Source organism: Thermobia domestica, chromosome 4 (genome assembly GCF_964235325.1).
Source record: "Thermobia domestica chromosome 4, izTheDome1.hap1.1, whole genome shotgun sequence".
Lineage (NCBI taxonomy): Eukaryota > Metazoa > Arthropoda > Insecta > Zygentoma > Lepismatidae > Thermobia > Thermobia domestica.
Genome location: NC_137457.1, coordinates 95,475,824 through 95,547,912, shown reverse-complemented (window position 1 = coordinate 95,547,912; position 72,089 = coordinate 95,475,824). Strand labels below are relative to the sequence as shown.

The 72,089-nt window shown below is 34.6% G+C and overlaps 1 protein-coding gene across 1 annotated transcript; it reads right to left on the bottom strand.

Annotated features, from left to right (window-relative positions):
- Positions 1-49,170: 49,170 nt before the first annotated feature.
- On the bottom strand, positions 49,171-60,823 carry LOC145682819 (uncharacterized). The gene is made up of 5 exons (XM_081754188.1): positions 60,338-60,823; positions 57,290-57,630; positions 53,208-53,367; positions 51,995-52,125; positions 49,171-50,264 (listed from the first exon to the last, which is right to left on the bottom strand). Exons 1-5 carry the CDS (start codon positions 60,402-60,404, stop codon positions 50,058-50,060), a joined length of 906 nt encoding a protein of 301 aa, XP_081610314.1. The 5' UTR covers positions 60,405-60,823; the 3' UTR covers positions 49,171-50,057.
- Positions 60,824-72,089: the final 11,266 nt, after the last annotated feature.

Below are 72,089 nucleotides of genomic sequence, written 5' to 3'. Positions count from 1 at the left end.
TACTGAAACTGCTGTCGAATTTTAATACACGACGTATTGCACGATATAAAATGCTTTGCATTTAAGAACAACTCAAGTTATTAATGTAAACTTTGCTGACATCTTAAAAGACCTACATGCTTCTTATTTCTTTTATAATATCGGCAAAGTTTACATTAATAACTTAAATCGTTGGTTCACAAGTGTTTTTTTCTCCACATGAAACTACAGATATGACGGATTGAATGCTCGTACTCTCCATTTCTTTCAAAGCAGTCGCTATTACTTGGTCAAAGACTTATTTCCGCCATGATTCATATTAACCAAAATAAATTCATTTTTTGGAAGCGGAACTTTCACTTTCCGGATTTCGGAAAATTATGGAATTCAGTTAAACTCCCTAATTCAGAAGAATTCCCGAACTCGGGAAGAATCCGGAATTTAGAAAGTTCTGGACTTGAGAAAAACTCCGGATTTTTCCGAATTCCGAAATGTTAACGAAATCAGAAATTTCTAAATTCCGGATTTTTCCGAATTCCGGAATTATTCCAAGATAGGAATTTTCCGAATTCCGGAATTTATCCGGTTTTACCTTCGGGAGTCTGGAAAATAATAATTCCGGAATTGGCTATCTCTTGTTTATACACAACCTTTCAGAACACTAAGCTAGTAGATGTCTACAAACAAACAAGTAATGCAAAGCATTTTGTATTCTGCAATACGTCATGTATTAAAATCCGACAGCAGTTTCAGTATCTAACCAGAAATTGCATGTATCTAGTTACTGGAAGCTGAGGTATGAAGAATTGTATTGTCACTTAACTTTTTCTGTCTCATACAACCCTTCAAAACTAATGAATATCTAAACGGCTTACGTTAAATCCAAGTTGTAGTCCTCACAGTTACATCCATTTGTGTCTGTATGATCGTGATACTAAAGCTTACCATATGAAAGCGTTAGTAGGTCTTTCTCTGCTCTCCCGTAAAGTTATGATACGATCTACTACAGAATAAAGAACCAATTATCAAGTTAACCAAGTTGTTGTATTACTACACATCTGCTTCCCCTCTGTCAACTCTGGTCGATCTCGTTGACGCGACATATTTGCTTTTTATAACCCTTTCTTCGTTTACTGAACTAAACAGTAACTATTCTGAAATATACTACAGCGCATGCCTCGTAGATAAATATTTCTGATGCCAATAGTTTCCGTTTTGTCCAAGGAATGTTCTTTTTCTTATTCCCAGCATGACCCTTTTATTACATTATATGAAGAGCATGTAGGTCTAAATACCTCATGTATTACATAGAAAGAAGGTTTAACTCTTCCAGCAAAGAAGAAACATGTGATCATAGTATACAACCCACAAAAGTGATAGCTGGCAATACAGTGGTCGTAATCCCTAACAACAAAGGGAGCGAGCAGTGCCCACCCCGCTGGTCTAGTGGCTAGCACGTGCGCCTTTGGTGTATGGTGTCCCGGGTTCGATTCCCGACGGGATAGCATCAATGATTTTTAACTGTCCTTGATGTTTCTGTGTTCGTGTCCCTGTCGTTATAAGTTATTAGAAAAAGCAAGTTAAACGAGTGAAGCAAATAAAATTAGCAATAAGTAAATTATTAAAACACGTACGGTGAGTCAGTTAAAAAAAAGTGGACAATGAACCGGCTGTTCGCCCCGTTCATGCGAGTTCGAATCTATCTCGGCCGTTCGTATTTGATCTTGACAGTTAAAGTAACTGACTATTTTTATTCTTTCTACGAATGATGAATCTTCTCTTTGGCTTCATGTCAAACATGCACACGTAATGAAAAGACTCTGTCGATAATAATAATAATAATAATAATAATAATAATAATAATAATAATAATAATAATAATAATAATAATAATAATAATAATAATATAAAATATTACTAGCTAACCCGTGTGTGTATTTCGACAATATAATTTTATAATATTATGTGGAAATAAGTAAGGCTGGCCGGAGCCCACCCCCTTAATTTTTTCGATGCGCCTTATGGGTCCACGGTGTCCAACTTTTGGTCCCATCTCACTAACACCACCTGTTCTCTCGATATAAGTTATCGACATTTTGCCTAAAGAGGGCTCTACCATGGCTCCATGACTACCCATGACAATGACTCTTCGTTCATTTTGCATTGAAATCGCTTATTTTTTTGAGTACTATGAGTGCATACTGTCCAACGTTGCTCCCATCACTCTACAATTTCCCGTTCTCTCGATATAAATTGCTAATATTTGGTTTGTATTGGAGATATGGCGTAACAATCATTACGTTTCAAGAAGAATTGAGGAAAATATTGCCTTGCCACAAACAGAACCTGTTATTATCATTATTATTATTATTATTATTATTATTATTATTATTATTATTATTATTATTATTATTATTATTATTATTATTATTATTATTATTTTACTTACCACTAATTTTGTCTACCTTTATTTGCAATGCAATGTGTTACTAAAAATCGAATCAAATAACACTCCTCGCCATTTACGCTTCCGAATCGAAATACATGATTTGTAGTTCTCTGTGTTAGGGGAAAGCACATTTATTCTATTATTCTTTCAAATAACACGTTTCACAAGTTACTTCACTTTCAATGTGTAATTTCATATCTACACTAACAATCATCTTGTTCCGATACGAAAGTAACCCCCTCCTGCAAAAGAAAAAAAAAGAAAGAAAGAAAAAAGCCTGATCGTAGCGAAAGGGCGTGAACCTTCTTTACGCGATTAATCGGGTCCAATATTTCAATAAGTCTCTGCACACAAATATTTCAGTAAAAGAGGAAAAGTTATTCAAACTTTCTAAATACCTATTTATGGGCGAAATTTGGTTCCCTTGGAAGTTTTAAAGAGTTTGAAGGGCCGCCATTTTGAACATTTTCGTCTGATTATTCTGGTTAACGAACTCAAGATATATCAACAAGTAATGTTTGTGCCAAGTTTCGTGTCAATCCGCTGAAAATGAGGGTGGTTATGGCATTCACAAATAGCGTTATATATATACAGATAGATAGATAAATAGACATACAGAGGGAGAGAGAAAAAGTGTTTTGCTTCCTTCTCCCACCTGTGGTGCGTCAGAGCTAAACCGGGCCCCTCTGCAAAACGTATTGACCAGGCTAACCTAAACAGAAACCTCTTACTTGCCATAAACAGAAACGTTTTCGGGAGGTGTAGGGCATGTAGAAATTGTATTTTTAATAACCATGAGTATGGATTCGAACACTCCACTTCCATGTTTTTCTTTTTACTTTTTGCAGCTACATCGGAACGTTCAATTTTTATTCTTTATTAATTGCAAATGGCGTTTACATTCAAACTATGAGGAATTTTTCTTGGCATTTGTTCGGATTTTCTTCTCTTTTGAAATTAAGACAAGAATAAAAGCAATACGCAAAGACCAAAAGTATTAACAGTACTAAACATTACCTATAATAATTGCTACGAAAGACTAAATACGACCTCTTTTACCATCTCTCACGAGCTGCATGTATTATTAACAAACATTTTAAAAGATGTCCTTACCGAAGATTCGAACTGGCAAGCTTTGCATTTGTAAGCCAGCACCTTAACCACTACACCAAGATCATGGCATGTTGAACGTTTAGTTGTCGGCGTATTTGTTGTATTTGTGTTTTATGTTCCCACTTCAACAATTTTTACTCTTTTTTCTAAGTTTAACAGCTGTTTCTGGCTTTCTCTTTCGGTGTCGTCCTTTATTTACACTATGCACTATTCGTATTCACAGCTTGTGCTCCTCTGCAATGTCTTATTCAGATTAAACTTTTCTTTTTGCCCCTCAGTAAACATTTGATTGATTTAATTCTCATACTCTCCACGGATGGAGCGCAGGAATGCCAGACTCGAAAAATAGGTGTACATTTACTTTACTGACAGATAATACCTATTTGTATACCTTTTGGACAATACTGTGCAGAATAAATATATTCGGTGCAATTCCTACATTGTGCGCTCTAGCTGAACAGTGATACTTAAAATCTTTTCCACAAGCTAAACAACCATATTGATAACATCCATATTTTCCTGTGATTGTTTCAGAACGAAACATATTCATTTTATGTGGTTTGTCTTGGTAATTTTTTGTATCTTTCGTTGATCTGTTGGAACGTTTACTTCTAGCGATAAAAATGCTTTTGTACACTGATTTAACAATGTACATCGCATAGATGTAGCAAATAATGTAGCATTGCTGGAAAGGGAAGTAACCATCTTCTGTGAATTTTATTCAAGAGTAGAAGAAATGAATCTAGCTGGTCTCACAGTATTATTAATCTTCATTTGGGCCTAATTATCTGTTCCATACTACCTACCTATGCTGAATGGATACAAAATCTTTCAAAATGTGGTCGTTCCTGCATCAGTAATCATAAAACTTGTAGTGCCGTAACAAGACGGGAGTGTGGTGTAAGGGACCACTGCCTCCCCCAATTTCAGGAGGGGGTTCACTGGTGTCCAACTTTTTGTTTTGCAGAAATTCGTACCTAACTCAAGAGTGCTAAGCATATTCCGAACGTAAACCTAGAAAGATAAACATTTGAATATTAGTTCATATTTTTAGGGGAAAGGTGGTAGCCCCAAACGTATTAACACATTGAACTGCCTCTTGGTAGAAGATGTAAAATTGCCCCGAAAGAAGCCTGAAATATGGAACGCGAACTTTATTAACAAAGGGAAGATATCGACATTTATGTTAAAATAATGAGATAAAAATGACAATAAAAATCGCTAAATTTCACATATTTGGAATATTGGCGATTACTAACGAACACGTAAGACGTTTGAAAAACACCATGTTCTAAACCTGGAAGGAACAATAAAAATCCTACTAACGAAGCTAATAGTGGTAATATGTGTAATGGATATCTGTTGTATCTGTTGATTCAATTGAGGTGCAGTTTCACGAACCCAGCCATCACAGGATTCACACTACACCCAGCCTTCATTGAACGTTTCACCACAAATTATGCATTTAGAGATGCTTTCCTCTTAATACGTTGTCGTGTTCCATGTGGTAGTTCACTAGTTTCTTGTGACCTTACTTTGCTACTTTGTTTGCTCAAGTCAATTTTTTTTCAATTTTCCTCTTATATGGTATCGCGCCCTATCCAGTTCTTACGTTCCATGACGCAAAACGTCTCTTGCGATTTTCCGGAAATGACGATCACTGTTCAGTAATGCAAAGCTCTTTACTAGTTGATGAACGAGAAGATACTGAGTTCTCGGTCATATATTGGGAACAAAGATTCGCTGGAGACAACAAACACGAAGTATCACCCTTTTCCTCAACCCCTAACAAAGTTGAACATTGTGTGTTTTCACAGGTAGGCCTAATAAGTCATCTTGCAACACGACTCAAGTTTGCGGTAAGATAGTCGGGTCTGGAAATATGTGAAGGTTCATTGAATAAATTCCGGAGTACGCAAATCTATTGACAGGAATATTAATGCGAAATACGTTTGAATATGCCTCTGATAAAGATTAAAGCCGTAAATTATTTTGAAATAAATAATATGCCAGCTTATTCTCAGATTGGTGTTATGGTTGCAACGACAGTAGCAACATGCTGCGGCTTAGCTGTAATGTTTTTGCGTCTACCGAAGTTGATGGTGATAAGTAGCTTCAGATTAAAAGGTAAAATCTTCTATCCCACAGTGGCCTGGGATGTTGATTTACAGGGTATCTTTCTTACTCAGCGTAGTGTCAGGAGACAGTATGGTTGTATCTCTTTCCTTATTGCAGCCTCTGAGGTAGATAGTTATAAAAATACTCCTTTGAATATTACGGCTTCAGAAGTTGGATTTAAGGAAATCTCAGTAACACAAAACAATCTCAGGAATAGTTTAGGAAGGTTAGCGATCAGCACTGGAATTTATTCTTCTGTCCACTTGAGGTCTTCTTTTATGGCTGACCTCTGAAGGAGAAGTTCGTGAGGAGAGGGTTGGCCATCTGTGATTCCTTCGAAACCAACTTCGCGTCTTTCTGGTATCCTCCTTCCTCCGTCTGTTGGTGAACAGAAAACACGTGTTCGTTAATGAAGCATGCTTTATAGTAGTTTCTTACACCTGAGGTAAAGAACCTTAAAGCCCCCACATCAGGAACAGAATCAAAAAAAATATTTCAAAAATACAAATATTGCTCTGGAAACATTTGTTAAAAAGGTTCTATTTTCATGGCAAAATCCTTGTTAAGTGCCAGTAAGTAGGAAAATAAGCCTGTAAAATGGCAAAATTCTCTTTTAGTGAAATCAAGATTCTGTATTTTTCGTTATTCTTGCAAAGACTTTAATAGAATTGCCTCAAACTAAATATCCGATACCATTCAACTCTGAGTAAGATAAATTTGTCTTAGGTGAAGCAAATAAAATTCTCAGTTTTTAAAATAAAATTTCGATAGTTATTATTGAAAACTGTAGGCTCCGAGCACGATGTCATCGGTAAAATACCCTATTCGTTAGTCAATGTAAAATCATCTTAGTTTCTACTAAGAGATCTTGCGTGATAGTTTTATGACCCATCACGAAAATGAAAATTTTGTGTGATTGATGACAAAAAAGATTTTCTTGTGTGATTGATCTCGAAGGTTATGTCTCAGAGGCTTTTCGGGTGGAGCAAGATTTGGTGGTAGCTCGAGGACAGATCTAAGGTCGTTATGTATTTTATGTCTTTGAGCAAGATTTGGAGGTAGCTCGAGGAGAGATGTAAGGCTGTTATGTATTTTTTGCCTTTCAAAGTGTTTAACACATACTCAGTTGGCTGGAATTGCACCCACAGGTATTTAATGTATGTTTTGCACTGCTGCGAAACCAAAACAATACTAAATGCGTTCGTATTTTGTTTCTTTACAACAATCAGCAGCGACACGTACTTATTATTGACTGTGGGTCGTATAATTCTAGCATTAATGAATTCTTGAATTTATTTGTTTGCCTAATCTTGAACATCCATTCGAACAGGAAGATGTTCTGGTAAACTGCCAATTTAGGGATTCTTATTTTGTGATTCAAGTCCCAAAAATGCCCAATGCTGTCCGAAGTGTATATAACATTTTTATATTTCTACAATAACTTGTGAATGGCCTGTTTATGAGAGTGGTCTAAATTAGGATTAGTATCAAAAACACCAATTTTGAAAATTTTTATGTACACTTCAAAGAATTGTCAAACTCCTCTTTAATGTACATTTTTATTTTCTATAGGGCTCGCTTCCTTTTTTGCAAAAGATTAATCCTGAGATGCCACAAAATCCACAAATGGGGTATTTTCCCTTAAAGTTAGAGGTTAACTGTTTGGATCGGAAATTACAAATTAAATTGTTTACGTCTAAACTTTGCTCAATAGTTTATATTTGTCAAGAAAGGGGTCGAGAAACCATAAGAAAAAAGATGAAGAATCTGTCTTTTATCCCTTTCCGGATCCCGGCATTTTTTTACTTTCAGTCAAGCAGCTACTGCATCGTCACTGTTTATCCTAGGATCATGGTTCATACTTCATTCTCTTCAGAACAGAGCTGGCTTTCAACTGGTACCACCTGCATGCTCATACCATATACCAGGAGAGGGAAAATTAATGTCAAAGGGGAAATTTTGAGGGAAAATTTTTTTGTCCCCCCTTCTTCCCCTTCTGTGTGAACGTAGAGACCACCAAAAAATCTGATAAACTAAATGTGTGTACCAAATTTCAAGTTTCTATCTTGAATACTAAGGGCGGGAGAAAGTTTATCATGAATTCCCATAATGCCCCAAATTACCACAATACACTATGATCTCAGGGAAAAAATGCCTGTAATTAATTAACCTAAGATCATGGTTCATACTTCATTCTCTTCAGAATAGAACTGCCTTTCAGACGGTATGACTCGCGTGTCTCCATCATGTATCTAAGGCGAGAAAATGACGAAAAACGGCATTTTTGGGTAAAATACCCTTTTTTCAACTTTTAACCTCTCTGGACCCCCCCCCCCCACTTTTAACGCAGAAATCTGGAAAATACTACTCGGTGGACTAAATGTTTGTGCACAATTTCAATCTTCTACGTGCAAAAATAAGCCCGCCAAAAGAAAAAATCAGAAAATGCCCCACATTACCCTATACAGAGGGATATATTGAAAAAAAATTCCGTGACACATCCCTAATTAACCTAGGATCATGGTTTTCACATCATTCTCTTCAGAATAGAACTGCCTTTCAGACGGTATGACTCAAGTGTCTCCATCATGTATTTAAGGCGGGAAAATGGCGAAAAGAATGGGATTTTTTCGGTAAAAATATCCATTTTCTCATCTTTTAGCCCCTGTGGACCCCCCTGTTTCAACGCAGAGATCTGAAAAAATCTGAAAAATACTACTAGGTAGGCTGAATGTTTATGCACAATTTCAATCTTCTAGGTACAAAAGTAAGCCCGCCAAAAATATATATATACCGACAATGCACCATATTGGCCTATACAGAGGGATATTTTTAAAAAATTCCGTGAGACATCCCTAATTACCCTAGTTTCATGTTTTGCCCATCATTCTCTTCAGAATAAAATTGCCTTTGAGACGGTATGACTTACGTGTCTTGGTCATGTATAAAAGGCGGGAAAATCACGAAAAAAGGATTTTGGGGGTAAAAATATCCCTTTGTAACCCTTTGCCCCTCTGGTTCCCCCTGTTTTAACTCACACATTTGATAAGAAAAATTCTGGTAAATACTACTCAGTTGAGTGAATGTTTGTGCAAAATTTCAATCTTCTACGTGCAAAAATAAGCGCGAAAAAATATTGAACATAGGCTTCATAAGGTACACTATATATATTTTAGAATTATGACGTCATCGCCTCCTATCTCTGGACGCAGGACGGTCTGAAACCATACGTAATGTCTTCTACAATGCCTTTGGACTTGAAAAAAAAACAGGACGAAAATGCACAAATAAAAGAGAAAGAACGTAATGTAACATGAAACACCCGTATGGTACAACATGTACCTACCATAGGATCCATAAAGGGTTAACTATCATGCGAATAAATGCGTAGAAAAATGAAACTAACATAATGCGATTGTCTATAAAAATGCAAGCTTGGTGTTTTTGTCTAAGTGTAGTAGTCGTTTGTTGTGATAAAATGTTTTCCAGGTTCTCTTCTGTAATTATGATTTCTTATGATTCTTAAATAGAGATATAAGATTCCTTGTTAAATTGATTGTAACATATAAGCGTTTAAGCAAATCTAAACCAAAAATACCTATAATACATGATTTCCAAATCATACGAAAGTAATGAGAGAATGTCCTTCCCAAACTTTGAATGATACCATTGCTATATATTTCAAGTTAATAATTTTATTTCATATGACTTTAACTGCTGTTTCATGTGGTGTTAATTGAACAACACGAAGTAAATATTAGAATTCTGGTTAGTTAGAAATGCTGGTTCCGGTGCCCACTAGCACTGTTCGTATGCGTAATTTAGTGATTATTTATGGGTTTGTTCTGTCATTAGAATTGTTTGATTTTTTAAACCTGGACAATGGTCGGCAATACTCGCTTTTTGGAATTTTAAAATAGTTAGAAGCACAGTAGATACGCTTTCTGCATGTTGCGAAGTCCAGTATTTGATCTTCTGTTGTGGATTTTATTGAAGGTTTTGTAGTGTCCATTGTTTTCCTCTATAATTCACCGAGTAATAATAGTTTCTTTGTTTAATCGCTTAGTCTCATAATTCTTTCTATTTTGGTTATACAAACTGGCTTGTGTAACTATGAAATAGGACTGTGCAATTTTATTGGGCAGGGAAGAAATATCGTTTTAAACAGAAGTTTTCTACTGATGTGGGGATTCTACTACGTTGAGGTTAGACTTCTGATCTTCTTTCCTAACTGTGGTGGTGATATTGAAATATGTAATGCGGAGCGAAAGGGTTATATTGAAAGACAAGATTTTGTCTAGGTTCTGCTAAATTGACTAACTTTATCCTGTAATGAGTCAAGAGACTGAGGTAGTACATTTATGTATATACAAGTACAGTGCGATATTAATATAACGAATTGAGTTTTCTTGCAATAGAGAAATGAAACTACACTTAAGGCAAAAATGTCTGTGAGCTTCTTCGTTTCTAAGTGGTTATCGTGCTCGCCTTTGAAGTGGAAGACCCGGGTTCCATTGTCGCCGGGATTCCACGTTAATCAGTTGGTTCCGTCTCGTATACCGTCGCTACTGAAAGGGATGTTAAACTCAAAACAAATTCAACTGAAAATATATGTCTATCAAGTGGCTATTATTATTATTATTTTTATTATTATTATTATTATTATTATTATTATTATTATTATTATTATTATTATTGAATAGAATGTTGCAATTAGGTTTTGTTTCCTGAAGTTAAGAAAGTCAAATACGAAATCTCATAGGTAGTTATATAACGCTTGTATGAAGCATTGTTTAGCATGTAAGGTCAATGTCTGTTAGAAGCATTCCGGTAAGATAGAAAACCGAAAGAAAAATGGTGGCCATGTTCAAGCCACGGATCAACTTTTGTTGGTCAATATTTTTGAATTCCAATGGCCTAGCTATTCTCTCATTAAATTAACAGTTGAATCCTTTGGGAGTAAATGTATGGATTCCATGTAGAGATCGAAGTGGAAAAAATTCTGTAAGAGTACTGTAAATGTGTGAAGACAAACGGCTAAAAAAAGTAATCAATGAAGTGAAGGCACAGATTATCGCTAACCATTCACATTAAAAATGAAAAATTGCGTATTAGAATAAGCAATGATTTGTTCCATCGTTACTAAGGCTAACACAGTAAAGTAGATAAATTGATTCGATTAGACAAATATATTATAATATTCCAGAGAAGCAGAAATTTCGAGCGATGCAAGTCTACGACTTTCGATAGTATATTAGTCATAGTATATAAACTAAAAGTATATTAGATCAATAGTGTAATAGTATATTCGTGTGTTGTCCCCAAGTGTTAAGGCAAGTAACATGATAATGTACCAACCTTTTAAAATTCCTCCCTTATCAATTTTACACTTACTGCCTTTTTTTATATTGTTTTATAATCTATCTTGTTTTGTAGTATTCTTGCCGTTTGGTACTTCATTTTCGACGTTACAACAAAAATATTAAGATCGATGATAAAAATAGTTGAGTTAAGGTGATTTTGAGTTTAACGTTGTAACCATTTCCTCTCTCCGTCCCCACAACCCACCCAAGACAACATTGAATAAATCCAAACATGTATTGGAAAGCAGGCCGTAAGGCCAGAGAGACAAAACAACCACACAGCTGGATGAGTTATTTAACTTCCCGAAAATCTAATTTGGTTTCTGGCCAAAATACATACATGAATTCTATATACTATTGAGGTTATACTGCTGGTTTTTAGAAATATTAAAAAAAAGTCAATAATTAACAATTGTATATATAATCTTTAATTATCAAAAATATTCAACAAGAAACTAAACGCAATTTAGTTTTGTCAACTCTAAGTTGTGGATATGTAATATTTTTAGTTTTATTCAAAATTACCTTAACCACGAGGACACAATAGTCCTTCTTTTTGTTACAAAAATGGCGTCAGCCAAAAGATAAAAAAAATGACAAATAATTATAATTATTATGTATGAAAAATATATGAACTAATACTCGGAATATTCACATAAATATATGTATATATTTTAAACTTATCTGCAATACGTATATTACTGGCAAGACTCGATTATACTGTCACAAAACTATAAATAATTGATGAGCTATAAAAAATGAAGTTAACTCACCAGGCAATTACGTCAACTAAAGCAGCTGAGAAATTTTACATGGCGAGCCAGCAAAGCTCCCAGCATGCTCCAGTTGATAATAAGTGAGAAATTAAATTCGTAAAAACAAAACTACAATGCCGTGAAGTAAAAATAATGATCAAAGCAAGGAAACAATAACATAATAATAATAATAATAATAATAATAATAATATTTTATAAATGACTAGATTCTGAATACATTACAACGTCACTTTCCGCAGCGACGCTATATGAGCCGGGACCTACTGATTAACATGGAATCCGAACCACATGAACTTCCGCCGGGAATCTGAACTATTATAGCGGTTCGGATTCACCGTAAGCCTCCGTCTCATACAGTCTCGGTGCTGAAAAGAAACACCAACTGTCATCAAACAAACAAACATAAACATTACTTTAGTCTCGCCATTCCATTTCAAAATAAAATTAAATCTTACAGTTTAACGTCCCACGCTTAAGAACGTTAAGTTAAGGGAGGTGTCGATTAAGGCAAGTGGATGACGGTGGAAGAATTAGTGGAATTAGAATTTGGAAGGAAATAGGAGTACTTCGAAAAAACCCATGGAAACTATGTTGTCCACTACAAACTAACTTCTTCGGGGATTGAATCAATGCGTTATTCCATTTGGAATGAAATGAAATTTCTAGTTTTACATCCTTTGGTTATACTTTATAGCTTATAATAGACGGGTGATTAATGAGAGTGAATGATTATGAAATAATTAGTGGAAAGGAAAATGTGAAAAGAAATTGGAGGACCCAAGACAGTTAACATCATTAATCCATGTGTTTCATTTGCTACAAAGTTAACTAGTGCTCAAAGCAATTGCTCTAATCGCAGTGCTCACGTTTACTCACTGAACTCGCATTTTAGACATTTTACACACAATATCTTTGTTTGTTTGTTAGTGTCTTCGTTTGTTACAAATACTCATTTTGCAAGTGCCCAGTTGGTTTGGGTGCTCACTTGTACGTAACCAGTCAAGGACGAGATACTCCATTCTGATGCCTCTGGAAATATAGTTCTTTCACTGACGCAACTTTTGGGAGCGTATCAGGAAAATAGCTCCATTAATGAAGCAGATATGAGTGCATTCTCGGTTTTCCTATGGCCAGCTCACATACACCTTTCGTAGGATGCACAAACAGGGGTGTGTGAGTGTGTGCGTGTGTGTTTCTATCACAAAAATGTCTGAGCCAATTATTTTCTTCCGCTTAATATGTCGAATTACGAAAAAGTGACGTATGTCTTGTCGCTAGGATACTATTTCCTACGAGTAACTAAATCATGCCATTTTCTGTTCATCTCTTTCCGTGTTTGTAAGCCTCTTGTTTTTTTTTTTTATTTTAAAGTTGAATTTACAGGACTATTGTTTCCACATAACAATTTACTATTATATCATTACTGAAATAAGAACAGTTCGTCGTTTTTACATTGGAATCGCAAAGCTATGAAGTTTGATTTGCACTGCGCATAGCTTTACAGTTGTGATTTAGAGTAATCGCTATGTATGTCAAACGAATTATTATTATTATTATTATTATTATTATTATTATTATTATTATTATTATTATTATTATTATTATTACTTTTTTGCAGAAGAATATTCTCTATCTATAGTGTTAGAATTAAATCAGTACTCAGAATCCACATCCACCTCACAATTTTGTTAAACGTACTATAGATATTTAATTACAAAGTAAACAAATAGTTTCCCGTGTTCATTTGACTTCAGGGTTTGACGCACAAGATTGTATCGTTATTAAACCAAGCATAAATTTCCATATATTTTCATCTAAGCTTAGAGCAACAAAGAAATTATAAATAGTCTTATATTTTAAATATATCTTTTTGAAATATATAAACAAAAGATGTTTATATATAAGTCATCGTACAGAAAAGATTAGAGTAAGAACAATGGAATGGAATTTTGTGCGCATCCAAAGTATTATTACGTTAATGCATATATTTGCTACATATACTACGATCATTGTTATTTCAATAAATTTTGCTTTTCGTCTCTGACTAATGTAAACATTGGCAAGGACTTTACTCTTTCTCTAAGAGCTCCTAAATTCGTCAAGGTCATAGTCTGACATTTGGCGTATTACCTTCCAGTTTTGCTTTCTACATGATATGTTTAGCCACATTATATTTATCGAAAGTGTAATCAATACATTCTACATGAACATCGTCAAAGTGGTTGTCAGCCTCCTAGGATGTCTAAACTTCCGTCTTATTGTGGGTTATAAAATAAAAACTGCGTCCAGTTCTTTACAAGGAGGTAAAGTGCCTAATATCGATGGTACATTCCCGCGATGGATGGCGATACTGATACGTTGGAAAAGGAATGCTGTATCTCAAGGATCACCAATTTTGATCGCCAACTTCATTAATTAAAGCAGATCCTTCCTGACCCCAAGACCCAATGGTTTCTATTGCTACTGTTACAAACCAATATTTGTTCAATAGGTTTGTATATTTTAGTCTTTTCTCTGATTCTCTGTGAGCGGCGACCAGACATGCCTGAATTGAAGAATGGGGTATTTTGGAAGGATCCAACGTATCGGGACATGTGAAATCCGAGACTAGTGTTTCCGTTTTTCCATCCAGGTCATTCCATCAGTCCTTTTACATCAGAGCGGCAAGAACCATTTGGTACTTTTAACGAATTAACTCCCGCTAATACGAGGTTTCTACAAATAATATCGTTCACAATATGATGTCGAGATTGTCTTCTCGCACTCTTTTTTACATGAAAGACCATGTAATCCTTTATTATCAACAAATGTGTTGCAAGCAGGACAGTAATTAGGCTCAAAAATATTAGTACCTAAGCACAGACCTGTAGCAATACGAAAGTTCTCATTAGAAAGGCGTGGGCCGAGTGTGTGAGTAGGTAGAGCTTGAAGCCATGCTCCGTTTTTGGAGAAGACAGCTAACTACCTGGCTTTGTCATATTTTTATTAGTTGATAATAAGAGTGAATATAAACGAATCTTGACTATAGGTTCATCCCAAACAGAATGGACATGCCCTTTGTCGTTAGGTTGAGAAACCATTCCAACCAGATTAGCCCATTTATCGATGCATTCTTGTACATCTCGAATGGAGTGTAAGTCAACCTCCTGTGGAAGAAGAGATCCAATTAGTTCTCGTGAGCCATGAAGTGATGAGAGGAAAGTAGGTATGGCGATATCCATGGCTCGACGAATCCCAAGGCCTCCATTGTCAAGTGGTAAGGAAGCTAGTAACTCTGAACTGTCTTTCAAAGAACAGTTTAGAATGGATTCCAGTCCTGTTCTAAGAGTGTGTAAGAAAGGGAGCAACGGTGGAAATATAGTAAGCCAAATTGAGTGAGAATGAAGCTCGTAGTAAATAATAAGCAAAATGTGCAGAACGTTTCGGTAATTGAGAAAAGAATAATTCTAATTTTGATATTTTGTCCACTACAATTTTGCCCCTTGATTCAACAGAGATAGCAGCGCCTAAAAGTTCCGCATTGATATGTGTGAAGAGATTGATGCTTCGTTAAATCTTTCACAAACGTCATGAACTTCATCATCTCTTGCGCTCAGAAAACTCATTTCACATTTGGCAGCGTTAAGAAACAATCGAATAGTTGAAGCTTCTACATGAATTTTATTGAAAGCGCGTAGTAATACGTAGATATTTTCAGCTATGGTACCGTCATCTAAGTACCAGATATTTAAATCTGTGTTAATATCCTTAATAATGTGATGGATGGTTAGGGCGAACAGTCCATGACCAAGTGGGTCGCCTTGCTGTACTCCACGTTATGAGTGAATTATGATATCACATATAGAAAGATAGCTTTGTTCGGTATAGCATTGGCAGATGTATGGATAGTAAGTTAGAAAGTTAACTTTTTTTAAGATTGTAGCACTGAGTTGCGGTTTAGCTCATTAAGGGCGTTGCGGAAGTCAATTTTTAAAAATGCTTTCAATTAAAGATGGGGAAATGAGTAGCACATTCTGGCAGCATTTACGGCTGATTCTGCTCCGAACCGCTTTTCTTCTTCAGTACTATAACTGAAGCTCCAAAAATAATTGGTCTTAAAATGTCGTTACTTTCCCAGAAATAATTAAGTGCATACATTCAAAAATGGATGAGATTAAGCGTTCGTTTAAATCAAAGTCTAAATTTATAAGTAGATCTTTTAAGATTGAAGGACGGAGATTATCCATTCGGCCTGCCGGACCAGAGGAGATTTTATGTTCTTTAATAATTCGATGGAAGAGACTTTAGTCCTTTTTACTTTATTCGACTTCTCAGGTGGTACGGGATTGATGAATGAGTGAGCATGGCTGGATGTTTTTCTCTGAGAGTATGTAGTACTGACGTATCTGGCGTAGCCACAGTGTCATCGAATATCAGTTGTCAGATAGCGCCACGTATGTATTCTAATTGCATCATATATAATCATGTCTTGTATTATTAGTAAATATATAATTGCTACTATGGTTTGAATCTCCGTCACACATATACACACACACACATATATAGATAGATATAGATATAGATATGTAGTTAATCCTTTCCAGTACAAAATCAAACTTCAATCATTTGGACCTGAGCAAGTGATCTTGTGGTGTAATTCAGACTGCTTCCTAAATATGATATAATTTACAAATGAAAGTTTTAGTGATGATTTGGTTAAAATACTTTTGTTTGAAGAGATTGAATGATTCTCGTACAGGAAATAGTGTGTACTATATCGTGCAAAAACTGGTATTCAGACCAAATGGATACAAAACTGACGTACAATATATTTTCTCTTCTCCAGATAGCTATTTTTTAGCCGAGTGTATGATTTCATCTGAACTAATGATCCAGTGAAAAATTCCTGTCATGTGCCTAAACCCACCGAGATTTAGTGCATTCGTTCTTCTATACTTAAGAGAGAGTGGCGAATGTTGATTAAATTTTGAAATGGGTGCAGGTCATATTAACTGATTTTTCATATCATCGGTGCCAGGAAAGGTTAAAGAATGTAAACCTGCGAAGAAAAGTTCTTCTGACAGATACTAATTTACTATCCTACTGCACAACACTCTGTTTTTAGATTTGAAGGTAATTAACTTAACCCTACCAAAACTCTTTTCTGGTGAAGAAAGCAATATTGTGTTACACTCTTGAGTGACTGAAGTAACGTTGAAACTCTGTTGCAGTCCATTATTCCTTGTTGTTTCTATGCATTTGTATTTAAGTCCACTTACCATTATGCATTCCATTATATACATATTATACATACATTTTTTATGATTTATAATACACTACATTTATTACTGCATTATACATGCAGTTTAAATAGTAAGAAAATTTCGCAATTTTTGAAACCTAAACTTGATAATTGATCTTCATTCCTAATTTATTTTCTCTGTGTTGAGCGTTGTAGTCTGAAAAATTAAAAAAAAAGTTAGTGAGTAAGAACGCTGTTTTAATCAAACAGTCACGGAATCAGAATTTGAAGCCTTGAAGTATACTGAGGTGTTTTCACAAGCATAGAACTAGTATGTAGTAGTGTAAGTGCTAAATTAAATAAAACCGTACATCGTGAATTTGATTTTGGGAGAATCAGGGGAATTACGTTATGAAAGATATATATATGGGAGTTCAAAACAGCAACAACATTGGTTGGGAGTTGATTCGTGATACCAAGATGAAACAAAAGTTATAGGCAAATCTAGGTGCACAAATGCTTCCTTTCGGAGTTATAGGCTGCCGGAAACTTGAAGGTCCATAACTCAAGGAGGTACCGTAGCAGGTTCAGAGTTCACTTAGGAACTAACATGTGTACTATTCAAAAATAAATGTTTAAGAATCCTAAGGTACTCAAGCAGGAATTTTTCTAGATGGAGTTTGTCTGCGAGCATATAACTTGAAGTAATCACTGGGTAAGGTTATATTTTTTTTCGGAAGTACAGCAAGATTGTAAAACTTGAACATTTTGATAGGACACATAATACTTGTTCCTAAGTGAAGTCTTGATTCGAATACTGTGGGTCCCGTGTGTAGTTTTGAAATACCCTATAGATAGATAGATAGATAGATAGATAGTTAGATAGATAGATATGTAGATAGATAGATAGATAACACAAGTAGTTTTCAAGACAGGGATTGCACTAGTGTTGAAGAACCAGGGCTGGGGCCACTTTAAAACCTCGTTCAGCAGAACTCAGTAGGAAATATCGGTAGCTCGGTGAGCCTTGAAATTTACGAGTGTTTCCAAACTTCAGCGACATGAATTGAAAAGCATATAATACTCGAGGGAAAATTGCTTCACGAATGATCTCTCAGTTTATAATATTTTAGTTTGAAAATTGCCTTATCCCTTCAAAAATTAAATGTGTGTTTCTTCTAACATTCACTTATAACTCTAATGTTATCATCCTCGAAATCATGCATTGTGCCAGGCCATGCGGAGATTGATACAATAAGTGCACTCTCATCTACTTGCACCGTTCTAACAACGTTGGTTTATATACTATATGGCGTCAAATACGTTCACAATGCTGGAAAAGTACACTAAATTTCAATAATGCAAGCAAACATTAATCATATTTTCTTACTACCAATAAATACTATTTCACAGTACAAAATTTCAAAATTGGTATGTGATATAAAAAAGAAATTTCAGATTCTTTTCAAACAAAAATACATAAGAGAAACATATTTCCCTGTAAGGGACAGATTTTGCTTTACATAGTATAATTAGTATTTTTTATGTTCTATACTTATTTTAGTGATTTTGATGCTGATCTTGAACATGGTAAGCACTAGTTAATCTGCAAGACTTGTAATTTGCTTAGCCTAAGCCTATTTGGGTACAATGACTGTCTTTGTAATTTACAATTGAATACTTAAAAATGTAACACTTCAGCCCTGGCTCGTAACGTTTTGTTATATAAGTACTCAATAGGCAAACCTGGTTCAATCAATGAATTGTCGTATATCTGGAGAGAATTCCGGAAATTTTAAGTTTGATCATTAATATAAATTTTGATATAACTCTCTCTCTCTCTTTATATATATACAAAGTACTGATTAACAATTTTAACTTTTAAATTGTTTATTTTTATTTCAGTGTTAGCTTTTTGTAAGTAGAATATAACATTGGATAAATAAGAGGTTTTTGTATACCTGTAAAATTTGATGCTTATGGTATCGAAGTATCAAAATATCACTACTCATAATTCAGACATCAAGTTAGTAAAGTGAAATTTAAAAATGTATTATATTTATTATATTATATTTTTTTCGTTGGTTGGACTATATTTGGTAGACATGTCAGGCATAAACAACTGAGATTATTTTTTAACAATGTACTAGTAACTGGATTTTCACACTACGATTTTGTTCAAACTCATAAGGAAAGAGTTTCGAATTGGCACCTTAGCTGCTGATGCATAGTAATTAATCCAACGCCTTAGAGAGGTATTATCACAGCTACTTTTGTCGTGATATTTTTATTGTATTTTTAATATTCCAAGGTCACTAATGACGGTAAGCAGCAAACAATGGAACAGTTCGATAAGTTATCTATTCTATGCACATTTATCTAGTAAAATTTTACGTTTGGACGCAATGGTATGAAACGCGTCTCGTAAAGAACATCAGATCGGAAAAATTTAAAGATTTTTCTCTTGAAACTAATATAACAACACTTTATTAATGTACTAATTGTTGCATACGGCAATTAAAATAGTAGTAATCTTTCATTTTCCTAATTTCAAACGATATTACTTTGTTAATTCCTAGTGTTACTTTCGTTACGAGCCGCATCTAAATGGTATGACACTAGCTAGCGTCTATTCTCTAAACAGAACATTTAACAGTTCTTGTTACAAGCTAATTCATAATCTAGGTCCTGTAACTTATCTTATGATTTCGGTGTTACATTGCCGGAAGAGTTACACAATCCTCAGTAATATTTGTTCCTTTGATCAGATATCTTCCATTAATACAAATTGAATAATCCCAAAGCTATAATGAGCAAACTAGCAGCTGTACATAATTCCCTCTGTTTGGGAAATAAGAGCTTTCATTTCAACTTCCTGAAAGCCTGTTCCTGTTGGCCCATAAAACAAATATCATCAATTAAACGTTTTATAATGTATATCTGTTTGTGAACACGTTTACCATGTTACTCAGGAACTTATTGAGGGAATGGGGATACAAATATCCCCCGGAAATCGCAATTTTTTGCTAGATAAAAGGGCGATCTTTTAAATTTTAATATAATGTATCCTCATATTGAATGTTGACCACACTAAAACTTTTGCTCCCTACTGAAATAAATTCATGCGTACTTGTCTGGTGTTGGTGATCACTTATTTTCTTTTGTTCACTGCATCGAGTCAATTGTAAATTTTCCAAGTTTTTTTTTTTAAATTATTACTGCTTGCAGATGACATTGAGAAAATTGTTTTCTTTAAAGCTTTGTGTACATTATTCATATAATTATATCCACCTTTCTGACACATACTCTTTTCATTCGAAAATAAAGTATACAATGTCAACAGTCAGTCGCGTACGCAGAATGTCATCAAGGGTGGCTTCAAACGACCAATCTGGTATTCTTTCAGAACAAGTATGACTATGGTACAAACATCTTAATTTGGTAAATGTTTCTTATTACATTTTGTTCAAGAGGGGTTAGAACTCCACATCTTTACTGCCACCAGTATAGTTGATTTATAGATAGATAACTACATCAAATGAATTATTGATACGTGAATTAATACTAAAATGTCGAACATTTGTTTTCACCTTAATGGAGGAGCTGGACGACTATTCTGTGAAATCATCTTTATACCCCGAATGCTCGAGAAGTACAATTAACTTAGCGAATATTGGAAATCATACAGTAACCTGTACTGCCATTTCTCTGCCTTCCTGCTTGCCTCCATTACACAAGCTTCTCACTTTCACTTCAATAACCAGACACAGTTACTGCATATGTCCCTCCGCATAAGATTTAAGTGGATCACTGCACTAAAAGATCATCAAATATAGCAGTAAAACAAGCACACGTCAATACAATTTATAAAGGATTATTGTTATTAATATCACTAATTTTAGTATTAATTTGTTCAATGGTAAAACGAAGATGGACACATTTTCGTATTATTTTTGTTTTAAATTTCGGCACAAAATGCAGTACAAAGAATCACATTAATTCTTACAAGCAGTTCTAAAGAATGACGCTAGAAGACACACTTATAGCCTATCCTATTGTGTTCCTGTTGGTGACAGACTAAGGAACTCGCATCAACTATTCAGTTAAAATGTCTAAGGAAGAAGATAAACTAACAATTTTGAAAATAATTTAGCATAAAATTAATTAAAGAAATATTCATGTGAAGCGTGCCGAGGACGTTATGAGGGCAAAGTGAGGCATCCTTTGGGGAATCCCTTGCGCACGCCTTGTATACGTCTAATCTTAGTATCTTTGGATAGTCCATGTTGAGAGTCTGTGTGGGCCGCCTAACATCGCCCTTCTGTCTCTTGTCATTTTGCCAGAATTAGCCTTCAAAATTCATTTTCCCACAATATTAAACGTCCGTAACTCGATTAGGAGGCCGAGATGCACTATGTGTTACAAAGACATTTTTACTTGTTTTCATCAGTAGAATCGCCTCCAAAGCGTTGTAAACAACCTTTCTTTACACCCTATATATATCTATATCTATATCTATATCTATATCTATATCTATATCTATATCTATATCTATATCTATATCTATATCTATATCTATCTATATATATATATATATATACAGAGAGAGAGAGAGAGAGGCATCTAACAGTTTGCTTGGTTCCCATTTTGGAACGTAGCGAGCTCTAGCAAATTTCGCCGGAAAGCACAACCGGTCTCTTTCTCCTCGTAAGGTTTATTTGGCCCTTAAAAACGATCTCTTGAACACCAAATGGATACCCAAACATGTGCTTTTGAACTTTTGATGTCTCTTCTTCTCAGTCAGGCTTCCAACTAACATTTATATGCAATTTGTTGACTTAAGATTTTTAAGCATAGGCGTTAGAAAATTCACTGTTCAATGCTTTATAGACGTGTATACCGTTCTGCACATCAGCAATAACATCTTGACGAAACTTTTAAAATTATATCCCGTTTTCGAGTTCAGGATTTTATTTTCAAGGTATCAGTGTCAAAGGAAAGAGAAAGAAAAAGAAGAAATATACGAATATTCACTTAAACTATTAATATTTCTAGTACGATATATGTGACAATGATTTTGCACTTTCAAGACAGTCTTTCAACTAATTCTATAGTTAAAGTAAACATGGAGATGGAATGAAATCTTTCATTTTTACATCCAACTATAATGTCTGTAACCTGAGGTGGACGATGAGTAAAACAATTGAATAAAAATGCAGGAATTAATGGTTTGATAATGTGAGAGAAAACTGGCGTACCATGAGAAAATACACAAAAACGTTGTGTATTACAAACTTACTCGGTCGGGAATCGAGCCAGGGACCCCATAAATCAAATATAAGCGCATTATCACTGAGCTACCGTGTCCCCTTTCTATAAAGTTTTCGTTACAGTAGTATTGCATTAACAACATTGAACTGGTTTTCAATAATATGCCAGTAACGGAAGTAATTGAATGACTGTCATTATAACGAAAATGTTTCTATAAATATCGTTTAAATATAAAATTAAATTAGGAATTATAATAGTATTATCTCATGGGTTAGCCGGAAATATTACCTGAGAGATATGCCTCAAATCAATTAATACTATTGATCTATTTTATAGGATATTGTTAAATTCGGTTTGACACATTATCCCACCCGTTTATTTATGGCTCTCTTCGATTTTAGTTAATATTCTTTCTGCAAAAATAATAAAATATTTTCACCACCATTACACACACTCACTAGAAAGTTCTTTAGAGGTATTAAAGACAAACATTTCTTCTATGCAACCATCAAAATATTTGTATTAAATCCAGGATCTCACCTGAATCTTCCGTATATGTAAAGCAATTATACTGCTGCGCACCAAGCAATCATTTACATATGTTTTTCAACATTGATATGCAAATTGGAAAAAAAGACATACGATTATCTGAAGTTTTAAGTACCAAATCCGTTAGTCTCCTTGCCTTCCGTAAATAAGCATTTACTCAAGTCACTTAGCTACTCAAGACTCGCAAACCATAGTCAGCGAATCACAAGTATTCCTAAAGATCTACCCTTCTGGTGGACTTAGAAATATACAATGGTCCAAAAAAAGACAAAAATATGTAATTCAAATGAATTTCGTATCAGCCACTACAACTGAGAATCTCAAAATATATTTTATAAATTACACAGGCAACGGTAATTGACTTTCTTCATCGAGACTGATATTTCATTAAATTTATGACTACTCTATAAAATATTCTTGTTTGTCTTCATTATTAAAAAAAACTAATATGGATTTATTAATACAAATATAAGATAAACGAATTTCAATTAATATTTTTACGAATTTCAATTAATATTAATATTTCAATTAATATCTTATACGGCATACTGTTATTAGTGTATTAGAATGTGTTTAAATGTTGAAGGCTTTGAAAAGGGAAAAAATGAAACTAAATCTTTGACTTTTACGTCCCACGGTTATGCCGGTTAGGCTAAAGGAGACGGTGATGATGAATAATGAATGAAATGGTGGAATGGATAAAGTGGGAGGAAACGGGAGGACCCCGAGAAAACCCACGAGCATGGTGTTTGTCCACCACAAAGTCCACACGGCGCGAGCTGGGTTCGAACCTGGGACCCCAAGCACCGGATGTGAACGTTCTACCACTGAGCCACCGCGCCCCCCGCTTTGAAAAGGGAGAAGAGTATTGTGGTCCATAGAGGATTCTGACTAGTGAAAGTAGTTTTGATTTGAAAAATGTTGAAGAAATTCCGTTCTAGTCCATTCACATCTTGCAAATTCTTTGAGCTGATGAGATGTCCTGAATACAAATTTATGCTCAAGACACACAAAGAAATAGTTGCTGTTCCGACGTTTAAAATTTAAAATTCACCAATACTACTCTTCCTCCTCCTACTACTACTAGTTATACTACTACTAATAATAATACTAATATTACTACTAATAATACTACTACTACTAATAATACTACTAATAATACTAATATTAGTAGTAGTTATACTACTACTACTACTACTACTACTACTACTACTACTACTACTAATAATAATAATAATAATAATAATAATAATAATAATAATAATAAGAAGAAGAAGAAGAAGAAAACAAATAAAGAAGAAGAAGAAGAAACAGTAATAAGTGAGTTTCGTTTCACAGTTTAAACCTACGTTAGACTTTGTTACGCTTCCACTCCTGTTCCGTCTACGAATATTATTTAGCCAAAACAATCTATAATCCTAATAAGCTGCAGAACGCAATTATGGAGAGCGGCTTTTCAGGATTAATAAACAATAATTAGCAATCTCTACAGTTCTCTATAATTCGGTCACCACTTGAAATTCCTTCAACATTCTAATGAATTTTCATTCGGCCTGTTGATTATTCTTTTTTTAATAAATTAAGATACGTCAGCATAATGGGTAATAGTGGATACTAACAGTATGCAACTAAAATCGACTTTCATCTCAACAATGTATTACAAATATCAAAATTTAAATTAACAACTTCAAATAGCACATATTTAACATATAATCACAAATTTCAAACAATTTAAATTTCTCATGAATCTATCAATGGCAAATAATCCGGCAATAGTGTCTCCATTCAACGCACATTTTTTATTAGCAGCAAAATACAACCTTCCGTTCAATCAAATTGAAATTTACTAATAAAAGCTGTCTTGAACCGAAACAATACTATTAGTTTTAAATTTCTGTATATATTTTTTCTTCAAATTGAGTTTAATTGGAATTTCAACAATTTCTTAATTATTAATATTACGCACCCCACAATTATGTTTTCCAATAGCAAGAGAAAATGTGACTCAATTCTTAATTCTCAAATAACAAATTTAATATTCGTTTCCCTGTTGCGTCAGCTATCAATCTGGGCACATCTGCTTATTCAAAATGGGTAAAGAAGGCTTAATAATGATCACCCTTATTCTTTTTTTTTTTATTTTCAACAATAACCTTTCAGAAATGATCTCAGCCGACTATGTATTTTCTCCTAACCTGAAATTATGGTAACACGAGCAAATTTTGAATTTCTACATTCGCGCTTTCTAACAAAATCAGAAAATCCAACCAGAAACCAATCAATCGAATGGAAAACAATTACACAAAGGGGCAACATTTATTTAACGCAAACAAAAGGGTTCTACATGTTCTATCTACGTATACTTACTTACTGTGCTAAGTGTCGCCAGGGCTTCTAGTACTTGCGCTCGTTCTTTCTCTCTACAATTACGTCACACACACTCGGAAACAACTTGGACACAAACTAGAGACTGAAAGTCAAAATCCTTTTCCTATCTTAATTAGCTGAGGAAACCAATAATCAGCACAATCTCAAAAACAGCAGAAATCTTGTATTTAACTTCGTACTATTAGATCACACGAAGAAAATCACTCAAACAAATACTGAGTTCTCAATATTACTTCTAATTCAAATCACTAATAGATTTTTACTCTAAACTGAACTTCGTCGTCCCTTTTCGTTCCTCGCTCAACACTATTAAAATCTTTCCGATAGTCAGTCCATTTCAATTACACCCAGTTAGACCGAGTCGAATCATGAAGCCTGTCAAGTCCAGGGAAAACACTCTATCCTATAAGAACTTAATCACAATCGTCTCTTTCCACCCAGACAAGCAGCCGCGAAGGTTAGCCTGTATCGTGAATGATAGCTGTCGTAATACTTATACACCAGGCAGCTGTACACCTCTTTCTTTCCTGCAAACAAAAGACTGACTAACATCTATCTCAATACAAACAAGTTTTAACTCTCAATGTACCCATACATTACATTCTTTTGTATAAATTTTCATTCATAGGTATTCTGGCTTTATTGGCAGGTCACTTGCCGCAGCTGAGAAGCTTCCATGCTCCACGGTCCTCCGCTAACCTCTTCGTCTTCGCGTATGATCTTTCTGTTTTAATATCATCCATTAATTGTAGTCTCCTTCGCCCTCTCCCTCTAGGACGTCCCTCATGATACGATCTCTTCTTAGGCAATGCCCAACGAGTTTCTCTTCCTCTTCCTAATAATATCTAAAAGTGTTCTTCTCTCACCCGCCATTTCTAACACTCTCTCATTCGTTTTCCGCTCGACCGAAATAATTCTTTCCATTCTTCTCCACACCCACATTTCGAAGGCTTCCAGTCGATTTTCATCACCTTTACGTAATGTCCACGTTTCCTTCCCATACAATACAACATTCCACACGAAGCATTTTATGAGTCTTTTTCTCAACTATTTATTCAATGTCCCACAAAACAGACTTTTCTTCTTCCTAAAGGATTCCTTTACCATTCCTATCCTTGCTTCTATCTCACGTTCGCATTTCATGTTGTTACTAAGAATACTGCCCTCATATCGAAAACTATTCACTTGTTCTATTTTCTCCACTCCTAATTTTTTATTTGACACAGACCCCTTTGTTCCAATCATCATGGCTTTAGAAATTTTTCAAAGCCCTATCTCATTTTTTTCTAAAATTTTATTGATTTTATTTTCAGATTCTGCAACAAGCGCCATATCATCTGCAAATTTGATGAATCTAATCATTCTACCTCCTACTGAAATGGCACCATCACCATGTAGGCTATTTCTCACTATCTCATCTAGATAGATATTAAATAGTGTAGGCGATAAGCAACGTTTAATATGTTCCCACCGTGCGTTACTACCTGCGCCTATCCTCTCCTCGTTTGAACATTTTTCTTCGAATTTTTCAACGAAAATATTTCTTATTTTTCGTTTTTCAACTTTTCAGTATTCAACACTTTGTTATCTACTTTTCTTCTACCTACATTTTGCAGTTGAATATCTACTTCGGCCAGCACAAGATTATGATCAGAGAAAATATCAGCCCCGGGAAGGGTCTTCGCGTTCTTTAAGCTCTTCCAATACCTGTCCGGAATCAGAAGATAGTCTATCTGATAACTTCCGCCGTCTATTGGTGCTTTCCATGTATATCTTCTTCTCTTGTGCTGATTGAACCAAGTTTTCGCAATTACTAGTGAATTCTTTCTACAGAAATTCACCAGTCCCTCTCTCCTTTTATTTTTTCGCTTAAACTATATTTGCCTACGATTTGTTTCCTGCTTTTCTCCCACAACTGCATTGAAATCTCCCATTAGAATTATGCATGCACCCTTCTTCTCCCTATCTATAATTTCTTCTATTTTCTCATAATTTTCTCATAATAAATTCTATTTTCAGTACCTTCTCCTTTAAGCGCTTTCCAAAAATTATACCTACGCCATTACCTGACTAAAACATTCAATATCCTTCGCTGTCCAATACCCCATTATCTTCCCATCTAACTTCACAAACGCCTACCAAATCAAAATTATTTTGTTTCATTTCTTCTTTAAGATTTTCTAATTTTTCTCCCTGTAAGATAGTACTAGGTTCCATGTTCCCATCTTAAACCTTTTGCTCTTCCCTGTCTTTCTCTGTCTGTCTTCCCCCCATTATTACTTTCTCGTCCAATAGTACTTCCCAAGCCATCCCCCTTCCGGAGATCCGGATGTGTGATATTTTACCTCCGGAACTACATTTTGACCTGCGAAAAACCATTGTTCATATGTTCTATTTTTGCTGCCAGCAAACTAGGGAAAATAGAGTGGTGGTTTCCCGTTGCCTTCCAGGCCGCAGTATCCCAGCCCTTAAAGTCACTATTGTCCAAGTTGCGGTACCAATCACTATGATTTCCGCCAACTTGGCTACTGGAGAACTGCTGCCTTCTCCCAGAACACTCTTCGTCTGGCTACTCTATTTAGACCAATTCGGTTTGGGGTGGCTCTTCTGGTTATGAACTACCACCGACACAGCTCTAAATTTTACTGTAGCACGAAATCGTCCCCACCTGACACATAAGTGTCTTCGTAAAGGTGGTGTTTCTCATGGAAGTTGTTTAAATAAAAAGAAGACAAAACTACAATATACGTAATTTCATTATTTGCTTAATTGTTAGCAAGTTGTGAAATCTTTCTTGAAAAAAAGCGTAAAAAATTTTATTATTGCACATTATTCTTTGCCTCCCAACATGGGCGTCGTAGCTATTTTTACCAATTTGAGAAAAACAGTCCACATTCGAATCTTCCTTTGGAAATAAATATCTACATCCATTGAGAGTTATTGTTGCCACCATTAGCCTCTGCCAAAACTTCCAACTTCGCGAATTCAGTACTTAAACTTAAGGTAGTAGATCTATAACCAGAGTTTGCAACAGAGGAATAAGATCAAAGATTTAATTTGTTCCTTGGAAACTGAATTTATATCACAGATTCATTACTCAATATTTCTTATTGTTTTTGTTCTATAAGAATTAATATTTAAACCGTAAGGACTAATTGATATCAGTTTTGAAAAAGGGGATTAAAAAAAGAAGTGTGACGCTGAATCCAAAAATATGGTTACATTGCTCTTTATTGAAGGAATTGAAAAGATTATTTTGGATTAATATGCATTTTAAGACATTTTTCTCTCTTGACTTTCCACAAGCTAGCAACAGAGAAGGAAATACGTACTAATTTCTGAAGGTGACTGGTGTTGCTTTTGCTGTGCAATTTTGTAGGATGTTTACTTGTCGAAGGTTACTCATAGTCCATCATACATGATATATAATCATGATTTTGACAACGTGACGCCGCATTAATGTGCGGAAATTGGTTAAATAGTTAAGAATCTATGGATAAGTCTAGAAATCATGCTATTGAATTCTTCCCACACAGCAAGGAATATTTTCTCAACCAAAATAAAATATTTTCCTTGGTTTCCAAAAGGTTTTCCTTCTCTGGAGATTTCCATGCTGGTTTCTCTAATGTATTCCGAATATTTCCGGAAAATATTTTCCCAAAAATGTTTAGAAAACATTTTAGAAATTACCGAAAGTACATTTTGAGAATGTTAGCCGGAAAGTATATCCAGGAAAATATTCACAAAATGTATTAGAAATATTTTATTGGATATAATCTAATATGTTTTCACTGTTGAGAAGGAAAATATTTTCGAAATGATAATAAAAATGTTTTCAATATATGATATGGGAAACAATGAAAGGAAATATATTCCATATATTTGAAAAATGTTTTCTAATAGGTTATTTGAAATATTTTCTATTTTTACAAGAAAACATATTGAACATATATTTTTAAAACGTTTAGAATGTTTTAAAAATAAATTCTTTCGTAATATAAGAAATATTTTTCAGAAATGTTTTAAAAAGATTTACTTAATTTTAACAAAAGTATTTTGGTAACCTTCTGTTATAACTTAAACGGAATATTTTCGTACAATATTTTAGTCTTATTTCCAGAATATTTTATCGAATTTTGAATATAAAACTTTAAAACAGGAAAAAGAAAACATATTAAAAATGAATAGAAAATGTTTTCCGTTATGTTTTAGAAAATATTTTGTGTTTTTAGTGAACAACATTTTCTGATATATTATAGAAATATTTTTACATTGTTTTCAGAATATACTCTTCCGTTACTGGAGAAAATATATTCCTTGTTATATCTGAGAAATATCCCAAATATTTACCGGAAATATTTTTTAAAAATGTTTGGAAAACATTTTATGAAGTACAATAAGTATATTTTTAGAACGTTAGAAGGAAAATAATCTAAGGGAAATTTTCACATATTCTACTATTGTGTTGAATGTAATGTAATATGTTTTCAATGTTGAGAGAGAAAATGTTTTCAAAGTAATACTGAAAATGTTTTACGTACATGATATATTAAAAAAAGTATGAAATATATTCCATAGAAATGTTTCGAATATTTTAAAAATAAATTCGTTCGTAATATGAGAAATATTTTCCAGAAATATTTTAAAAACACCTATTAATTTTGTATGGAAATGTTTTTGTTACCTTCTCCTGTAACACTAGGAAGTCCAAGAATGTTTTTTGTCTCAAGTAGGTCCAAGGGGAGGCTCCTCGAACCCACAGCATAACATACTATAATTCAAATAATGTCATCTAACAACAAATGAATATAGAATAAGCATTCAGAATTTACTCGTGGCTGATATGTTGTTTCCCAACATAAGAACATAATCCTTGTAAATAGAAACGAAAAAATATAAGTTCAGGAAATATACTTGTAGAAAATATGTCACATGGAAGTCCAAGGAGGGGGTTCGATGAGCCCACTACTTAGAAATAATTTTTAATTTACAAGTTACTAAATAATAACGCACATTAATGATGTGGATTTATCAAAGAAGTAATAATAGACAACAAATAAAAATCTCAATATTTTAATCAAGACTTACGACAAAGTTTTTCAGGAAATATACTTGTAGAAATTATGTCACATGGAAGTCCAAGGAGGGGGTTCGATGAGCCCACTACTTAGAAATAATTTTTAATTTACAAGTTACTAAATAATAACGCACATTAGTGATGTGGATTTATCAAAGAAGAAATAATAGACAACAAATAAAAATCTCAATATTTTAATCAAGACTTACGACAAAGTTTTTCAGGAAATATACTTGTAGAAATTATGTCACATGGAAGTCACAAAAAGGGGGTTCGATGAGCCCACTACTTAGAAATAATTTTTAATTTACAAGTTACTAAATAATAACGCACATTAATGATGTGGATTTATCAAAGAAGTAATAATATACAACAAATAAAATTCTCAATATTTTAATCAAGACTTACGACGGAGTTTTTCAGGAAATATACTTGTAGAAATTATGTCACATGGAAGTCCAAAAAGGGGGTTCGATGAGCCCAGTACTTAGAAATAATTTTTAACTTACAAGTTACTAAATAATAAGGCACATTAATGATGTGGATTTATCAAAGAAGTAATAATAGACAACAAATAAAATTCTCAATATTTTAATCAAGACTTACGACGAAGTTTTTCAGGAAATATACTTGTAGAAATTATGTCACATGGAAGTCCAAGGAGGGGGTTCGATGAGCCCACTACTTAGAAATAATTTTTAATTTACAAGTTACTAAATAATAACGCACATTAATGATGTGGATTTATCAAAGAAGTAATAATAGACAACAAATAAAATTCTCAATATTTTAATCAAGACTTACGACGGAGTTTTTCAGGAAATATACTTGTAGAAATTATGTCACATGGAAGTTCAAGGAGGGGGTTCGATGAGCCCACTACTTAGAAATAATTGTTAATTTACAAGTTACTAAATAATAACGCACATTAATGATGTGGATTTATCAAAGAAGTAATAATAGACAAGAAATAAAATTCTCAATATTTTAATCAAGACTTACGACGGAGTTTTTCAGGAAATATACTTGTAGAAATTATGTCACATGGAAGTCCAAAAAGGGGGTTCGATGAGCCCACTACTTAGAAATATTTTTTAATTTACAAGTTACTAAATAATAACGCACATTAATGATGTGGATTTCTCAAAGAAGTAATAATAGACAACAAATAAAATTCTCAATATTTTAATCAAGACTTACGACGGAGTTTCTCAGGAAATATACTTGTAGAAAATATGTCACATGGAAGTCCAAGGAGGGGGTTCGATGAGCCCACTACTTAGAAATAATTTTTAATTTACAAGTTACTAAATAATAACGCACAAAAATGATGTGGATTTATCAAAGAAGTAATAATAGACAACAAATAAAAATCTCAATATTTTAATCAAGACTTACGACGGAGTTTTTCAGGAAATATACTTGTAGAAATTATGTCACATGGAAGTCCAAGGAGGGGGTTCGATGAGCCCACTACTTAGAAATAATTTTTAATTTACAAGTTACTAAATAATAACGCACATTAATGATGTGGATTTATCAAAGAAGTAATAATAGACAAGAAATAAAATTCTCAATATTTTAATCAAGACTTACGACGGAGTTTTTCAGGAAATATACTTGTAGAAATTATGTCACATGGAAGTCCAAGGAGGGGGTTCGATGAGCCCACTACTTAGAAATAATTTTTAATTTACAAGTTACTAAATAATAACGCACATTAATGATGTGGATTTATCAAAGAAGTAATAATAGACAACAAATAAAATTCTCAATATTTTAATCAAGACTTACGACGGAGTTTTTCAGGAAATATACTTGTAGAAATTATGTCACATGGAAGTCCAAGGAGGGGGTTCGATGAGCCCACTACTTAGAAATAATTTTTAATTTGCAAGTTACTAAATAATAACGCACAAAAATGATGTGGATTTATCAAAGAAGTAATAATAGACAACAAATAAAATTCTCAATATTTTAATCAAGACTTACGACGGAGTTTTTCAGGAAATATACTTGTAGAAATTATGTCACATGGAAGTCCAAGGAGGGGGTTCGATGAGCCCACTACTTAGAAATAATTTTTAATTTACAAGTTACTAAATAATAACGCACATTAATGATGTGGATTTATCAAAGAAGTGATAATACACTATAAATAAAATTCTCAATATTTTCACCAAGACAACGACAGGTGTTTTTCAAGAAATACAAACGAGTGGGTTCGAGAAGGACTTCCTAGGGTTAAATAAAATATTTTCATATAGTATTTTAGAATTATTTTCAGAATGTTTTATCTAATGTTTAATTAAAAAAGTTAAAACAGATATTAAAAATGAATAGATACTGTTTACTATCATGTTTATGAAATATAGTTTGTGCTTTTAGCTGATAGTATTTTATTATATATCAAAGAAATACTTTTACATTATTCTCATAATATATGATTCAATTACAATAAAAGTACATATTTCTTGTTATACCTAAAATGAATCTTACCGGAAATGTTTCTGAAACATTTTTCTAATTTAAATATGTTGGAGATTATACATGCATACGTATTAATGTGCATGCATACGTATGATATATATATATATATATATATATATATATATATATATATATATATAGAGAGAGAGAGAGAGAGAGAGAGAGAGAGAGAGAGAGGAAAGTTACCAATATCAGCCCCCTAACCCTAATCTGGCACCCCAGTCTCTAGCGTCTCTGTGAAGCGTAAACAGCCAAGTGTTGTGCTGGGCACATTACTTACTCCGATTAAGAAAAGGCGCTGATATTAGAAAGTAATCCTACACAGTTTGGGGGCTGAGAAGTAGGCATTGTGATTTGAGTGACTTGCAAGTTTTGGTAGTGTCAGAGAAATCTGAAGTTTCACGATAAATGAGTATGAGTAGGCAAAATTTTCATTATAGTAGCTAATTAAGGAACTACAAAGTAAGTAAATACTTGTTTAGTAATGCATTATAAGCTTTAATTGCGAAACTATTACGTTTGTTTCCGCCATGTGCTGAAACCCTAATCCGTCACCTCTTTTGGAGTCCTAAACCGGCACCCTCTTTAATGGCATATGTGTCATTAGTAGACCCTATAGCTTCTAATCTTTATAGGCTATAGTCCTATATAAAATGAAATAGAGTTGCTCGAGTTCTGAGAAAGTTTTTCATTGTTGCAGCGCCGAAAAGAAGCCGCCTTAATTAGGGAAACGGAAAGAAAACCACGCACTATAATCACAATTGGCCAAAAGAAAATATGACTGAGGCCATAACTGCTGTGAGATCGAAGGAAATGTGATGAAAGAACGCTCAGTATCTCAGAATTCAGCTCTCTTTTCAACACTTGAAATTCTCATTGAATACACTGCTTCAACAGAAAATGATGATTCTTGTATGTTCTGTTCAGACAATGATGAAATGTGAGTTATGCGTCTTATGTGTTCAGACTGGGCACATGCTGAATGTATTGGAGCTGAAAAAGACGATTACATATGTGACGTTGGCCAATGATTGTGATTGGTGCTTTTTGTTTATTTGTTTATTGAACAGTTTTCATAATTATATTGAACGTTTACGCAAGAAGCGCATACATACAATGAAAATACAAATGTTTATATTTCTTCAAAATTTTTATGTTTCATCAGTCAAATTATTTATATTTTCTGTAATAAAGTCATGGTACGCCATTATCTGGTCATATTTAATTTTCTTCAGTTTATTTGGTAATTTTCAGGTAACTCATTGCTAGTAATATACGAGGATGCTGATTTAGGCTACCTTTTTCAGACTCATGAATTTGATAGGTTTCAGAAAAACCTTTCTAGCTTCAACCACGTTAGGCTTATCAACTTTGTACTGCAAACTGAACATAAGAAACTTGTTTAACTTTTTATATTGAATACTTAAAAATGACAAATTCTAATTCTATCAATTATAGGACTGAAAAACAAACTGGGGTGCCGGATTTGGCTACTTTCCTCTATATATATTAGTGCACTGCATGGTTCGGGCTCAGGCGGTCCAGCTCTGCTGTTTCCTTAGCCCAAGCTGGGCTAGGGCAGGCCGGCGCTTCAAGTAGGGCTGGGTTCGGGCGATTATTTGTAGTTCTTTAATAATTATTGACTCTAGTTAAATGATAATTGCAATAAAACTAACGAGGAGTGAAAGGTATTACAAACAATGCACGTTTACAGTTTGTATTGCTTAGCGGCTCAACTTTTTCTATATAGAGAATTAATTGTTCACACTAGTGACCGACCGGACTTGGGCGAGTTGGCTCCACTATTAATTTGGGCCGGGCCGGGCTTGGGACAAAAATTTCCAAAATTTTCCAAGCCTGCATGGGGCTGGGTCGGGCCTAGCTACATTCGAGCCGGATTAGGCTCGGGCCGAAAAATTCGGCTCTTGCAGATCTCTAATGTATATATATATATATATATATATATATATATATATATATATATATATATATATATAGGGTGCACTGTTCACAGCGTTTGGGAGGTGAATCTACTCATCAAAACATGAAAAACTGTTTATGAACATGTGGTCAAAAGCAGGGATGCCACATTTTGTAATTTCGTACTAGATTTAGTGATTTGCTATTGAACTAGTGATCTAGTACGTACTAGGGGTAAATCTGCACATTCTAGTGATTTTTGGCGTTTCCTTTCTGATGCAGACAAATGGCAAGGAAATGGTTCTTAAAATAATAGGAAGAAGTATATCGCAGTTCGAACGAATATAGAAACTTCCAATTATTCTTTTCTTCCCCTCTGACTGAATGAAACCCCTGCTGTTAACGACCTTTAATAAACAGCAGCTATCTTTGGTCCGCTACCTCCTTTTGTTAGCAGATATGGGATGGACTAAAATTGTAGTTTTTATTTTAAGAAAGTAAAAAAATCCCTTAATTATACGGTACATTTACACACACACACACACAGGCACAGTCTTTACTTGCTTCCCAATGAATTTGAGGAACATAAATAAATAAAACGTAAGTACCAGAAAATAGAGTCAATACACACATTTTCATCTGTAACACATTTGTTGAGAACTATAATTGGATGTCACGTGCAAGTCCTCTAAACATGTTCCATCCTTTAATTTTATCCGTATAACAATTCCTGATTTCAGGAAAAATTCCGTTAACGATGTCATATGAAGTTCTACACTCTTGTACTTTATGTATGTGAGACCACATGAGAAACCAAGAGACAATACTAACAGGTTTTCTTCCAGGATCAAAGTCTAAATGTGAATGTGCTGAACTGGGACTTTAATTGCGTCCCTTGTACAAAAATAACAAGTAATCCCAATGTTTAACGATGTCATATGAAGTTCTACACTCTTGTACTTTATGTATGTGAGACCACATGAGAAACCAAGAGACAATACTAACAGGTTTCCTTCCAGGATCAAAGTCTAAGTGTGAATGTGCTGAAGTGGGACTTTAATTGCGTCCCTTGTACAAAAATAACAAGTAATCCCAATGTTTATTTATTTTAGTCCTTGGGGGGAGGGGGAGATGGAATCTAACCGTCGGAAGGATTTCTAAAAAAAAACACTGGATTCTAACTGCCACTGTTTGTTATATTTCACAAAATATGGTTGTGGTGATATGTAAATGATATTGCGTTTTCGTCAGGGCTTTCATTCTGCAGGAGAGGAGGATAATGATACTGGAGAATATTTTCTATTATCAGAGTATTGAAGGTGATTACATTTCCTCCATTCTAACTTGGCCAAGCTAGGTAACTTACATTATATATAAGGATTAACATAACCTAAAAAGCTTTTTCCATGGCAGTTTTATACTGTACCCATGCTTCTTACTTTTCGGTCTACGGGACTCTGTATTCCGAAATTTTCGACGGCTCCCAAGAAAGAACATAAGTGTACCAAACGCATAGCCTGAAAAGCCTTTATATGTGTACGCATTTGAGACATGGGTCTACAGTTTAAAGTGGTATAACAACTACATGAGCTCCCAGCGGAAATCGAACCATGGGGTCCCGTGCTCAAGGCGTATATGCTAACCATACAAACGTGGACAAATTCACAAACACACACACACACACATATATATATACAGGGTGGTTCAGTAATGTTGGACAGCCCTGAATAAGTCGAAAACCAGAAGAGATATTAGCAAGAGTTTAGTGGATCCAGATACTTGTGGAAGGGGGACGACTTTTGAGGTACCACACAATGTTACCGGGTCAACAGTGTTGCCAGCTCAGTACAAAGTTATATTTTTTTAAATGGAACATATAGAAGTTTATGCCATCAAAAGAATTAGTACAGAATGTGAATACCAACAAGCGAAACCGCACCTGTCAGTGTTGCCAAATAAGGAAGTTATAAAGCTTCAAAGATCAAGAAATTAAAGTGTCCGTAGAGCAAAACTAGCAAAAAGGCAAGAAAAATAATACTACGGAATGAAAAGGAGTAACCGAAAGAGTAAACCAAAGAACGCACAGCATCCAGTGAGTAACAGGGTTGCCATAGCAAAAGGGGAAAAAAATGAAAATTTTGCAGTTGCTATAGGAGGAAAAGTGCCTATATGACATAATGCTGAAAACACCATAGAAAGTTCATGTAAGATTCAGGAATCCTAATAGCGTTTGTTCGAAATCAATATCTCTAACCGTTTCCGAGATACACCAAAGGTGTGCGGAGTTTGCAACACTGCATAATAATTGCCTCGCCCTCCAAACTACAGGAACGAGTAATGAAAATGATACGCCCAACAAAATGTAAGAACTACACAGGTCTAATCGTCAAATCAATTATGCAGTGTTGCAAACCCCGCACACCTTTGGTGTATCTCGAAAACGGTTAGAGATATCGCTTTCGAACAAACGCTATTAGGATTCCTGAATCTTACATAGACTTTCTATGGTGTTTTCAGCATTATGTCATATGGGCACTTTTCCTTCTATAGCAACTGCAAAATTTTCAATTTTTTCCCCCTTTACTGTGGCAACCCTGTTACTCACTGGATGCTGTGCGTTCTTTGGTTTACTCTTTCGGTTACTCCTTTTCATTCCGTAGTATTATTTTTCTTGCCTTTTTTCTAGTTTTGCTCTACGGACACTTTAATTTCTTGATCTTTGAAGCTTTATAACTTCCTTTTTTGGCAACACTGACAGGTGCGATTTCGCTTGTTGGTATTCACATTCTGTACTAATTCTTTTGATGGCATAAACATCTATATGTTCCATTTAAAAAAATACAACTTTGTACTGAGCTGGCAACACTGTTGACCTAGTAACATTGTGTGGTACCTCAAAAGACGTCCCCCTTCCACAAGTATCTGGATCCACCACACTCTTGCTAATATCTCTTCTGGTTTCCGATTTATTCAGGGCTGTCCAACATTACTGAACCACCCTGTATATATATATATATATATATATATATATATATATATATATATATATATATATTGTTGAGTTGATATTGAGTTTATCGTCCCTTTTAGCAGCGAGGCGTGGACCTACTGATTAACGTGGAATCCGAACTAAATGAGCTCCCGCTGGGAATCGAACCCGGCCCAAGTAGCACACTTATGTCATAACAACGTCAAATGTTGGTCCTTAAATTCCAAAAGACGTCAAGCGAAGAAATATGGCGTCATTTGTTACGTTAAATAATGGTAACAAATATAACGGAGATACGACATGTGGACGTCTTTTAGGCCGCGCCTTTATTACTTCCGAATGCGATTGCGAATGCGAATTTCCCAGCGCGTGTAAATAAATTAGAGAGGCCTCGACTAGTTCCGATCAGCAAATTGAAAAGATTCGAATGATCCCAACCTTGGGATTGTTCGTCCGATAAAGAGCGAAGGAGAGTTGTCTGTAGAGGACAGCGTTGCCAGATCTAGCACCTTGCTTTTAGCATCCATCCCAAATCTAGCATAATTTCAGCAAGTTTATCAAAAAACCGTAAAACCTGGAGACGAGAAAGAAGTTGGTCGTGGGGAAAAAAGGAACGGCAGAAATGTATCTTCTTCCATTGATTCATATAGTCGGTAAACCATACAGGCAGTCTTATTTTCCGAAGTAAGTTAGAAACGGCTTTTTTCTTTGTGGCTGCACCCAGGGTTTTCTAATCCTTTAACTGCGAGGCATGGGCGGAGCTATGGGGGCCATTCTCCCCTCAATTTTTTGACAACTTCACCATCTTTATTTCTGACTTCATTACCATCTTTATTCCTGAAATTAAAGGTCCGAGACCGACCAAAAATCTGCCCCCCCAGGCAGACAATTCCAAACTCCGCTTATGCTGCGAGGTAATTTTCTTTCAAAATATGTAAAAAAAAAAACACTTTTTTGCATTCATTTATACGATATATACGCCATTGAGTCTGGCAACGACTGCACTAGTTTAGTTGAGTTAAAGCTTTGGTGCGTGAAGTATTGAGTTCTATCCACACATTCTTGAGCTCTGCATGTTTTAAGTTACGTTATCGTATCTCAGCTTCGTTTTTTTTAAACTCCTGAATTAGTGAATTTGACCGAATCTAGCATAATTTCGATCAGGTTTTGGAATAATTCCGAACTGTGAGTCTGGCAACGCTAGTAGAGGAATTGAGCGCTACGAGAGAAATCAATTTTGTTTTGCGTGAAAGCAGACGACGTTGCAAGGTGCGGAGATAAAATAAAAATGAAGATGGAAGTAAATGCTTGTTCATGCTTTAATGAATTGTGCTTTTGGTAAAGTTGCATTGTGAATCAAGCTTATCCAGACAAACGACAGGTCGCGAACAAATTATGGGCAGATGTAAGCAAGGAACTTGGCGTGGAAGGTATATATATTTTTCTTTGTTTTGTCTTTGAAATATGAAGATTTAATTAATACATGAACCCCAACTTTTTATTCATTTTATATTTCCTTTTTGTACCTCAAGTGATGATTTTAGGAATATACGTAATTATTGACAAATATGTTTGAAATAGCAAAAACGGGTTTCTTTTACTCATGGAGAAAAGTTTCTTAGAAAGTAGATTGATTCTGTAATCTCTAATTTTATTTAGTTAATTTATTTTAAAGTTAAAATAGTAGCGGTTACCACGAAAGCACTACAAGACACGCTCCAACTGTGCATCGATAAGTAGGGCCCTTTGAAAAAATATAGTAGAGTAGGGTAAGATAAAGTAGAGTAAGATATAAATAAGTAGGGTAGGGTAGAGGTTAGCTTAAGGTTAGGTAAGTTTTGATCCATTTTCATAAAATTATTAATGTGTAATTTCTCCTTTCTGAGTGAGTATACCTGCTGGAGCGGGCGTTGTAAATTAACCCGTGCATAAAACACAAACCAGTTTGTGCTAGGTGGCCACTGAAAAGCACAAGTGCTATCTAACTGAAACAGGGCAGGAGTGCAGCACGAAAACCCGAGTGACAAGAGTGCATCCGTAGGGAGCAGGCGCGTCAGCGACGGGGGTTATGCGCATAAACGATGATAGTGGAATAACACACTAACAGGCAGTTATTCCAAAGTTGGTCGTCCGCCTAGGTTTTGGCTAAAAGTGTAATAATTGGTTCCTTTCTTTACCAAAGTTTTACATTTAATTCACATAATAATGCCGAGTGACCATTAGCGAGTGGAGACGGATTAGTGCCCCGCAGGGCACGTTGTTTTCTGTTTTTATTACAGCTAAATGGGAAGAGGGGCCTGTGTTCTAGAAAATTGCTGCCTTGTTCGTTATGTCACTTACCGTTACAGTAAACAATATAACTTTCTCCACGTTTCTTTATAGTTATTTGCTTACCGCATTCTCTACAATTTATTTTTAGGTTTATTGAGCCATGACTTACTTACTTTTAATGGCTTTTCCTGATTATCACCAGCAATGTTTTCAAAAACAAATGCTCATTACATTCCCATAATCCTACCATGAAGTAACCTTGTGCCAAGTAGTTCCCTCCGCTTGACAAATAGTTCCATGCTTAAAACCGTTTATATAAGAAAATAAACACAACTTTCGCTTTCCTTATACATTATGAAGCACACGAACAAGCAAATTTATTTCTTGCCGGTAAATTTTCAAAAGTTTACTAGATACGGACGACCAACTTTGGAACTTAACCCCACTAACACATACAATGCTTTCACTGTTACTCAAGATTCATTTCAATATGCTGTGTAGTGTGCACTGACAGTAATTACTTATATTCACACTGTCATTCCGTATGGAGCGGGCATGTCAGCGACGGTGGATATGCACGTAACCGAGGGTAGTGCAAAGATTTTATATCCCATACAACTATGCTTTACATCTAATATAGCTTTACTTCACTCCTGTGTGTATCATCACTTTACATAATGCCTTGAGTTCATAATAGCTTCGTTACGGAGTACAATGCATTACGTATTACGTATTTCTACCTATGATAAATATTATAATAGATGTAGGTTCCGATATATAGTTACATGTAGATTGCTATTGCAAACTGAATCAACATATAAATAACAAGTGTTTGATGCCTTCCATTTCAAATCAGCCAAAAAAAAGTAACATCACCATCTCAGATATTTTTGAAACATTTTTATAGCAACTAGACATGTTTTTTCAATGACCCGTATTTTTTGTGTTGTCGGAAAAGATTTTCCCGCCAAGTAATGGGCCATCATAACGGGAAGTACAAATTACGAATTTTAGAGGACATGGAAAATCGTAAACTTCGTAGCCTCACCATTCAGCTATGGATACAGATAGTTATAATTCTTGTTGTGGTATGTACACTCGTGACCAAAATTATTGTCGCATGTCTATAAACATGTTGTTTTAGGAATATAATTTGATAACGAATTCGTCCGGTATTTCTTATAATGTTAGTATGTGTATAATCGGGAAAGACATATATGTGGCAAATTTCATGTCAAAAGAGCAGTAAATAAGAACAATCAAACTTTCTTGTCCATTTAGCAACATTTTGTTTTACTCATTCTAATTTTCGTGTTTGTAATTCTTTTCCTCTGAAATTTACTACGAATATACATTTCCCGATTATACATGTAGAATCAGTATCAATAGTACCCTGCAAAATCATTATCAAATTATATTCTTACAAGGAGACAGTTATAGATATGCGACAATCATTTTGAACATGAGTGTACATAGGGATATAAATAAAATATATTTTATTATAGTTTGGTTTGCGCATGCATATCTTTTGGTACATAAATAAACAAATGAATGTCAGTTTATCTGAAAAGTCGAAGTTTGCGATTTTTTCGAGCACTTGCGGTTCGAATTTTAAAATTCTATTTTACGGTTGGTAAGACCTAGTTACCCGCTTCTCGAAAAAAAAATTGTTTTGCTTGTGTGTGCAACCATTCTGTCGCAAAAAATCACCTTTCTCGAAATCACCATAATTTAAAATCCTGAAATGTTGTCAAATTGTTTAACTTTACATGAATAATAAACACACCAAATAGCATCCTTGACCAATGCTTCATGAATGAAATACAGCCTCTTGAATTTAGCGAAGTTTCATTAACTTTAATACCACCGTTGGCAACACTGAAAACAATGAAAGTGCAACAATTTGATGAGTTTGTGGTTCACATTCATTAAATAAAGAATAAAAGTTTTTCCTGGCTCCTTTTTATTATTTTGATCAAAAAAGCTCTCTGAAATAATATGATGAGCCTCCCCCTACTCCTCCTCCGTTTTCTTAAACCGGTGAAACCTGAGATGAAAATTATGATTACGAAACAAATTTTAAACTTACTTAAAATGGTTTTCGGAAACAAAGTTTCACTGATTTTTTCCACACTGAAGTAATTATTTGCTTGCTTAGTGTCTTCTTCGCTAATAGCATGCAACCATTTCAGATGCTCCAATAGGTGTTGGTGCACTCACAACTCGTAGCACGTTGTCGATAGTCACAAAACACTTATATTCACTTCTCTTATTCTCTTCTGGAAACCTGTACCCTGTTGAAGAACCATGTGGAAACAAAGGAACCATGTGGAAAAAAAAATGAAATGAAATATTGGAGTTTTACGTTCCACATTTATGCCGGTTAGGCTAAAGGAGACGGTGATTATGAGAAATGAGTGAAATAGTGGAATGAAGAAAGTGGGAGGAAACGGGAGAACCTCTAGATAACCCATGAGCACGGTGTTTGTCCACCACAAAGTCCACACGGCGTGAGCTGGGATCGAACCAAGGACCCCAAGCACCGGAGGTGAACGCTCTACCACTAAGACACCGCGCCTCCTGGAAACACAAAGAACACTTCAATTTCATGTAATTTATGATTTATTGATAATATTTCTGCTATCCATCACTGGTTATCATATATGTATGTAACAAAAGTTCATTTTTGCAGATTTCTTAAATCTACACTTTGAATTGCAGAAGCTCGATTTTGGGAAAAGCTTGAAGTTAGTCTATGATGACCCGTTACTGCAATAAAAGCCAAAGATGACTTCGGTAAATACCAGTTACCGGTCGCACACTTTCACACTTTTTTTTTTGGTTAATTGTCGAATTCGGTTCTTGGCAACAAGACGAGAGTAATACCCGGAGTTGGTACTTGCACTATACTCACGAATTCTTCTGCAGGCTTAGGGGCCGTGGTGGCTCAGTGGTAGAGCGTTCACCTCTTGTGCTTGGGGTCCTGGGTTCGATCCCAGCCTCCGCCAAGTGAACTTTGTGGTGGACAAACACCGTGTGCGTGGGTTTTCTCGGGTTCTCCCGTTTCCTCCCACTTTTTTCATTCCACGATTTCATTCATTAGTCATCATCATCGTCTCCTTTAGCCTAACCGGCATAAACGTGGGACGTAAAACTCCAATATTTCATTTCATTTTTTTTCTTTGTTCTCACAGGTTTCCAGAAGAGAATAAGAAAAGTGAATATAAATGTTTTTTGACTATCGACAAGATTTCATTTCATTTTCATTTCTCTTCTGCAGGTTTAATACTGTGAATGTGTTTTTCGTTTTGCCATGTTGCCATATCCTTATCCCCCCTCTCCCCAATACGTCGCAGAGACCCTTACCACGGCCGGTTTCACTGAAAAGCCACTGCTTTATCGGACCTGTCTGCGTTTTGGACATCTGAAAGCAATTTTTAAATTGGAATGCAGCACCATCAGAAATCATTGAAACGGTTTGGTAAATTGTAGACACTTATTTTCACGTATTCGAACCTTTTTCTATAACTTATATTTTCGCTTTTCTTCGACTATTTTTAGAATCTTATTCATGGCTATGAGTACGAGCCGAATCGTGTGTTTTGTCGTCGCTTATTACAACAAAACTCTCAGTTGTTTCATAATAATATATCACTCCCGTAAAGAAGGAGATTTGCTCGTTTCTCCAGTGATCAATCTGAACTTCCCTTTGCAGAATAACAGTCCAGTATAAGCGAAGTCCACATGCAGTAAAATAGAATTTGTATCTTGAAATTTTACACGATGTTTTGCGGTAGTATTTTTTTACACTTTCTTTGTTGCACTTTCATTGTTTTCACTATTGCCAACTGTGACTTCAAAGTTAACGAAAGTTCGCTAACTTCAAAAGGCAGTAGTTCGTTCATGAAGCATTGGTCGAGAATGCTATTTGGTGTGTTTATTATTCATGTACAGTTGAACCATCTGACAAAATTTAAGAATTTTAAATTATGATGTTTTTGGGAAAATGGCGATTTTTGAAAATTTGAAGATTTCTCGAATTTTTTGCGATAAAACGGTTGCACACAGAAGCGATACTTTTTTTTTTGGGGGGAAAGCGGGTAACTACGTCTTACCAACCGTGAAAATGGAATTTAAAATTCGAACCGGAAGTGCTTTAAAAAATTCATTTGTTCATTTGTTAATTTATGTACAAAAAGATACGCATGCCCAAAACAAACTGAAATAAACTATAGTTTATTCATATCCCTATGTACATACCACAACAAGAATTATAACTCTACATGTCTCCATAGCTGAATTGTGAGGCTCCGAATTTGACCATTTTCCATGTTTTCTACAATTCATGAATTGTACTCCCCGTCCTTGATGGCCCATTTCTTGGCGGGAATTTTTTTTCTGACAAAAAAAGGTCACAAAATTAAAACATGTTTAGTTCCTATAAATAAAAGTTTGAACAATATCTGAGATGGTGATGGTATAATTTTATTTTTTATTTATTTATTTTAATTTTTGCCTGAATTGAAATGGAAGGCACCAGATATCTAATAAGGACATCTAATTTAAGTTAAAAACAACTGAAGTTTCTCATTAATTTTTACTTACTATAAAGATTTGTCTTAAAATTTGTAAAATACTGTACATATTTTAATTTTTTCATTTTCTTTTTCTATAATAGACTATTAAAACACATGGTACAAAACATAAGAAATGTTTATTAAGTATTGACCTGTTCCGAGAGATCAGAAAAAATGAATACGAGCTGGTTTTGGAATGAAAATGGTGTTCTTTATGCTATGTATTAGGTAGTTCAGGAAGTGAGTATTTATTGAATGTTTTATTATTATTATTATTCGATATGCCCATTAAACCATATAGTTGAGACTATTGTATTAATAGAAAGTTGAGACTCTAATATTAATAAACTTTCATAGAAATAGGCACTAACTATACATTTAAATAGGAAGAATGGGTCAAATAAAATTTACTGTAGGCAGCCAATGACACCCCAAAATAAACAAACTTTTGTTCTTTATAATATATCGAACGTAAAGGAACGACATTGGTTGATTTGGCGCTTTATTGATGCATTTCGAAGGAAAAAAGAGAAGCAGGACACGAGGCAATGCTTCGAGAAGACGATCCGCCCAAGAAAAGGAGAAAATTCCCGACGAGAGCTCACGTCGTGGTTCGGATTTCCCGTTAATAAGTAGGTTCACGTTTTGTATAGCCTCGCTGTTTACGGGACGTTAAACTCAAAATCAACTGAACTGAAAGGAGAAAATATATTCAAGCTGATGAAAGAATTCGCCGTGCAGAATTTTGAAACTGTTGACATTGCAGAATAATGCTGGATTTGGCCCATAATTCCGTCATGGTAATTGTAACATAAGACAAAGTAAATTATTCAATAGGTATATTAGATTTCACTGTTTACTTCTTGTTACACTGTTGTTTCCTTTCCAATTATCTGTGTTGCAAATACGTAGTAATAAGCAGTGATGCAGTGTTATGAATTGCTATGAAGTTATGAATATCCTTTACGTTAGAGATACTGTAAAGATAATTTCACAGAAGTTTACTTTAGGGTGTTATAAGATGCCTACAGGAAATTTTATTTTAGCCCAATATAGATTCATGCTGAAAAAAAGTTCTGCAGTCCATTATCTCCAATTTTCCTGAAATTAGGATATATCATTCTAAAAACAAAATAATTAGACCCATTTTTTCTGCATTATGCAAAAAATAGAACTTAATTAAGCATTTGTTGCAACTCAGACTTTTAGTGACTGTTTGCCATAGGACTACACTGAAAAAAAAGTTTGGTCAAATTGACCAAAAAATAGTTCCTGGGTACCAAATCGTTTGGTCAATATAGCGCGAACCAAACGCTTGGTCACCAGCATTAAATTGTTTGGTCACGATTTGTTTGGTTGCAGGAACCTATTATTTGGTTACCAGTACCAAATATGCATTTGGTAATTTTGACCAAATAATGACCAAACAAGTAAAATTTGGTTGGGAATACCAAAAATTTGGTTAAAATGAACGAAATTTGGTTCTTGGAACCAAATAATTTGGTTGCAAATACTAAACGCGTATTTAGTGAATTTGACCAAACCATTTGGTAGCAATTACCAAAGACTGTTGCTATAGGTACTAAACTGAAAATAATACGAGGGTTATCACAAAATTCATGGGAAATTTTTTCTAACGAAAATGGTAACAAAGCAAGAAATTTTTAAACATGCAAATGGAAAGTTACTACATATGTAAATATTACGTATAGATTGGATATAAATACATATTCCCATAATACGAACAATCATTTTTACTTTTTTTTCTCGTGCTATATTCTGATGGAGATGTGTATGTTTACACAATTCCTTACATGTAACGTTTACGTATATGCTAACCTTCCATTTGGATATTTCAGAAGTTTTTGATGCGTGACCATTTTCGTAAGAAAGAAAAAAAAGTTGCCATGACTTTTGCGGTAACCCACATATAAAGTTAGAAGTTATTGCTTCTAGTTACTAAGAACTTCTTCAAAAATAAGATTTACATATACATTTTGAAGCAACATACGAAATATGTATACGAATACATGTAAATTTAAAACTCTATGTATATGTACACAAAGTTGCAAATCAATTTTTTTGAGGAAAATAGAACTATTTAATATATAAAGAATTTACACACAACATTTTTCTACAAAATCATTTTATTGTAAATAATAATAGTAAAAAAACAGCAACTGAGTCATACAGGTTTCAAAATTAAACAATGATATTAACATCTGTTAAAGTACTGAAAGTAAGATTTTTAGATCAAATTCAAAACTTCAAGAAAAAACGTAAAGAACTTAAAGAAAACTTATACTGTAATTTTACTCCCAGTAAACAACATTGAATATTTTTGAAAATAAATTAGAAATTAGTTGCTGAAAAACTTCGCATACGTATTTAAAATGTTAATACAAGAAAAAAGTTTATCTACGACTTTGGTCGGAAATACATATTTACGGAACTGGGGCCAATTTAAGATAATCAGTAGAAATGTTCGCAGGAGTGGCTACAATGAATAAAACAACCGAGAAACATCGCACACGTGTTCAGAACCTCACTATAAGTAAAGAGTTTATTTGCGATTTCGGTTGGAAAAGCCTAATTACAGAAATTAGGCCAATTTAAGGTAAGTAGAATATACATACTTTTCCGTAATTAAACGTTTCAGATCAAATTAAAACAACCCTCTCGTATCGAGGTACTCAACCGTGTGCAAAGTTCCTCGATTGTTTCATTCAATGTAGTATCCTACGATCAATTCAAATAATTACATTAATATATTGATAAATTGAGAAAACAACCAATTTTGTCACACCAGACCCTTTGTAGGTACGAAATCAAAGATATACAAAGACTGAAAAACATATAACTGAACCGGAACTCCAACCCGGAACCTCCCGCTTACCATGCAGATGCGCTACCACTGCGCCATTCAGTCCGCTCCCAGAACAGCCATACATTCTTCCACCTTGTGGAACAACATCGTTATAAAGAGTGAAAGAATGTATAGTTGTTACTGAGAGCGGACTGAGTAGCACGTCTGCATGGTAAGACGAAGATCCCGGGTTCCACTCATGGCTCAGACGCATTTTTTTACTCTTGTATGTCTTCAATTACCTTAAATTGGTTCCATCTGCATAATTAGGCGCTTCCGATCAAAGTTGCAAATAAACTCTTTTTCTTATACGGAGGTCCTGAACACACTATGCGAGGCTTGTCGGTTTATTCCTGGAATATCATGCATGTACATAAATACATCTACATTTTCATAAAGTTCTAATACATGTACACACATATATGAACAAAGTTATAAATCAACTTTTGGAGAAAAGTAGAACGAATTTAAGATATAAAGAATGTACATAAAATACTTTTCTACACAAGAATTTTATTATAATTGAGTATAGCAACTGAGCCATACAGACTTCAAAATTAAACAAAAATATTAAATTCAAAATTAAACAATGATATTAATATTTATCAACTGTTCACTGAAAATAAAATAGCATTTTAGGCCAAATATAAATCGTTTCAAAATTAAACAATGATATTAATATTTATCAACTGTTCACTGAAAATAAAAAAGCATTTTAGGCCAAATATAAATCGTTTCAAAATTACACAACGATACTAACATTAATCAACTGTTTACTGAAAATAAAATAACATTTTTAGGCCAAATATAAATCGTTTCAAAATTAAACAATGATACTAACATTTATCAACTTTTTACTGAAAATAAAATAACATTTTTAGGCCAAATATAAATCGTTTCAAAATTACACAACGATACTAACATTTATCAACTGTTTACTGAAAATAAAATAACATTTTTAGGCCAAATATAAATCGTTTCAAAATTACACAACGATACTAACATTTATCAACTGTTTACTGAAAATAAAATAACATTTTTAGGCCAAATATAAATCGTTTCAAAATTAAACAATGATACTAACATTTATCAACTGTTTACTGAAAATAAAATAACATTTTTAGGCCAAATATAAATCTTTTCAAAATTAAACAATGATACTAACATTTATCAACTGTTTACTGAAAATAAAATAACATTTTTAGGCCAAATATAAATCTTTATGACAAAAAAAGATAAAGAAATATAGGAAAATTTAAGCTATAATTTTACTCCCAGCAAACAGCATTGAAGATCTTTCAAATAAATTATGAACTATTCTTAACTGAGCGAGAAACTAGTTTTAATAAAGCTATTGGACGGTACACATACACAGTGGAAGCTTGGGAGATACATAATTTACGACTTTTCAAGTATTACAACTGAAATGTAGGTTTCATGAGTGCATTACCTGAAAGCTCTTCATTGCTGTTAGACGAGAATATATTCTTCAACATTCACGTTTTTTTAAAAAAATCATTCATTCCTACTAACTTATTACTACCATTCTTAATTTCTCGTATAACTATTTATTGTGTGACAATCCTCCTATAACTGAACAAATATGTTGTTCTGATAACAGCCCGTTCATTTAGGAACAGCAATGTAGTATTATTAGTCACAGAATAGAATTCTTTGCTTGGACAAATTCTAAATTAACTGGAAGTTTTAATATTCCTACACAATCAAGCTAAGATTGCCTTCAAGTTATCCCTTTAAAGCGCATTTCGTAAAGGAACGCAGAGCATATTGTTACCCAATGCTACATGAAAAGTAGGACTCACCTCAACTATATTATTATGAAGAACACAGACCAGCTTTTCTGTTTTTTTTTTACTTCATATGCATACACGTGTTCATTGAAAGATATAGTCTCTAGCTCTTTGCATACAAAAGCTACAGTTTCTTCTCGATTAACTAAAATAGTTGTAATACTACCAAACACAGGAAAGTGACTGAGAATATCAAGAACAAGAATCATGCCTGGTTTATACATTGTTCCTTTAATTGAAACCCATCGTGGTATATAACTCATCTCGAAAGATCTGCTAGGAAGAATGTCATTTATATGTATAAAATCAGTATGTGATGATACTAGTATTCCTTCTCCCGGCCCGACTGATACTGTGGAAGACTTTAGTCCTCGTTGACCTAACATTCTTTCTGCTTGTATTAACTGGTGTCTTAAAGCTAAAGTATATGTAAGATTCTTTCGTGACGTAGTTACATATGACGCAGATTTAAAAATGTTATGTTTTGCTTCAAATCTCATATTCCATAAGTGAACTAACGGTCCTGACTGACGCATTATCATCGGATAATGACACATAAAATGGTACTTTGGTTTCAAAGGTTCATTGAAAACTTTTAGGAACAACTCGTGATGTTCTTGAATCAAAATGTTCAACAGTATATCACACCCTATTTGAAAAGATGGAGCAGTAAATACCGGTATTTCACATCAGTTTGTTTTAAAGACCAATCATGTCCAACAATAGTGTATTTACACTCATGATCTGTTTATCGTGAGGAGTACTTATGTCATATACCGCTTTTTGCAGAAGAAGCCAAAGATGTTCCCCTTTTTTAGGGTATTCTGCGTTAAACACAAAAAAAAGTTTTAAAACATATGTCCACACCCTTGAGCACGTTGTCTAGCAGATAAAGGGTGTTGTCTATTATCACGTACGTTCCTTGAATATCTTTCAAAGAAGAGCCCACAACAATTACTGAGGGTTGGCGTGTTAAACCCAACATCGATAACTTCTTGTCTCTCGTTTCCATGAAGGGTTGAACATCACCCATTACCTGTTGGAATTAGAGAGAGGTTAACTGATCATGTTACATACTTAAATAATTTTTCTTACATATAAGAACAAAGACATTTCTGCTTCCTCAATAGTCTGAAGCATTATTTATTGTACATTTACAATGACATATGCATTTTGCGCCTATAAATATATGTTATTTTGAAGCTAAAAAATTGGTAAGTAATACTAATACTGCAAAGTTTTAAAAGCTCTTAAATGCTTTAAAAGCTGCAAAGGTTTTCAAAAGCTATTTATATCTGACTGCAAAAACGATACGTTCAAACAAGGACAGAAGCTACTAAATTATGAAAACTCGACAACTTGTCCTCAAATAGACTTAAGAACTTCCTCACTAGCATTTACCAACAGAGAATATAGAATAGATCACATTTATGCTCAGTAAGTGATTTTGGTTATTAAAATGAAATGAAATTGTTGAGTTTTATGCCCCACAGTTATGCCGGCTACGCTTAAGGAGACTGTGATGAGAAATGAATGAAATGGTGTAATGAAGAAAGTGGGAGAAAACTGGAGAACCTCGAGGAAACCCACGCACACGGTGTTAGTTCACCACAAAGTTCACTTGGTTGGAGCAAGGTTTGAACCCGGGACCTCATGCACCAGAGATGAACGGTCTATCACTGAGCCACCGCGGCCACTGTTTGGTTATTATTAAATAAATGTATCGAGTTCGTATTTGTTCACATGTAATGAAACGTCGTAGCTCAGCTTCACACTCCGAAAACAGGGTTCTTGGCGTAACCTTAATTTTCTTTCCAACGTGTGTCTTTCAAGAGTGTGTGTGTGTGTGGGGGGGGAGAATTATTGGCGAGAACATTTTCATACCACTTTGATTGGCACAAATTACTTTAGTTTACGCTACAGTCCTCCGAACTTAATGATCGGAGATAGGGGAAGAAGACCAACTCTATTAATAAACAAGTTGTTGAACCTTCGCTGTGTGATCTCCAAGCATACCCCAAAATCCCAGTCGGACTACGAACTGTGTTACGTATTCTAGAAAACTGAACCTTTCGTCCACGCCCGATACAATTGGATAATTATGGATAGCCAGCAATGGATAATAATCTACTTCTCTCTCTCGGGACGCGGTGTCTAAGTGATAGAGCGTTCACTTCCGGTGGTTGGGGTCCTTGGTTTGATCCCAGCTCACGCCGTGTAGACTTTGTGGTGCACAAATATCGTGCTCGTGGGTTTTCTTGAGGTTCTCCCCATTCCTCCCACTTTTTTCATTCCACCATTTCATTCATTTCTCATCATCACCGTCTCCTTTAGCCTAACCAGCATAACCGCGGGACGTAAAACTTAAAAATTTCACTTCATTTCTTTCTTTCTCTCTCGTCCTCACGTTATTTGAAATTAACAATAAACTAAGTTATGTTTCTGTATGAAATATAATGCCAATCAGATGTTTATAAAGAGTTTGAAATGAAATGTGAGAGTTTATCTCAATAGTTTTTAAATTTTGCACTCCAGGCATGGGCCTAGTTGGTTAATAGCAAGTGCGACCCCGCTTCTGCCCCTCTTAAGATTTTCATTGCCTCTCTCTACCGAAATATTGATTTCACAGATCTAATTCTCATATTATTCATGCCCATGCCAGATCCATAAAAAGACGTAACTTTATTTTCTTAACAAAACATACGTAGTTGACACCTGATCTGGCTGACCATGATCAATCAATAGAATAAAATATACTTTACTTACATTAACATGACAGAAGAAACTATCCTGAGACTCTTTCACAGTTGGCTTCCAAATTTTCTTCGATGTTTTTATATGTGATGTTGACCTACACAGGGTACCAAGCAATAAAAGTAGTACACTGGATCTGGTATCTAAAAATAAAAATGAAAACTATACAATAGAATATAAAATAAAAAATATTTTTACCGAAATTGTTTTTTATACGCGGACTCCTGCATTATTAAATCTTCCATATAAAATCTTAAAAATTATATACTATTTCGATTAAAATGCCTACCGGACGTTTGACAGTAGTTTGCAGTGGCAAATGCCCCACCCATTACAGCTCTGTGAATCAATTCCATTATTTTCTATATTAATTTTAATGCGTAATGGTTTGAAACAAATCTGCAATGTTTGTGATGGATAAGAAAGAACTATATGAATTAAAGTCATTTTGTTTTTAGTAGTGAACTATTTTGCAGTGTTATAAAAATTATATCTTTAATCATTAGTAACTCAATATGAGTGAGTTTTGTTTTACAGTTGAAACTATGGTAGACTTAAAAACTATGCCAATTTAATAACAAAACCGCAAGTAGTAGACACATAACTTTCGGTTCCAATACAGGGAGAGAGAGATAATCTGTTCTTCGTGCGCTGAGTCTATAAGAAAAACAGATTTCTGCTATCCGTTATAATTATTAGGAATCAAAATTGAAACTACAATAACTACTAGTTTTTACTTCTCCCGGTTTCAGTAGAAAAAAAATCGGATGCTGTATGGATGCCACTATTTTACCGGAAGTAGTAGTATAGCTTTACTATTTTCGGTTTTTGTACAGAAACACCGGTTAATGTGTTTACTTTACTTGAGACGCTAAATCGAATCAGGGAAACAGTTTCTAACTATCAATAACCATGTTTGATTTATAACGATCAATGTTGAAACCCTAAACGACTGATTCATACCACTTCCGGTTTGAATAGAGGCTTATCTGGAGAAATGAGATCTACTCTTTGAATCAATGCTGAACAACTGAGTATATATTGTACGTATAGTGTCTACTACTTACAACCAATGTATAATTATTAATATGATCATTACAACATACTTGTTGCAATAAAACTGGATTTAGATGGAAAAATCTACTTCATTCATACAAGTAATTACAATTTCAAGTTAATGAAACAGAAACAAAGGAAGAATTAAAGAACACAAAAATAATATTACCTTCTGTAACACTTTCTGTGTCTAACAGACTTAAAAGTTCGACTGCTGGAGCATCATGTAGCCGTTTCTTCATTAGTTTTTCCAATTTTTTACTGACAGGATCCCATTTCACGAACAAGGATGTATGATCAGGATATAAGTCTTTGAAATCTTGATCAATCTGGAAATGGAATTCCATTGTATTAAAACATTTACATTAATAACATTATTTCATTAATTTTTAAGAATCACAACTTCCTTTACGTGCATAAATGAAATTTCTTAACTGTAACAATTTCAATACAAACTACTAGTTACAGCGTGTACTTTTATGGACTTGGACTTGGGTTCAAATTCAACCTGCTTTCCTCTGGTGTTGTCCAACATCTTGAGGAAATTGACTTACTGGTAGCTTAAATAAGTAGACCACAAAAGCCAGAAACGTAGTGCAAGAAGATGTTACATTGACGATAATTGCCAGTTAGACCCATATTGAGGTTGTGGCATCACGGGCTTTCGTCGTGTTATAATGGTTTCTGGTTATATAGGTTAATGTAAACAAAGGTCTATTTACTCGGATAGATTAGGCAAGGATGGGGAAAGTATTGATCTGGACTTAATATTACAGGTACCATCCCGGTATTTGCTGGAATGACTGAGGAAAAATCCACGGAAATTTCAGTCACGATGACCGGATTTGAGCCCGGAAGCTTCCGAATGTAAAGCCAAGGTTCTACTTTCTGAAATAAGGCCGCTAGGGTTTCATATTAATTTGTCAAAGGACAAAGTGAAGAAAATTCTACAATATTGTTAGCGTTTATCAGATAATAAAACCACTATTTGCTATCTACTGAGTAAAAGAAAAAGACTTATTGAATCGAAAAGTACTTCATGCATTTAAAAAAATCACCGTCAAAGTTTCTATTGCTGTACGTATATGCTTGGTTGGTACGCAATCACAAGAAAGATTGTTTATCAGTCATGTAAGTATTGTTCTTCTGAGATCTCGCTTTCATAAGCAAGTGACATCGTGTTGTAAGAACTCAGTTCTCAATTGTTATTTTACTTAATATGATACGTTCCTTTCCATTGCAAGGTAAAGTCAGTGCACGTGTTCGTATTGTATGGCCACGTAATCATATGCGTCTTAAAAATGGAAACAATAATTTTAGGTTTAGAGTATTTGTTTTCAGACTTGCGATTGAGCTTTTCAAAGTTGATTGAGCTTCTAGTTGTTCAAAGGAAGATCGAGTTGCTAATAAACTGAACTTAATCCTTTCCCACTTTGTGTTACATGCATGTGGATGAATATGTTATAAAAAACCAGCAAAAAAGATTATTAGACATGTTTTAGTTCTTTTAATATGCAATCTAAATACAATGCAAAATGTTCACTTTTTGAAAAGGAAACTGCAAAAACTTTCCAGATTCATTGATTGCCTCTATCCTCTTTCATCACCGGAGCTAAACAGGAATGAATCTATAGTTTGTAGTTGAATCTGAATTACTTTTATAAAATTATACACCTACCGGGCATCGAACCGATAACCACCAACCTACAGGCAGTTCAGACCTGCTTCAAGATATCTCAACATTCATGAACAGATATTACATAAGAGGACAAGGAAGTAATTCATGTCCACCATTTATATATATTTTTATTATGGTTTTATGACAACTAAGGTCTATTAGCTCACACATACAAATACCTACACTAGTATATGTCATTTCAATATTCAGTATGACTATCCTGAAGGCTTTTACTATTTTCTTGTCAAACGCGACACAATTTTAAAGAAAACTTCTGTTCTAAAAAGTACGTTATGAAAAAATCAACTTCTGGACGTGAGCAAAAGATTTTGTATGAGTGTTCTTAGCCCCAAAGAATAATTCAATGCTTGTAAATTATGGCCTATTCAGTAACCACACAGTCCTTAGTAGTAAAACAGAATGCAGGTCAATTAAATGAATCTTACCAATGTATATTTCAAAGGCTGCTTCAATGCTGGCCAAGTTGAAATTATTTCATGAACAGTTTTGCCCTCTTGCTTGCATCGAACTTTCAACGTTTTCTTCCAGTGATCAAGTACTTCCTGCCAGGGCTCGACACTATGCTTTAGCCACGCTAAGCTGTTTTCAATATCTATGCCACATTCTGAAAGAGAAGAATAAACTTACCAAACAGATCTGCATTACATTAAAAACTCAATAAATAAATTCCTATATTTTTTCAAATATCAGTTAAAATGATTCTATATTTTCATAAGTCTTCTGTACAAGTATTTATATCCATATGTAATATATAATAAAGAAAGAAATATATTTACAAAAAAAAATGTCCTGGAACTGTTCCTGTGAAGCTGAACTTGAAATTTGCCTTCATATGGTAATCTATATTTCCGGCACAAATATCGAATGCCTTTCATCAGAATGGTTTAATTCTTCAAACATGTAGAACTGATGTAAATTACATGTTCTAGCTTAGTACTTCAATGGTATAACGTAATAGTGGTACTATATAAGTATAATGACTATCTACGATGAAGAAAGTCGCAAAAATATTTAGTAATAAATGCTACTTATGATTTCTTATCAACAAAGTAACTCTTGTAATGAAGGAATTGAAGATTAACAATACAAAATTTGGACTTGTTCAGTCTTGTAAATAGAAACACATAGAAACTAAGTATCGATTAATTTAGTGCAGTATTTAATCCTTAATAGATTAGTTGGTTGCTTAACTGAAGAGTAGGTGAAAAATTTCTCGACTGTAGTTTCATGTTGTAAACAGTAAGAATATCTACACAGTCCCATTATTACCTTATACCATTGAAATACTCAGCTTGAACGCATATACACTTTACATTTTGAGCCATCCTGATGAAAGGCACACGATATTTTTGCCAGAAATACATATGAACATTGAAGAACCACGTTTTAATCTTACAGGAACACTTTCAGGTTAGTATCGACTTATATTAATGTGTTCCATACGTTCAATTAGCAAAAAAAAAAAAAAAAAAAAAAACAAAACTAAACCATTTTTTAAAACATTTTTCTTGCAAACCCTGGCACAAAATAGGTAAATCATTGGCAGTTTTTAAAGTATGATCGGGGCCTCGGTGGTTCAGTGGTAGAGGGTTGACCTCTGACGTGTGAGATACTTTGTTTGATTCCAAATCGCGCTAAGTGACACCGTGTGTGTGGATTTGTCGGAGTTCTCCCGAGAAGATCTTTTCATTCAAATCTTTTTCGTCAAAAGTACTTGTCAAATGTTTCCCGACCATATATCAACAGTTGATTTAGCTTCATAGGCTAAAGGAGACGGAATAAATACAAACGAATTATGATTAGGAACTTAAGAGCAGAGATGCTGTTTACCTAGATAAAATTTTATACGAAATCGAATCCGGGTATTTTCACTTGTAGTTAATAAATACTGAGGTAGTACCTTTAAGGTTTGCACCTTTTCCTCCTGTTCCTTTACAATTTTAAAGATCCTGCATATTGTGGTGTCATTTCGCTTAAATTGAAATAACCAAAAATATAACTGAATACCAATCTCCTCGCCCTCCCAGCTACTCTAGTGGATAACGGGTGTATCATTGATGTATGTGGTCCGGATTCAATTCCCGGTGTGAGCACAAAAACATTTGCGAACGTTCACTTTCATTAATCATCTGTTTACTTTAGTCTAAACGGCATAACCGTGGGACGTTACAAAAACTCTTTCAATGCATCTGATGCTTTCCTCGTATCGTGATGCAAATAAATTTTCTCGGGGTATCAGCCAGGTGATGTGTTTGTTGTGCAAAGTCTCGAGAACAGACATTGTTCTCATGATACTGACCCTGATGATGAGAACAACGTCTGTTCTCGAAACTTTGGACAACGAGCACAACACGTGATTGATATCCCGAGAAAAGTTACTTGCACCAACAAAGATGGAATAAATAACACGCAGGCTGTGACCAGATTGAAAAGTGAACGCAAAAATCTTTTACATTTCGACTGATAATGAATCACATTTGCACAGTTCATATGTGCAGCATAAGTATCACTGTATCAATTGATATTCAAGTAACTAAAGACAGAACACTTACAAAATCTGTCAGCTTGAAGAGCTTTGGACTCCGAGACTCTGTAGAGAAATTTGTTTCTCGTTTCAGCATCGTATCAGTTCCTATTTTAGTTGGTGCTGGCATGGAACAACTGCTTTCTGTAGTTTCAGATCGAACTGACACTGAGTCATCTGGCGTTGACACTGATGGTGAAGCAAATGAGAGAGAACCGTCATCTAGCACATCATAAATTTCAACTGTGTTTGTTTCTACAAATTCCTTAAATTTTGCTAAGAACTTTGCACGTATCCCTATTTTGGGAATTAACTGAGTAATTAGTTCATCAGTTAATGAATTAAATGCTGCTTCGTCGATTTCCTGTTCTGAAATGTAGATTGAAAGTTTATAATTAACCAGATATTTACTGAATATCAAAAAAGAATTATACAAAGGTGAAAGCATTTAAGTTTTATTACACTACCAAGCGAAATTTGGTATGTTACGCGATCATGTGCCATACAAAGAGTATAGGAAGTTGCTCACCCCAGTTTTTTTTCTTGGGCTTTACAGAAATGGGTGTATTTGGGCAAAGCTAAAGAGAAAAATGTTCATGGTAACTTCATACTTCAGCTTCATACTGTAAAAGTTACAATGGTATAGAAGCAACAACAAGAATTTAAGAGCATTTTTAACTCATGCAAATAATTTTGTAATTTGGTGCATAACGAGTACCTATGGATAACAATAAGTCTAATGCTAACCGATTGTTTTCAACGACTTATGTACTTCTAACAAACAATGAAAGGTTCTATGCAGAAATCATAGCCTGTCTCCTCTCTCTCTCTCTCCTCTTTGCAATTTCTGACATTGGTCGTTTTGCTCCAAACCACAGAATTATCTTTTGGACATAATACACTATTCTCTGAATGCTTTGAAGAATGTAATATTTTCCAAATACCTAATAGAAGTTACCTAATAAGAAGTATACACTCGAATATATATAGGGAGGGGATAGTGGTTCATGTTACGGAAGCACAATTTTGTAAAATTTACAGAAGAAATATGACATAGTGTACACAAGCTGAATTTTACGTTTACAAGTGGAGCGTTACTAGTGTCAAAGTATGACAAGTGCTATTGAAACTCGTATCATTGCAATATCTCACTTCTTTTCATATATTTACTTACGCGTATACCCACCATCACTGACGTGCCCGCTCCCTGCGATGCCGCTTCGGCCCACCAAATTTGCTTTGCCCTGACTGTTAGATAGCATTCGCGCTTTTTAGTGCCCGCCTAAATGAAAAAAAAATGAAATGAAATCTTTAAGTTTTACGTCCCACGGTTATGCCGGTGAGGCTAAAGGAGACGGTGATGATGAGAGATGAGTGAAATGGTGGAATGAAGAAAGTGGGAGGAAACGGGAGAACCCCCAGAAAACCCACGAGCACGGTGTTTGTCCACCACAAAGTTCACTTGGCGGGGGCTGGGATCGAACCCGGGACCCCAAGCACCAGAGGTGAACGCTCTACCACTGAGCCACCGCGCCCCCCTAGTGCCCACCTAGCACAGGTTACTTTTATGCACTGTATATTTATGACAATCAGAAAGATTTATTTATACGCAAATCGTAAAAGAACTGTGACTTTTTCACAATTTCTTCTAGTGGGGCCATCGATACTTACCTGTGATTAAGTGAGATATTTTCATGTCGCCCAGCGTAAGTCTTTTAGGGGTCACTAAGAAGTAAATTAGTAAAAATTATATTTTTTTCAACGATTATTTCGAGTGGTGTACCGAAAATAAAAATGCACGCTTTTGAAATGAAATCTTTAAGTTTTACGTCCCACGTTTATGCCGGTTAGGCTAAAGGAGACGTTGATAATGAGAGATGAGTGAAATGGTGGAATGAAGAAAGTGGGAGGAAACGGGAGAACCCCGAGAAAACCCACGAGCACGGTGTTTGTCCACCACAAAGTTCACTTGGCGGGGGCAGGGATCGAACCCGGGACCCCAAGCACCAGAGGTGAACGCTCTACCACTGAGCCACCGCGCCCCCCTAAATGCACGCTTTTATCAGCGTATGTCACGAGAAATATCGATTTCAAAGGTAAGGATTCTATATTTGGGTTCCATGAAATGTTCTTTCAAAATTATGCTTTAGGCTATATTTCGGATGACATTTAGTATCTCTCCCAAATCCATCGAAGGCTCAGAACCCAGTACTGTGACTTAGAGTAAGCTGTTGTTAACTACCTCGTTTATGCGAATACCCACCGTCGCTGACGCGTTTGCTCCCTACGGACGCAAATCGTTTCTAACTGTCGGGGCCCCGCTGCTACGCTTCTGTTCTGACTCTGTTCGATAGCATAAATGGTTTTCCGTGTCCATATAGCACAAGTTGGTTAGTGTTTTATGCGTAGTTTTTTATGCTATACGTTCGCACTGTACTTATACTCATGACTACTTTATATTTACAAATAACGAATGGTAACCCCTACCAAGTAAGTCAGAGTCAATACCAAGTGATCTGGAGGAGAAACTAAATAATACACCATATTTCTTCCGTAAACTTTAGAATTTTGTTCATCTGTAAACTATAAATGCACCAATTTATTTTGCAAACTACCAGCGTTAGTGTCACTTTATTTACCCCTTTCCGGAAGTATCTAGTGGTAATAGAAATTACCCCAACTCTTGCCCCTGCAATTTTATACCCTGCTCTAGTGTCGTCAATGCCCCCCTTATCTATATGTAAGGGCCTAGGTTTAACTTAATAATGCCCGCTCCGGGTGGTATACCGGTACTCACTTTGAAGCGAGAAATTCCTCTCTATTAATTCTGTGAAAATGGATCAAAAATTCCCTAACCTTAAGCTAACCCGTTCCTACTCTTACCTTACTCTAATGTACCCTACCCTACTCTATTCTACACCCTCTGAAAGCGATTCTACATATCGATGCGCAGCTGGGGCGTGCATTGTAAAGTTTACCAAAGGTGTATTTGATACGCCAAATTTACAGCCAATAGAATAAGTACATATGAACTAACAGCAAAATTAATAGCCTATATACGAAAAAGTACACTTACCTTGAAACATGTCGATTAGCTGCGGTAAATTCCAGCTTCTTAATAAATTTATAACATAGGCATCCATTACGTCGTTGAAAAGTGAAAATTACTCGTTGAGAAAGTTGTATAGTGCAAACCAACCTCATTTACACACAGTTCTTTTACTTCCAAGACATGTCCCTTATGATTGTTGCCCTACGTTTTATTTTCCTTTTTATTTTTACGGTATAAAGCGCTAATGCGATCCACACTTTCGTAATCGAAATGTTTACACAGAATGCAAATAAACACATGTGACGTTGTAACTAAACATTTTGGTCAGGAAAACCAAATAATTACCAAATCAGTTAAAATTTGGTTCGCATAACCAAATTAATCAACCAAATGTTCTGACCAAAAAATATAGTGTTCATGACCAAACACGTTTGGTCAAAATGACCAAATTTTGGTTAAATTAACCAAAAAAAGTGACCAAATGCTCTGACCAAACAAATTTGGTATTCCTGACCAAGCCCATTTTTTCAGTGAATAACGTAAGGAAAATTTAGAGTTTTGAAGATGACATTTTAAAGAAAATTTGCATCAAATTTAATCTTTCCGAACTTCTTAATTTTAGGTTGTACAGTTTTTTTTTGAGTTTTAGTGATATTAGTGCCTATTTTTAAGGCTTTTAGTAGGTAATCATCCGGTTTCTATTTTTGAAATGCATTATAACCCATTTAAGTAGATTAACCTATTTAGATATACGGCTTTGCGTCCAAACGTCCTGCTCCGGTATCACAGGGTGGTATAGGAGCAGAGGGCTGGTGTTATTTATCACTAGCCTTTAAAATATATATAAGTGAGCATAGTGAGAAGGACCACATATGGTTCTACCTTATTAATTTATACAATATGGTGCTAAATTCGGTGTACAAAAGCAGAGGGGTGATTCCTTAGGATTCTAAAACATATATTTTTAGATAGAGCACATACTAGTTCCTAAGGGAAGTCTTGACCCGACTTTGGTAGGTCCCTAAGTTTTGGAGCTGTGGACCTTTAGAATTGATTTTTTTTTTCATGTTTTCGGCAGCCTATAACACGTGAACGATGGGCTTTTCGCCCTAAGTTTATTGGAACTTTTTTGTTTGTTTCACTCTCAGGAAACACTCCTCTGCTTTTGTACGACGAATTTAGCGCCATACTGTAAGTATCGTTAAAAAAATGTAAATATTAAGCTACCCTTAATCTGCACTTATCTCTATTATTTTATGGCAGGCATGCAAATAGCGGAGTTGGGATTAGGGCGCCAGAGTCCAGCGGGCAAGCTCTGTGTCGGTTTTCTACATTATTTATTTACAAATACTCAACAAAAATTCAGAATAAATTAAATATTTTAAAAGTTTTTTTCTTTTTAACTGTTTAAAGTGAGCTTATCTTCTTTATCTCTTAAGTCGAAGCTGGAAATATAAACCACCGAATGATTTCTGTGTATGAACTCTGTCAAACTCGTAACCCAGTTGAGTTACTTTCCTTCCTTCGCTCAGTAATACTCATGCATCTACAGTTTCCATTTTCATCCTAAGTTAAGTTTATTGTGTTCTGTAATATCATTATTTTAAGTTTGGATCATAGTTTCAATTCTATATCTACACTATAACTTTATTCAGCGTACCAAATTTGAGTGACAGTTATTAAGATATTTAGTATGTAACTTCCAAAAGTATAGGAAACAATGTTTTAGTATTTTGGATAGCCTGAGGTAAGATATATATATATTTAAAAAACGCATAAAACGCTTCGTTTGACTTAACCTTGATTCTGAGATATCTTTCGTTTTTAAATTTTGCCACACATGCTACAAATAGTAATTTTACAACAATTGCTTTATTTTAGGAGTCCACTTCGTTTGGAGGCTATCAACCGAGATGATTTCAAGATACGCCACACACAGGTACTACATACACGGTACCAAATTTGACTGTAAGTAAGGATGAATCCCAGAAAAAGGAAGAAAGTGTTGTGACTCACCTAGCATTTCAAAGTGTCTTCCTATGAAATGAACTATCATCAGCCTTCCATTATTAGCGCGCGGCTTGCTCAATTTGCAGATTCGACGAAAAACGTTTTATATGTAGAGAGTTTGGCATAGAGACATTTAGTGTAGGAATCCCAAAATTCATAGCGTCAACATAACACCAATTTAAAAATCTAGACTGAAGGTGTAATTAATTCTTATTGACTGTGATTTTTTTTATTGGCGTAGCTCGCTTCGTGTGATGCGTATGGTACTCATTTAAGTTAATTTGAGTGCATATTATGTTTAGTTTTAGTTTATGGCAGTTAAATCACACTTCAGACTCTAAAGTAATGTATAATATACCTACTTCGTATCGTTAAATATATTCTTAGATGAAGGTGACAGAGAACTTTTCAAGAAATAGTTTAACTTATTTTGTATGTGTTGAGGGGAGGGGGGACGTAAGTAAACGCATGATTCTGCTGCTTGGTTTTCGGTGATTGGTACAGTCATTTTCTGAACTACAATACTAGGGTGTGGGGAAGAGTTTGTAAGGTGCAACTCTGTTCGAGCTTTTCTTACAAAGTAAGTGTTTTTTTTAAATGTTATATAACACTTGTTAAAATTGATATACTGATGAGGTGTATATACTTTTCAAACTATTATAATGTACGGTATGCAATTAGTAGACTTAAATTAATATAGACTTTTTGTTTATGTATTCACATTAAATATATTGTGTACTACAAATGTATACTTAATGTAAAATTAAGTAATTATTACTGTAATTATTCTCAATAAATCTACAGGATTTTATTTTATGTATTCTCTTTTAAAGGTTCATTCCTTTATTTGGCTTTCGGTTTGTTATGTAATCATAAGTAATGTAGGATGGTGGAATTTAGATCATTTTAAGGATAATTTCTCTATTATATACGATAACTCAAGGAAATAATCGATTGTATATCGCATTAAATATTTACATGATATAAAATAAGTTATTTTCCCCATTTATCACCTATAAATCTTACCACCAGTGGGGTTCTGTAGTATAGACACTGGTTGCCCAAGTACTTCACAAGTTGCGGTATAGTCAATGCGGTCTGGTTGCTTGAGCACTGACTTCAGGAGTGGTAGAATGAATGACTATTCGGAAACAGTGAGTAGCCTAGTGCTTAATGCATCGACACGGTAAGTTGAAGTTACAGGTTCAAATCTTAGTCCATTCCTGCATTTTCTTTCCTTTTGTAATTATGTACTTTAACTTTGTAGAGCTGATTTCTTTATATTCAAGTTATTTCATCATGACTTTTATCACAAGAACGACATGAACCACTCACATGTTGATACCTGGGATGTCTTTCTTGTGCTCTGTCATTTATTCTACGCACTACAATAGCTGTTTTAGTGTTGTCTAAAACATACAACGAAGAGCACAATTAAGACACCTCGACTGTGAACATCTGGGTGGTCCACGTCGTCCTTGTGTTAAGAGTCATGGTGCAATAAATTAGTTTCATGGTAATATGATCACGTTTTATAGTGATTCTTTATAAGAAAAACTCACTATATACACGTGTTTGTAAGTTTCGTATATTTTTAATACTTTTGTAAGAAACTGTACTATAGCATTTTTTTAGGAGTTCCATTAAGAATACTTTTCACAAACTGTATGTGATTTGTTCCGATTGTTATTGTTCCTCCATGTCATTTTTCAATGAATATTGGCATTGATATAATGTAGTGTGTCCGAGATAATTTATTTTTCTCCACTTATACAGTACAGTGCCCCGTGTGGTGTCGCCTTGTAATATTAAGGGATTCCGGGTACATGACAAAATATTTAGAAAATATTTTCTGTACATGATAGAAAATATTCAGAGAATATAAGGTAGACATATCAAAAACATTTTCAAATTACTTTTCTTGGTGTTTTGTAGCAGTAGCAAATGTTAAGAAAATATTAAACTAGTTTCAGACGAATTTGTGCTAACAAAGAAAATATTTACGATTTATTTTTCAAAAATTGATATGTTTTTGATTTGTTATTGTATGTAGTTTCAGAACGTACTTAAAATATTTTTTAACATATTCTGGTTTTCGCAGAGAAATATTTTAAATTCTTTCTGAATATTTTTTCGTCATTACCACCATAACACCTACAGTTTGAAATACATTTCTTTCTTCAACCTATAAATTAGAATACTAGAATTTATTTCCACAAATTTATGTGATGATAGAAGTTTCCGTGTGTTCTAAACCGGTTCCAACATACACAGACTTCTACCACCCCATTAATTTGTAAAAACGAAATCCAGATATTTTAACTCACAAGAGTTGGAAAACTGTTCAGTATGCAGTTCTGAAGAAAGAAATGTATTTCAAACTGTAGGTGTTATCGTGGTAATGACGAAAAAGTATTCAGAAAAAATTAAAAATATTCTATGTGAAAACCAGAATTCGTTAGAAAGTATTTTAAGTACTTTCTGAAACTACGTACAATAACAAATCAAAAACATATCAATTGCTATTTGAAAAATGAATCGTAAATATTTTCTTTCTTAGCACAAATTCATATCTGAAACTAGTTTAATATTTTCTAAACATTTTCTACTGTTACAAAACACCAAGGAAACTAATTTGAAAATGTTTTTGATATGTCTACCTTATATTCTCTAAATATTTTCTGTCTTGTACAGAAAATATTCTCTAAATATTTTGTCATGTACAGAAAATGTTCTCTAAATATTTTCTGTCATGCACAGAAAATTTTCTCTAAATATTTTCTGTGATGTACAGAAATATTCACTAAATATTTTTTGTCATGTATAGAAAATATTTTTTGGTATGAGTGGAAAATATTTTAAAATTATTATTTTACAGAACATTAATTTTTGTTAAAAATGGATTAGAAATCTTCAGAAAACATTTCAACTAAGTACCCAATACATTGTAAAAATATTTAGAAAACATTTCTTTATTTTAGACAAATGATTTTCAGTGTTATTGGCAAATGATTTTAAAATATTCCATGCGAAACATTTTAAAAACCATCCCGTTAACATTGTATAAAACGTTTCAAATACATTTTCAGTAATGTGTGGAAATGGTACAGAAAACATTCTTTGGAAAACTTTTTTGACGGCGTATAAAATATTTCTACAACGTTTTTAAGTATATTGCGAAAATATTTTCAGTATTATTTGGAAAATGTTTTCAACAACATATGGAATATATTTCCTTAAGGGAAGTAGGATACATTTTCTGAAGGAAAATGATGGTACGTTTTAGAAACGTTTTGAAAATATTTCATTGCTGTGTGGGTTCCGGCTATGACAGTACACGTGTGTACATGTGTGTCATGCCATGTATCCTGGGTGCGGCCCTTGTTAAGACCCGATCAGAATGCAAAAGAGCAATAAGTTTCCATATTTGTGGATCTGATGCAAACGGATGAACTGACTGATGCGAGGTTTGGATATGTCCCTCGGAATTAATATAAAAGGACCTCAAGGTCTCAAACGGTTGTTCAGAGCTTAAGAAGTCCAGAGGTGTGAGGTTCAGAGATTCAAGAGATTCGAGACGCAGGTTGAGAGCTGACAATCATCGTCAAAGTTTCTAAGAGTTACAACACCACTATTGTAAGGTTTGTATGAGTACTTGTTGCATCAGTAATTTCAAGTTGAGAGATGTCATGCAGTACTTCAAAATGTTCTCTTTACCCATAGTAGAACTTTCAATATTAAGATCTGTTGTCGCATACTTGTATTTCATCTTCCTTCTCCAATAACTTAAATATCTGAATATTGTGCCTGTTAATCAATCTATATTAAGGTATCAAACTATCAAATGAACTATCAGATATCAAATTACTCTTGTTGAATCACTAAATTAAATGTTGTTGTATATTAGCATTTTGAGTAGTAATAAACTTAACTTTTTAGAAACAATGTTGCCATTCCCCTAGATTAATCCACTTTTCCCATGAAAATCATGGTGTAATTTAATTACATTTCTTTTTGTGACAACCGCTAAAAAAATTAGCATGAGCAGTTCTCTACATTATGGGAATTTAACGACCTAAGTAAACAGAAAGAGACCTGCACATCGTCACAGAAGTGAAACGTATTGACGAGGTTTGAATCCTATATTAAAAAACTCGTTAGGGTTTTCTATTTTTATTTTATCATTTATGTGATTAGTGTTTGAGAGTAGCACATTTAGCTTTATCAGATGAACTGTCACTGTCATTTTCTGATATCTCCAACTTGCTTTCATAGTCACTTTGACTGACAACCCTTTCATTATTCAGATACGAAAACAATACATAACACATATGCTGACCCAAATCGTTCATTATTCCTGCGACTTTCTCTGTAAATTTTGGTTCAGAATCCTTAACTGTGGACGGCAGAGGCATTTCCAAAGAGGATTGTAACCAAACAATTCAATTACAACATGTATCGCAATTTAAATCCAAGTCATGAGCTGGAAACAGTAAATCACGCATGTCACAGAAATGTTACATAAACCCCGATATGGAGTCCGATGGACTCCTGCAAACGCTCAAACAGTACTGAAATAAGTTTTCAGCATGCCGGCCGCAGAGCAGCGTTCAAACTCAATTGACTAGAAGGTACTGAGAGGGGTGTGGAGCTGCACAATATACGAGGGTCATTCAATAAGTAAAGAGACAAAGTCTATATTTTTAACACTCATGATTTTTTTTGTTTCGTTTCAGGGGTGTTAGCTGGCAACCTTGGGATATGTTCTGATCTGCTGTTTCGTAATTTTATGTCAACATAACTTCAAAAATATCAATTCATCATGGCAAGTCCTCTAGTAGATTGCACCTTAGAAGAACAGCGCTCAGTCATTAGGTTTTTAGTCGCAGAAGGTGTAAAACCAAGTGAAATTTTTTCTCGAATGTTGAGACAGTACGGTAACAGTTGTATGAACAGTGCGAATGTGTACAACTGGGTTGATCGGTTTAAAAGTGGCCGAACAAGGAGATGAATCCCGATGTGGACATCCAGCGGAAGTTTCTGGTTCTTCGTTGGAATCGAGGATTGACGGACTTATTCGTGATAACAGAAGAATTACTGTTGAAATGATAGCTGAGGAAGTTCAAGTAAGTGTTGGAACTGTTCACAATGTCATTAGGAACATTTTAAAGTACAGAAAAACGTGTGCCAGACAGTGCAAAGGTGGCTTCGGGGTAAATCGAAAGATTTCTTCGCCAAGGGAATTAGGAAGCTGCAAGAAAGATGGGACAAATGCATAACTGTAAAGGGTGATTATATTGAAAAATAGCCTTAGTTTTGAAAGATTGAAATAAATCTTTATTGAGCTATAGCAATTTGTCTCTACTTATTGAATGCCCCTCGTATATATATATATATATATATATATATATATATATTCCGTTAGTCCATACCAGCCCTTTAAATCGAAAACGGTCCGACATATGTACAAACTGAAAAACATGTATCCCATAATTGCAAAGGACAACAGAGCGAAGCACAAATTTAGTCCCAGGGTCCCAGACGGGGTCGAACTCAAAATTGTCAAATGGAAAGAGGGGTCAAGTAGGGGTCAATTGAAAGCTCTTGTACGTCTGATGAGAATCTTGGCTAGAAGATCGAAATGTCACGTGTAAATGTGTTTTTATATTAAATAAGTGCAGTCTTGTTCAGCAGTGTGTTTATTTTTCTGACTTCGTCTTATATGGTAAAATTTTGGAAACGACACGGAATGTTACTAAATACAAGTTGCAATTTCACCTTAAAGCAATTAGGTATTTCCATGATGTCTTAGAATATCATGGGGTCCACCAAGAATAAGCATTTAAAATATATTTTGCCATTTTCAAAGAGAATTAGAAATGTGGGTTTGTTCAAAACTTAAAGCCAGTAAATCTTACAGCTAGAGAGGCGCCGTGGAAAGAAAGCGCATTAGACTTTAAAATTTCAGAAAACAATTATTGATCCCAATGAAATTGAATAAGATGTTACTTCTATGGGTTAAGTGAGTACCTCACAATGACAGTACAATTTCGATCGAAAGATTAATTCAGCTCTAAATTTTCTTCAGGCAAATTCAAGCGTTCATCCTGATCTGAAAAAATGAAACTTCTGTGTGAATATCTAATATAACCGAGATATAATGAATTACGTATTCTATGACGTAAAAATAGACACACATTGATTTGTACTTTTGTTTCTTTGGTCTCCTAATTCGATCCGGGGCCTACTTAGTTTCCAGTGGGCATCGTCTTTGTGGGTTTTCTTGGGTACTCCCGTTTCCTCCCACCTTCGCATTACATAATCCTATCATCAACATTCACTTGCCTTATCATCGTCAACCTTAGACTAAAAGGTATAATGATGGTCACTACACTGAAATATTTCCTTTTATATCATGTTAATAATTAAATGGGCAGTTAAGTATGATCATATCTTTAGAGACTCCAGTATAGTTTCTGCAATGACAACTAGGTACCACTATCACTAGTTACCACATCACCCTACCAGTAATCTACTGTTCCCTAGTCCATTTAATTTTCAATTAAGGTATAAACATTCGTTTTCTGAAATTGTTTCTTCTTGTAGCTGCGACATAAAAGTAAAAATCCATAAAGATCTTTATTTTTAGGTCATAAAATATATAATATAGTTTGGCTAATGTACTAGATATTGAAGAGAATTTCCACTCCCTTACACAGCTCGATGGACCCTTGGAATTGCCCAAGGAAAACCTAAAAGTGAACTAATCTTTTGATCGAAATTGTATTGACGAGTGTGTGATACTCAATTAACCGATAGAAGTATCACCTTATTTAATTTGGTTGGGACCAATAATTGTTTCCGAAATTTCAGGATCTCATGCTATTTTATTTATGGTGTTTCTCTAAATGTTAGATGTACTGGCTAGAAGTTTTGGTTAAACACATATTTCTAATACTCTACAAATGTCGTGTTATATTTTCAAAAGCTTTTAAAATTTAATCTTTATAGATTCCATGATGTTCTAACATCCCATGGAGGTATCTAGTTACTTTAGGATGAACGTGCTACTGGTGCTTATAAACGTATCATGACACATTTTTGAAATTTTACTATATAACACGAAAACCAACTAACTGCATTGGTCCTCCCTTTTCTTGATAATATCTTGATAGCCGTAAGTCAAACTTTAATTCATTTAACAAATTTTACCTACAAGTATACAAACTCTACATGCATATGGTGTCACTCTTTATGTTCCTATATCTCGCAATGCATAAAGTTTACCAAGTTGCATCTTTCTGTACACTGGCGCAAATCCCGGGGGGACGAGAAGACATGTCCCCCCAATCTTGGACCTGGGGGGACTGTCATCCCCAATAATCTGATTTAAAAAGTGCCTTTTCGGATAAGTGTCATGATTTGTGTCCCACTGCCCCAAAGGAATGTAAGATGAAATTGATTTCTCTTGGCTTTTCCATTTTTTTTTAAAAAAAGAATCGTATTCTGTAGTATTTCAAACTGAACTTCGTGCTGTAGTGAGTTCAGTAGTCTCATCAATATGTATTAATTCCACTTCCGCTATTTGGGCACAAATTGCAATAAATGCCACAGGAGAATATGCCCCTCTCCTCATCCTGGAAAGTTGTCTCAGCTCTAGATACGGGCACAAATTCCGGGGAAATGGGGAGACATGTACCCCCCAACATTGGAACTGGAGGCTCTCCCAATAGTCCGATTTGAAGAGTACTTTTTGCAGATAACTGTGATGAGTTGTGTCCGACTGCCACAAAGGAAAGTGAGATGAAATTTGTTTCTCTCGGCTTTTCCTTTTTTAATGAAAATGAAGGCGTGCGACTGCGCGTGACGAAACCTGATATGAAATCTTATCTCCTCCTCTCCCTTGGCCCTAGCACACGAAGAGTATATAGACTATCCAATGTCAGTAGAACCCATATTTTCAGTAAATGCGCATTTCATCTATTTGTAGTATCAGCCTAGGCATCTACTCATGCTTCGTAAGCTAACTAACTCTATAGCCTATGGAAACCGGAGGTTCAGTGTCGCGTTCACAAAAGCTCTCCACTGACTTCTTTTCTTAGCCAACTGGATCCAGTTTCTACTTTGTATTCCTATCTCTGCGAGATACATCTTAATATTGTCTTCCCATCTGCGCCTACGTCTTCTTAATAGTCGTTTTCCGATTGGTCTTACCGCTAACAGCGTTCCTACTTTCTTCCATCCTGGCTACATGTCCTGCCAATTAAGCCTCCTAGACTTGAGGACCTTAACAATGTTTGGTAAGCCGTATGATTTACGTAGTTCGTCGTTGTGAAGTTTCCACTATTCCCCATTCCCGTTCCTCTTGGTCCGAATATTTCTCTCGGGATCTTGTTCTCAAATACTTTCAGTCTATTCTCTGCACTCAGTAAGCGACTATGTTTTGAAACCATACAGAACAACAGGTATGATTATCGTTTTATACATTTTAAGCTTTAAATCCCTCGACAGAGTTGGCGACGACAAGAGGGTTTGAACTGAATAATAACACGAATTTCCTGTTTTTAGTCGACATTTAATTACTTCGTGAATATGATTTTCGTCTGTTAATATTGATCCTAGATATTTGAAAGTATCCACTTTATCCAAAGTATTATTTAATATTTTAACACATACATAATTTGCCGTATTACTGTCCCGACGCACTTCCATGTATTTAGTTTTCTCTGCATTTACTTCTAAACCCATGTCCATGCAAGCGCGTCTAATAAGACCTTTGCATTTCTTTCTATTCTTTTCTCTTTCATCCCCTACTAAATTTACATAATCAGCGTACGCATAACCTGGTGAACACCGTTCAGCTCTAGGTCCTGGTTGCTATCTTTAGTTTTCCTTATAGCGTATTCCAGGAAAAAGATGAATAATAATGGCGACAACGCATCTTCTTGTTTCAGGCCATTCTTAACGTGAATGCTCGTTGCCAAAAATTTTCCTTCCTGGACTTTAATTTGGGATTCATTTAAACATGCATTAATTGATCTAATTAGCTTTTTCGGTATTCCAAATTTTGTAAGAACGTTGTACAATGTTTCTCTCCTAACCGAGTTATAAGCCTTTCTTAAATCAATAAATAGTTGATGTACCGGACTACTGTATTCCCGCTTGTTTTCGAGAATTTGGCGAATGGTAAATATTTGGTCGATAGTTGATCGATTTCGTCTAAATCCACACTGATAATCTCCAAAAATTTTATCTGCGTATGGGGTCAATCTTGCTAATAGAATGTTTGAAAGGATTTTATAGGATGTTAACAGAAGAGAGATGCCTCGATAATTATTACAGTCAGTTTTGTCGCCTATCTTGTGGATTGGAACAATGATTGATTCTTCCCACTCTTGTGGCAATTCTTACTTGTAGATAAGGAGAATGAGTTTGTGTGTCTTGTTCCACAATTTTTTGCCTCCAGCTAAAATTAACTCAGCCGGAATTTCGTTTACACCCGAGATTTGTGTTTCTTTAATTTCTTTATAGCGATTTTTACTGCTATTCGATTGGGTTCTGGAATATATGATTCTGCGGTGTGTATCTTCCTTTTTCCACGCACATTGTTTTTTTGGCTGCGTGTTAAGCAAATCGTCAAAGAAATATTTCCATCTATTTAGAATACTATCTGTATCAGTGAGAACTGTTCCATCAGGTTTCTTTCATATATAAGAACGAGGTTGATAGCCTTTCTTAAATTCGTTGATCCCTTTATACATGTCCC

Bases quoted from the DNA above. Each gene is read 5' to 3' on its own strand.
- LOC145682819 (XM_081754188.1), bottom strand. From the start codon at position 60,404: ATGGATGCCTATGTTATAAATTTATTAAGAAGCTGGAATTTACCGCAG. The intron at 53,368-57,289 runs GTAAGTGTTCTG...TTCCATTTCCAG, and splicing joins TCTTCAAGCTGACAGATTTT to ATTGATCAAGATTTCAAAGA. The intron at 52,126-53,207 runs GTAATATTATTT...TTTTATTTTTAG, and splicing joins CACAGAAAGTGTTACAGAAG to ATACCAGATCCAGTGTACTA.